Source organism: Rissa tridactyla, chromosome W (genome assembly GCF_028500815.1).
Source record: "Rissa tridactyla isolate bRisTri1 chromosome W, bRisTri1.patW.cur.20221130, whole genome shotgun sequence".
Classification (NCBI taxonomy): Eukaryota; Metazoa; Chordata; class Aves; order Charadriiformes; family Laridae; genus Rissa; species Rissa tridactyla.
The window spans coordinates 19,740,468-19,808,610 of NC_071496.1; the positions used below are offsets into that span (position 1 = coordinate 19,740,468).

A 68,143-nucleotide genomic window follows, 5' to 3' on the forward strand; every position below is an offset into this window, starting at 1 on the left:
AGGGGCAAAGCGGTTTTAGCAGAAGATAAACCCCCTTGCGTTCTAACACTCCTCACCGAGGTGGGAGGCTAGGTGCGGCTAGGTTTAAATTCTGAGTGATGCCCAATTCAGCACTATCAGTCCAATCGCGTTTAATATATATTAAACTATTACGATTTGGATACACTAATAGTGGACTGCACCTTCAGTCTAGTCGTGCTCATGAACTAGCACGGCCACTCTTGAGTTTTTGGTCGCGTTCAGTGAGAAAGCGAAACGACTAGCTACTTAAAAAAAGTGCAGTTTATTTAAACAACAGATATATAGGTTCTTAGGATTGCCGGTGATAAATACACTGTCTGCAAAGCACGTGCAAATGAAAGTATTGATACATATACAAAACGCGCGACAAAGTTATAAACGATACAGCCTGGCTTTAAATGTAGAAAAAGAGAGTCTCTAGAGAAATTTCTAAGTTTCCCGAGGAAGCACTCGGTATAATCTAAGTCTTACCCAAAGGCGTCCCTATGGGGGGGAAGAGAGGCTCAGCCCGTCGACTGATCCCAGAAGTCAGTGATGTAATTCTTTATGATGGTGTCTTCCCTGGGTATCCCCCCTCTCTTGGGCTATTTTTATACTATTTGTTATCTTCAAGGTGGAGTTTGAGTGACTTTAGTCATACATACTTTTATCATGATTGGTGTAAATTTCTCTCGCTTCACAATTAAAGGTATAGTTTACGAGAAATTCAGGGCGCAGACTCAAGAAGGAGTGGTCGCACCTTGGAGGCGGGTAGCCTTCGGGATGGAGGTGTGTTTTGGTATTATAATGACATTATAATGAGCAAAGTTCACACAAAGGACAGCATTTCATCAAAATTTGACAAAATGTTGGCTCTGAGCATCTAGCGGGCAGCTAATTGGCAGCTTATCTGTTTCATGGTATCATCCCATTCCTGTATCCGCTATACATCATAAGGTAAAGCCACGGAATAATTGCATCCCGTCCCGTACCTCATGTAGCTTATCAGGGAACCACAGATGTTGTGTCCTTCATGCCAGCTGCGGCTATTTTCTACCTCAGAAGCCTCTTGATTTTATACTTTTCCTTAATGTGTGAACAATGCTGTACTTTTGTATTTTTTAGCCAATTTAGTATTTATTCCACAGTTGGTGAATTGTGTTTTCATAGAAACATAGAATCACAGAATCATTTCGGTTGGAAAAGACCTTTCAGATCATCGAGGCCAACCATAAACATAACACTGCCAAAACCACCACTAAACCATGTCCCTCAGCACTACATCTACACATCTTTTAAATACCTCCAGGGATGGCGACTCAACCACTTCCCTGGGCAGCCTGTTCCAATGTTTGACAACCCTTTCAGTGAAGAAATTTTTCCTAATATCCAATCTAAACCCACCCGGCACAACTTGAGGCCGTTTCCTCTTGTCCTATCACTTGTTACTTGGGAAAAGAGACCAACACCCACCTTGCTATGACCTCCTTTCAGGTAGTTGTAGAAAGTGATAAGGTCTCCCCTAAGCCTCCTTTTCTCCAGACTAAACAACCCCAGTTCCCTCAGCCATTCCTCATAAGACTTGTGCTCTAGACCCCTCACCAGCTTTATTGCCCTTCTCTGGACACGCTCCAGTACCTCAATGTCTTTCTTGCAGGGGCCCAAAACTGGACACAGTACTGAACACAGTATTAGAGGTGCAGCCTCACCAGTGCCGAGTACAGGGGATGATCACTTCCCTAGTCCTGCTGGCCACACTATTTCTAATACAAGCCAGGATGCTATTGGCCTTCTTGGCCACCTGGGCACACTGCTGACTCATATTCAGCCAGCTGTCAACCAGCACTCCCAGGTCCTTTTCCACCAAGCAGCTTTCCAGCCATTCTTCCCCAAGCCTGTAGCGCTGCATGGGGTTGTTGTGACCCAAGTGCAGGACCCAGCACTTGGCCTTCTTGAATGTCATACCATTGGCCTCGGCCCATCCATCCAGCCTGTCCAGATCCCTCTAAAGAGCCTTCCTGCACTCAAGCAGATCAACACTCCCACCCAACTTGGTGTCATCTGCAAACTTACTGAGGGTGCACTCGATCCCCTTCTCCAGATCATTGATATCAATCAAGATATTAAACAGAACTGGCCCCAATACTCAGCCCTGGGGAACACCACTTGTGGCTGGCCGCCAACTGGATTTAACTCCATCCACCACTCTTTGAGCCCGGCCATCCAGACAGTTTCTGACCCAGCGAAGAGTATGCCTGTCCAAGCCATGGGCAGACAGTTTCTCTAGGAGGATGCTGTGGGAAACAGTGTCAAAGGCTTTACTAAAGTCCAGGTAAACAACATCCACAGCCTTTCCCTTGTCCACTAAGCGAGTCACCTTGCCATAGAAGGAGATCAGGTTAGTCAAGCAGGACCTGCCTTTCATAAACCCATGCTGACTAGGCCTGATTGCCTGGTTGTCCTGTACGTGCCATGTGATGGCCTTCAAGATGATCTGTTCCATAACCTTCCCTGGCACCAAGGTCAGACGGGCAGGCCTGTAGTTCCCTGGATCCTCCTTCCAGGTGTTCCTGCAGATGAGTGTCACATTTGCTAATCTCCAGTCAACTGGGACCTCCCCGGTTTAGCCAGGACTGCTGATAAATGATGGAAAGTGGCTTGGTGAGCACTTCCGCCAGCTCCCTCAGTACCCTTGGGTGGATCCCATCTGGCCCCATAGACTTGTGTGTGTCTAGGTGCTGTAGAAGGTTGCTAATCATTTCCCCTTGTATTATGAGGTCTTCATTCTGCTCCCTGTCCCTGTCTTCCAGCTCAGGGGGCTGGGTCCCTGGAGAACAATTGGTCTTACTATTAAAGACTGAGGCAAAGAAGGCATTAAGTACCTCAGCCTTTTCCTCATCACTATGTTTCCCCCCCATCCAATAAATTTGACAATTCTCCTTAGGCCTCCTTTTGTTGCTAATGTATTTCATAGAAACATTTTTTACTGTCTTTTATGGCAATAGCCAGATTAAGTTCTAGTTGGTCTTTGGCCCTTCTAATTTTCTCCCTGCATAACCTCACGACACCCTTGTAGTCTTCCTGAATGGCCTAACCCTTCTTCCAAAGGTTATAAATGCTCTTTTTTTCCTGAGTTACAGCAAAGCTCCCTGTTTATCTAGGACAGTCATCTTCCCCACCAGGTCATCTTTCAGCACATGGGGATCGCCTGCTCCCACTCCTTGAAGATTTCCTTCTTGAAGAATGTCCTGCCTTCCTGGACTCTTTTGCCCTTCAGGACTGTCTCCCAAGGGACTCTGTCAACCAGGCCCCTAAACGAGCCAAAGTCTGCCTATACAGAAGTCTAAGGTGGCAGTTCTTCTAACCCCCCTCCTTACTTCTGCAGGAATCAAAAACTCTATCATTTCATGATCGCTATGCCCAAGTCGGCCTCCAACCATCACATCACCCACATCCTTCTCTGTTCGCAAACAACAAGTCTAGGCAGGCACCCTCCCTAGTTGTCTCACTCATCAACTGTGTCAGGAAGTTGTCTTCCACACACTCCAGGAACCTCCTAGACTGATCCCTCTCCGCTGTATTGTATTTCCAGCAGATATCTGGTAAATTTAAGTCCCAACTGATATATTCCAGATTCCTGATCTGATATATTTTGCAAAATGGGGGAAAATGTCTTCGGTTTTGCAGGTGTGTGTTCTGTTTTAAATGTAGGCAGAGATGTATTTTTAAACATTTTCTTAAGCAGTACAACTGTTAACACAGGAGCTTCTTGAATTCAGGAGATATCATAAGAGTCTAATTCATTTTCAGTGCTTTACGGAGACATGAGATTTATTGAGGGAGAAAGGTGACAAATTTTATATGTAGTCTGTGGATGTGGAGAAGAGTGTCTCCTAGTGTTTCCTAGGTACACATTAGACTGCAATTATGTTCTAGAGTTGTTTTCACTGTAGCAGCTTTGCAGCTGAGTGTCCCATAAAGTTGGTTGGATGGTTGGTTGTATCATGGCTGTAGCAACTGTGAGAATGCAGATCAAGTACGAGACCATCTAAGGAACCTGAAGGTACACAAGTCCATGGGACCTGATTAAATCCATCCACGGATCCTGAGGGAACTGGCGGATGAAGTTGCTAAGCAGCTTTCCATCATATTTGAAAAGTCGTTAGCAGTCCGGTGAAGTTCCCGCTGACTGGAAGAAGGGGAAACATAACCCCCATTTTCAAAAAGGGGAAAAAAGGAAGACGCAGGGAACTACAGGCCGGTCAGTCTCACCTCTGTGCCCGGCAAGATCATGGAGCAGATCCTCCTGGAATCTCTGCTAAGGCACACAGAAAATAAGGAGGTGATTGGTGACAGCCAACATGGCTTCACCAAAGGCAAGTCGTGCCTGACAAATTTGGTGACCTTCTATGATGGGGTTACAGCATTGGTGGATAAGGGGAGAGCAACCGACGTCATCTACCTGGACTTGTGCAAAGCATTTGACACTGTCTTGCACGACATCCTGGTCTCTGAATTGGAGAGACACGAATTTGATGGATGGACCACTTGGTGGATAAGGTCGCACTCAAAGAGTTGCGGTCAACGACTTGATGTCCAAGTGGCAACCAGTGACAAGTGGCATTCCTCAGGAGTCGATACTGGGACCAGTGCTGTTTAACCAAGCTGTATGGCATGGTCGACACGCTAGAGGGAAGGGACGCCATCCAGAGGGACCTGGACAGGTTTGAGAGGTGGGCCCATGCCAAACTCATGAAGTTCAACCAGGCCAAGTGCAAGGTCCTGCACCTGGGTCACAGCAATCCCAAGCACAAATACAGGCTGGGTGGAGAATGGATTGAGAGGAGCCCTGAGGAGAAGAACTTGGGGGTGTTAGCGGGTGAGAAGCTCAACATGAGCAGGCAATGTGCGCTTGCAGCCCAGAAAGCCAACCGCATCCTGGGCTGCATCAAAAGAAGCGTGACCAGCAAGTCGAGGGAGATGATTCTGCCCCTCTACTCTGCTCTCGTGAGACCCCACCTGGGGTACTGTGTCCAGCTTTGGAGTCCTCAGCACAGGAAAGGTATGGACCTGTGTTATGGTTTGAGAAAACCCATAACAATTTATTGTCATTTAGACAATTATTCTCTCACTCGATGACCCCTCCCCACCCGGGAAGGGGAACCGGGGAAAACAAGGAAACACAAGGGCTGAAATATAAATAGATTTAATAGGATAAGACTAAATAATTAACAATAACACTAAAGGACCAGTATTAATCCTGATACTAATATAAAACATACAAGGATTATACTCAGCCAATTATATCAGTAGGAAGCTGTGCTCTCCCAGCAGTGGACAGCAAGTGTTGGACACTGCGAGTGCTACAGCTTTGAGAGGAAGGGAAGGCCTGAGGGGTCCGGCGCCGGGGCAGGAATTTCTCAGGATTGCAGACATCATAGAAGAGAAGAAACTCCTCAGCAAACTTTCTAATTTATATTGAATGTGACGTTCATGGTATGAAATAATTCTGTTGGCCAGCTTGCGTCAAGTGCCCAGGTCTCGCTCATCCTTATCCCCACACCTGGCTAGCTTGAAAACACTGAGACCTTGAAACCCGCATACCTTAGCTGGCTGTAAAGTAAATATTTTCACAAATTCAGACACTAGAGTCTTCCAAAAGTGGAGTTTTCCCCAGCATTAGAAATTAGTCCTATGTTGCTCAACCCAGGACAACCTGTTTGAGTGGGTCCAGAGGAGGGCCACGAAGATGATCAGAGGGCTGGAGCATCTCTCCTATGAAGACAGGCTGAGACGGTTGGGGTTGTTCAGCCTGGAGAAGAGAAGGCTCCGGGGAGACCTTATAGCGGCCTTCCAGTATCTGAAGGGAGCCTACAAGAAAATTGGAGGGGGACTTTTTACAAGGGCATGTGGTGATAGGATGAGGGGTAATGGTTTCAAGCAGGAAGAGGGTAGATTTAGATTAGGTATCAGGAAGAAATTTTTCACTATGAGGGTGGTGAGGCACTGGAACAGGTATGCGCTGTGGGGCCATCAGTCACTTATTTGGCAGAATTTGTTTTGATACATCTTTATGAAGAGAGCTAGGCACCACTGTCAGCAAAAACATAGACTTTTGTTCTTCCATCAGAAGCTCTGAATTTGTTGATATATCCTCACCTGGAAATGATGTGAAGTGATGGCAGAGAATGTTACCTCTGTATGGTTGGTTCCCAGACATTTGGGGGAAGTCGAAGGGTTTTGACTTTTTTTGCATGTTAGCTACTCATTCTCTATGATATATAGAAATGACAGAGATATACAGGGGTGGCTCTGTTTTAACACAAGCTATCTTTCTGGCTGCTGAGGATATTCTCCATACACCTATGGCATTTTCCAGAAGACTAGAAGAGAAAAGTACAGGGGAAAAAAAATGATGAGAGGAGGAGGAAAGAGGGAAGTGGTTAAGGAAAACATTGTCAGGCAGTAGCAGGAGTAGCTTGCTCCTCAAAGGGAGCCAAGCCAGGAGCTGAGTGGCACAGCAAAGTGGGCAGGGCACTGACCTCACTACAAGGCTGCAGTCCCATGCTATCCATGAGCGGAGCAGGTCGGGGATGGTGACCTGGTTCAGCTACAGTCCAATCATCACCAGGCAATTCCATAGTGATGAGGCAGAGCCAAGGTCAAGCCAAAAGGTCAAGGTTGGGTTCAGCAAGGTTCAAGGCCAGGCACAGAATGCCTACAGCATAGCTCAGGCAAGGGTGAGGGCCCAAGACTAAATACAGCTCCTGAAACAATGGGTGAAGGGTAAATGGGTGGAAGCTCTGTAGTGAGCTCATCCTCTGCTGTGGTTGTGATGAAATGCCTTGAAGAAAAGGGGAGCTGGGGGATACACGCAGGGTATACAACCAAATCTGACTCCTCCTTCCATGACAAGACATCTACCTAATCCTTCTGCTTCCTCATACAGTAGGTGATTCTGAAGGGGAAGAGCAAAAAGGAGGCCCAGTGAGCCAGTCAGAGAAATAGGCAGCGCATCCCTCGATAGTATTCCTGATGTGGCAGTGGATCAGCACCACTGTCAGTTCTTCCACCCTCCCCCTAGAGGAGATGCACTCCGCAAAGGCAGCCTTGACTGCCAGAACCTACTTGTCCCAGATGTCATGATTTCTCTGAGAAGGGATCTGCCAGGAAAAAAGGCAGAAGGGTGGAGCTTCAGCTTAGGGGTGACTTCTTGGAAGGGTATGGTCCACATAAAAGGTCTGATTGGGCAGGACCAGCTCGATTGATGGATCCCCTGGTGTTAACTAGCCAGGTAGCTTGTGCTAAATGCTTGTCCCAATTTTTAAAGGTTCCACCACCCATTGCTTTCAGGGTAGTTTTTAACAATCCATTGTATTGCTCAATTTTCCCAGAAGCTGGTGCATGATAGGGGACATATCCACTCAATGACATGTTCTTTTGCCCAATTACTTATAAGACTGTTTTTGAAATGAGTCCCATTGTCTGACTCAATCCTTTCTGGAGTACTATGTCGGCACAAGACTTGCCTTTCAAGTCCCAGGATGGTATTCCGGGCAGTGGCATGGGGCATGGCGTATGTTTCCAACCATCTGATGCTTGCTCCCACCATTGTAAGCACATAGTGCTTACTCTGGTGGGTTTGAGGGAGTGTGATATAGTCAATTTGCCAGGCCTCCCCATATTTATATTCCAACCATCATCCCCCATACCACAAAGATTTTAACTTTTTAGCTTGCTTGGTTTCGGCGCATGGGTACATGGGCATGTACATGGCGTACCTTCACAACTAGTTTCCCTAGCCGGTCAGCAATATCTTACCACAATTCAGCAGCCCAAATGGGTTTACCTTTGCGCTGCCAGTTGCTCTACTTCCACTGCTTTAACCACCCCCACAGTGCATTGGCCATCATCCGTGAGTCAGTACAGAGATAGAGCATTGGCCACTTTTCTTGTTCAGCAATGTCTAAGGCCAGATGGATGGCTTTTACCTATGCAAATTGGCTCGATTCACCTTCTCCTTAAGTTGTTTCTGCAACTCATCCTGTAGGACTCCACACAGCAGTTTTCCACTTTTGATGTTTTCCTACAATATGACAAGACCCATCAGTGAACAAGGCATACTAATTTCTCATTATCTGAGAGTTCATTATATGGTGGGGCTTCCTCAGCACGAGTCACCACCTCCTCAGATGGCATTCCGAAGTCTTTGCCTTTGGGCCAGTTTGTGATCACTTCTACAATTCCTGGACGATCTGGGTTTCCTATTCGAGCTTGCTGTGTGATTAAGGCAACCCACTTCCTCCAAGTAGCATCGGTGGCATGATGCCTAGAAGGAACTTCACCCTTGAACATCCAGCCCAGCACTGGTAATCAGGGCACCAGGAGGAGCTGTGCTTCAGTACCAATTACCTCTGATGCAGCTCTAACCCCTTCAAATGCTGCCAAGATTTCTTTCTCAGTCGGGGTATAGTTGGCCTCAGAGCCTTTGTATCCTTGACTCCAGAATCCTAGGGGTCGACCTCGAGTCTCCCCTGGTGCTTTCTGCCAGAGGCTCCAGGTAGGGCCATTGTCTCTGGCTGCAGTGTAGAGTGCATTTTTAATGTCCTGTCCTGTTCGGATTGGTCCGAGGGCTACTGCATGCACAATCTCTTGTTTAATTTGATCAAAGGCCTGTCGTTGCTCAGGGCCCCATGTGAAATTTTTTTTCTTTTGAGTCACTTCATAAAGAGGTTTCACAATCTGACTATAACCTGGAATATGCAGTCTCCAGAAACCTACAACGCCCAAGAAGGCTTGTGTTTCCTTTTTGTTAGTAGGTGGGGACATAGATGTTATCTTGTTAATCACATCCATTGGGATCTGTCAACGCCCACCTTGCCACTTAATTCCCAAGAACTGGATGTTTCATGCAGGTCCCTTGACCTTACCTCTTTTTACAGCAAAACCTGCTTTCAGAAGAACCTTGATTATTTTCTTACCTTTCTTGAAAACTTCTTGTGCTCTATTACCCCACACAGTCATGTCATCAATGTATTGCAGGTATTCTGGAGCTCCACCCTTCTCCAGTGCAGTCTGGATCAGTCCATGGCAAATGGTGGGGCTGTGTTTCCACCCCTGGGGCAGTCGATTCCAGGTGGACTGGATGCCTCTCCAGGTGAAAGCAAACTGTGGCCCACCCTCTGCTGCTAAAGGAATAGAGGAAAATTCACGAGCAATGTCAATTGTAGCATACCACTTGGCTGCCTTTGACTCCAGTTCATACTGCAGTTCTAGCATGTCTGGCACAGCAGCACTCGGTGGTGGTGTGACCTCATTCAGGCCACAATCATCTACTGTTAATCTCCAGTCTCCATCAGACTTTCGCACTGGCCATATAGGGCTGTTAAAGGGTGAATGAGTCTTGCTGATCACTCCTTGGGTCTCTAGCTGACGAATCAGGTTCTGGATGGGAATCAGGGAGTCTCGGTTAGCGTGATACTGTTGCCGATGCACCGTGGCAGTAGCAATTGGCACCTGCTGTTCTTTAACCCTCAGCAGTCCCACCACAGAAGGGTCATCTGCAAGACTAGGCAAGGTAGACAGCTGTGTAATATTCTCAGTCTCTACAGCTGCTATACCAAAAGCCCACTGATACCCTTTCGGGTCTTTGAAATACCCTCTCTTGAGGCAGTCTATGCCAAGGATGCACGGAGCATCTGGGACAGTCACAATGGGGTGCTTCTCCCATTTATTCCCATTCAGGCTCACTTCAGCCCCCAAAACAGTCAGTTCTTGAGACCCGCCTGTCACTCCAGAAATAGTCCCAGATTCTGTCCCTTTATGATTCGATGGCAATAGGGTGCACTGTGCACCAGTGTCCACCAGGGCTTTATACTTTTGTGGCTCTAATGTGCCAGGCCATCGAATCCACGCAGTCCAATAAACTCGGTTGCCCCTCTCCTCCTCCTGGCTGGAGGCAGGGCAACCCTAATGTTGAGGACAACATCTACAATTAGCAGATGAGTTCCTACCCGGACCGGAGAACCTCTTACCGCGGACCGGAGCAGCCACCCTCCTGCAAAAATTCTTTCTTCCATCTGCTTTACCTTGCAACTCAAGCACCCATGCCTGTAGGGCCAGGGTGGTTTTTTAATCCCACTTACTCATGTCCTCTCCATAGTCACAGAGGCAAAGCCACAGAAAATCTCAGAGCAGGTCCTGTTTCTCTTGAATTGGTCTCGTAGGAAGGCATTTTTTCTTAATGACTGAGACGTGGGTTCGTTCAGGAGAAGAGTGGGATTCTTCCTCCATCCCAGACAGTTTTTCAAACAGTTTATCAAACAGTTTATCATTTTTCTTACCCATTTCCTTGATTTGCTTGGCTATTCTCTTGGTCATTTTCTCAATCATTTCCTCATTTTTCTCAATCATTTTTTCCATGGCTGCCACAGTGAGGGGACAAGAGTGACTGTCTTCACGCTGTCGTATTCTGTTAGCCACTTCATTTACAGTTAGTGCATCATCATCAGATCCTTCCCAGATCAGTATTGACAAAGTGTGGGAATACATCGATGGTGCACTCTGCACAAACTTCCTCAGCAAAGATCATTTGCATGGCATTTCATCAGGGTCTACATTCACTCGCCAGTCACCATCAATCACCTCTATCACAGCCATTTCTCTCAGGTATTTAATACCTTTTTCCATGCTGGTCCACTTACTTGGACAGCATTCCATATCATCCTTAAAGGGATACCTGCCCTTTACAGCTGATAGCAGTCGCCTCCAGAGACTGAGAGTGTTTGTCTTTCTCCCAATCGCTTTGTCAATATCTTCATCTCTGTCCAGATTTCCCAACTGCCTGGCTTCTCTACCTTCTAAGTCTATGGAATCAGCCCCATTGTCCCAGCATTGGAGCAACCAGGAGATAAGTGTCTCCCCTTCTTGATGACTAAAGTCCTTCCTCATATTTCGCAAATCCTTATCTCTGCATGAGTCCTCCTCCTCCATTGACGCTGCCCGAGAAGGACCCTCTCCTGGATCTGCTTTAGAAGCACCCTTTCCTGCATTTTCATCAGAACTCTCTCCCATGCTACCTGGCTTGAGCTGGTCTTTGTCATAAGGGGCAGGGGAATGAGCTGGCCTCCTTTTCTGCTTCCTGGTCACCGGGGCAACTTGTACCGGTTCTGATGGAATTTGAGTAGCATCAGTACTCGTTGTCTAAGCAGCTGGAGTAGTGACAGTGCTCGTTGTAGAGGCTAGAGGGGCTTGCGACACAGGTTGGGGGGTGACTGGTGCCAGTGCAGGCAGCAGAGTAACTTTTACCGCAGGCTGCTGAGTGACGGGCAGGGGCCTGGCCTGCGCCGCTGTGGGGGTGGCCGATTCCGGTGAGGGGGTGGCCGGTGCTGATGTGGCCGATTCCGGTATGGGCGGTGGCGTGGCTTCCGCTGGTACAGGCGGGGGCGTGGCTGGTGCCGGTGAGGGGGTGGCTAGTGCCGGCAGGGGCGTGGCCGTTGCTGGTGTGGCCGGTGCTGGTATGGCGAGGGCGTGGCTTCCGCTGGTACGGGCGGGGGCGTGGCCAGTGCCGGTGGGGGCGTGGCCGGTGCCAGTGGGGGTTGGCCGATGCCGGGGAGGGGGGTAGCTTGAAGAGTGGCTTGTGCCTGTGCCGGCTGTGGATTGGCCCATGGGATTTGAGTAGCAGCAGCACATGTACAGCAGTACCCACTCCTGCACCCATGTTTAGCGAAAAAGCACCCCTGCAACACATACAGGAAAACCAGCAACAAAATCACGATTTTATAAAAGTAACATTTTCTAAACAGCCCAAAAGGTTTTCATCCCCTAACTCTGATGGTGTCACTTTGGCATAAGCATTAAAGGGCGAAGTAAACTTTCCCTAGGTAAAACCGAAAGTGTAATTAGTAAAAGAATACATCACATGATGCAGGTAAAACCGTTATCCAAGTAATCATATTATACATCTGAATGCCAATCCATACCAAAATAGCACATTTAAACCATTGCATACAAACGCAAAGAGCAAATAAACCATGCAACATATTCAGCAGGTTAAGCAGCATTGCATCAATTAACTTCAAACAAAGCTCTCTAATGGCACGTGTCCTGGTTTGAGGTAAAACAGAACCAATTTTCTGATTTGTAATTTTACTTTTTAGCTGGGCCTCTTCTAACTGACTAAACTCTGAAATTAACAGCATATTGTTCAGAAACTGTTCGTTCTCAGAGTGATAAGACGTGATTATGCCAAGGAATGGTATGCACAGAGGCTCTTGCTTAGACTTATTGCTATAACAACCAAGGTCAGCTAATTTCGTTATTTGCCCCGTTAGAGGGTCGGAAGTGGAGAAGTATAGAGGGGTCCCACCTGCAGGGAGGAGCAGATGGGACAGGTGACCTAAAACTGACCAACATGGTTTACATGTGCCTCTCAAGTGGTGGAGAACATCAAGAAGTCATCCAAATATGCCACAATGTAGTTATCAAACAAGCCCTTCAGCATAGCATTTACAAAGTGCTGAAGTATTGAAGAGACCATCTGATGCGCAAAGCAGTTTTCTGTTTGTTCTTCTGCTGGATTCAGAGCAACTGGTAGTTCCCTCACAGGTCCAGCTTTGTGTACCACTCCCACCCCACCTCCTGGAGACTTTCAGAGCTCTCTGGGATGAGAGACTTGAGTACTTGCTCTTAACTGTGATGAGTTTTGGCCCCTTGTAATTACACAGTATCAGAGACCCCCATTTCTCTCTTGGACAAAAATGTGGGTGCCCTGGCAGCGGAGATGAACCTGGCAGGGTGGATAAACCTACATGCCAGACTCTCCTTGAGACATTCCTTGAAGGTTGCAAATTCAGGGCACAGTATATATATATATATATATGTGCTTGAAGGGCACCTCCTTTCCTGGAATTGAGTCAGTTATTCAATTGTGAGAGCAATTGTGTGGCAGATTTTCCATCTCTTTCTTCTCAAATATGTTGACAAAGTCAGTGAACTCATTTGGGATGTCATATCTGTTTGGTGAAGAGGCATGGCCTGGAGCCTGGGTAAGTTAGGGCTGCAAGACTGAGCAGAGCTGTGGCAGTGCAGAGCTCTCAGGGCTAAGGTCATGGAGAAGACAGGGCTGTGATCAGAGCCATCATGCATGGCATGGCTATGGCAGGATAACTATCCTCAGCCACAGAAGGCCCTTGCAGGGCTCTTGCCAGCAAGCAAGACCATTGCAGTCATGTGCCCAGATACCTGCTCGCTTGGTGAGTGCAGAAATCAGAACAAACCCTGTGGGGTGCCTTGGTAGGGGAGGCACACTGAGAGATCCTGGAGCAGACTTTTGTCCTCAGACTCTGTCTATCTCCTTCCCAGAGAGAAACACAAGGATCCCAACTGCCAGTTAATGAGGTTGTGCTGCTGCAACTGTGCCAGCAAGGATGACAGGAAAAAAGTATGCAGGATGGGGAAGGACAGAGTGTCTAGGGGTGTCATGGGTTATGAGTCCCCTTTGGGTGATCCTCCTATCTATAGTAGATGCAGTTGTTGGTGTGGGTTGGGGCTGGGTAGGAATCAGGGCCTTCTGGGAAAATGCGAAGCCACAAAACTATTGGGAGTCAGGTCTGACAGTGGCCCTGGGACCTAGGGCAGGTTAGCCCTGGTTATCTCAACTCAGAGGACCTTAGTCAGCCCCAAGCAGTAGTGGGATTATTGCCCCTCCACTCAGTTTCCACAGACAACTTCATGATTTGGACTGTGAATCATGGCCACAGATGCAAGGCCATGGTCCCCAGAGAACCACTCCAGGATAGTGCATGAGGATTTGGAGGGCAGGAGTTGTTGTAGGGGCAGGGTGTCTTACAGAACCCCGCAGGGCTGTAATCTACCTCTATCAGGGCTGGCTTTGAGCACAGGCAGCCAAACCCCTAGGAGCTAGGGGAAAGAGGTTGCAGAGGAGGATTATAGAGAAAGACGGTTTCAGGCTGGTCAGGGCAATCAGAGCCTGTGGGTGTGCTCAGGGCCCTGGACAAGCCCATGCATTGGGATGCAATAGTGATCAGATATTTTATGTGGAGGAGGGAGGACCAGAGCACTTGAGAGGGGCTGCAGTTCACTTTCCAGTCTCATTTGAATCAGTGTTTCATTTTGAGCTTACCTAAATTCCCTTTGTAAACTTAAAAAACATAAAAAAAATTAAAAAACTTAAAGGACTTTAAAAATCTAGTAACTAAATGTTTCATTAGTACCCTGATATCTTCCCCATTTTCTTTGGATAGCCATTATAAACTTATAAACCTTTAATTATAGTTATTATAATTATATAAGTATATAATTAAATAATTATATATATTTATTATATATTATATATATTAATTATAATAATAGGGGGTTGGACTAGATTACCTTAAAGGTCCCTTCCAACCCAAACTATTCTATGATTCTATGATTCTACGATACAGATTTATTGCACATGTACACTCAATTTCTACATATTGGTATATTTGGGGCGGAGAAAAAAGCCTTTTAAATTCTGAATTATATCTTACAATTAATATTTGTCACTAAAGGTAAAATTAGTTAAAATGAGTAAAATTTGTTAAATAAATTATTTAAATTAGACTATTTGATATGGAAAAAATATTATCCCTTGCAGAATGTACTGATATGACCAGATTCTTCAGTGTAAACCACTAAATGGCCATTAGACTATGGATTTTGCTCTAGAGGCTGAGCTATATTTGAACCGGTGATCAAGATATTAATATGGAAAATACAAATAAATGCTTTCCTAATGCAGAGAAAATGCAAATTAAGTATTTTCACTGCCCTGTAAACCTCACTGTCCCCTTTTCAATGGAAAAGATGTATGATATCTTTCTGAAAACGTTAGGAATTGTTCCTAGTATTAGAGGACATACCAATCAGTTACCATTTGTTTGTAGAGTGCTTTTTTTTCCCCCAGGTTGTTAAACATTCCATCTCCTGAAGTAGTTTTCTTTACTATATATTAATAAACCAATGCTGTGGAGGAACCACTCAACTCTGGCAGCACTGAATGTATTCATATATATTCTGGAACAGCTCATTCTGGGCATCATCTCAAGGCATGTGGAGGAAAAGAAAGCTATTGGAAGTAGTCAACATGGATTCACCAAGGGGAAATCATGTCTGACTGATCTGATAGCCTTCTACGATGGCATGACTGGATGGATAGATGAGGGGAGGGCAGTGGATGTGGTCTACCTTGACTTCAGCAAGGCTTTCGACACGGTCTCCCACAGCATCCTCATAGGGAAGCTTAGGAAGAGTGGGCTAGATGAATGGACAGTGGGGTGGATAGATAACTGGTTGAAAGACAGAGCTCAGAGGGTCGTGATTAGGGGCACAGAGTCTAGTTGGAGGTCCGTGACGAGTGGTGTTCCCCAGGGGTCAGTACTGGGTCCAGTCCTCTTCAATATATTCATCAGCGACCTGGATGAGGGGATAGAGTGCACCCTCAGCAAGATTGCTGATGACACAAAACCGGGAGAAGTGGCTGACACACCAGAAGGCTGCGCCACCATACAGAGAGACCTAGACAGGCTGGAGATCTGGGCAAAGAGGAACCTCATGAAATTCAACAAGGGCAAGTGTAGGGTGCTGCACCTGGGGAGGAATAACCCCATGCACCAGTACAGGTTGGGGGCTGACCTGCTGGAGAGCAGCTCTGTGGAAAGAGACCTGGGAGTCCTGGTGGACAACAGGATGACCATGAGCCAGCAATGTGCCCTTGTGGCCAAGAAGGCCAATGGCATCCTGGGGTGCATCAAGAAGAGTGTGTCCAGCAGGTCGAGGGAGGTCATCCTCCCCCTCTACTCTGCCCTGGTGAGGCTGCATCTGGAGTACTGTGTCCAGTTCTGGGCTCCCCGGTTCAAGAAGGACAGGGAACTGCTGGAGAGGGTGCAGCAAAGGGCTACCAAGATGATCAGGGGACTGGAACACCTCTCTTCTGAAGAAAGGCTGAGGGACTTGGGTCTCTTCAGTCTGGAAAAAGATGGCTGAGGGGGGATCTTATCAATGCTTATAAATACTTAAAGGGTGGGGTGTCAGGAGGATGGGGTCAGGCTCTTTTCAGTGGTGCCCGGGGACAGGACAAGAGGTAACAGGCACAAGCTGGAACATAGGAAGTTCCATCTCAACATGAGGAGGAACTTCTTTCCTTTGAGGGTGGCAGAGCACTGGAACAGGCTGCCCAGAGAGGTGGTGGAGTCTCCGTCTCTAGAGACATTCCAAACCCGCCTGGACACGTTCCTGTGCAATCTGCTCTAAGACGACCCTGCTCTGGCAGGGGGGGTTGGACTAAATGATCTCCAGAGGTCCCTTTCAACCCTACAATTCTGTGATTCTGTGTTTCTCATACATCTCCTTTTAGTTGTAGCACTTGACATATACTTTAGAATGATTGTAGATACAATTTGAAGAAGACTTCAAAAGTATAGCTATTAGTTTTGTCTTGAAAGCATGAGGTAAATAAAATCTGTATCCAGTGAAGGAATGTTTGCACAGTAGAGGGAACAAGAAGTTTTCAGTAATCTTCACCCTGCTTGTAGCTCTATATTGAGATACTGAAACTCAAGCCTTCTATCTCAGGATGGTTTCAGATCACAGAATTATAGAATGGTTTGGGTTGGAAGGGACCTTTAAAGATCATCGAGTTCGAACCCCCTGCATCCTACCTCCACGTCCTAAGGGATTTCACAGATGTAGCTATACAGACCGAATGGAGACCTATTATGTCAGAAAACATGCATTGTTATAAGTCGCAGATTTGAACAGGTTTGGTTCAAGCAGTAGCATGTCATCTTTTTGTATTTTATGGTCCTTCTTCCTTTTCTGGATGGAACCATATAATTTCAAAATAGAAATTAGAGGCTATTAGACCCAGAGTTCCGACTTTATCCTTTTGTAGACACTGGATTACCTCTATATATGACACATATTTTACTATGATGCTGGGAGGGGAAGCTATGAAATTAATTATGTTTTAAAAAAATTAATAGTGAATTGAAAATAAAGTCCAAGTATAGTGCAAATTTCAGGGCTAACACTGCAGTAGGTAATATTTGATATTAAAATAATATGAAAATTATGTGCACAGAAAGAGACAGAGGAGTCTATGTACCACAGAAGTGAATGCAGTCTACATTATTAGGAAATAATTGTAGCATTTTGAATATCTTGTATATTATGATTTCCTGTGTAGTAAGAGACTAATTTGTGCCAGAGCTTAGTACTAGTGATTAAAGTAAATGAAGCCTTAGGCTGCAAGAATTGTACTTTAAGCTTTGCTTTTATCTACGGAAATGTAACCAGTAGATAAGGAAGTATAACTAAAACTTTAACTACAGGATATTCTGTAACAAAAGATAAGGAAATGTCTCAAGACACAGACAAAAAGGGCGCCTGGAGGCTGCGAGAGCAAATCAGAAGAAGAGAAGACCCCAGACTCCACAAACAGGATTGGATGAGCAAAAATGCCATCAAGAAACCAAGCGACCTATACAGACTATATGTGGCAGTGTGCTTCCCCTCCTCCCCCCTGCTTAAGCTGTAACCACCAGTGGGGGTTGTGATGGCTACATCCATCTTAAGCTGGACTTTGGGGGACAGATGGCAACATGGTAGCAAAGGGCTGTCTGGAACAGGGACCCAGATGTCTCACTGCAAATATGACTATAAGTCAATCATCTTACTCTATAAATATTGGACAGCCCAGGGCCCGTTGAGCTCTCCTGCACGGCAGCGGGCTACACGCCAGGATCTCCCCTTGAGTAGGGACGCCTCTCAAGGTTAATCCTTGAGGTTGAGAGATTCCTTCCCACAACAGATTCTCGGTAAGTGACTAATAGCTTGCTAAACTTTGAAGCTTCACTAAGATTATATCTTTGATTGATTGTGGACGTATAATCCTTTAGACATAAACTGTTGACCAAGTCTGGGGTTAGGATTGGATCCAGCCACACCTAGACTCCTCTCTGAGAAGGAGTTTAGAAAGCAAGGGGGTCCTTTCTGAACCTTGTGACTCAACGGGAGGGTCTCCCTGACAGTTCTGTCTGACCCTGTCCTCTGTGCAGTAAATAACCTTCCCATGAAATCTTGTTAACCACTGTCGCATTTACCACTGAACTTTGTTAACTCACTGTTTTATATCAATAAAATATATTGTTGCTTCTCTCTACAAGTGAAGTGCAACACTCCATCCGTGACACTATAAAATCTGGTAACAATTGACAGGCAGGGTCCCTCTTCAGAGGCACCCAGCTCGAGCTGTAACTACTATTGCATGTTAAACATAGTAGAAGAAGGAACTCTGTGGAGCATGGATTCATGGACTCTGACGGGGTACAGACCAAAGACCTTTATTGCAACAATCTGACAGGCTTTATAGCTATACACACTCTCCACGCGCAAGCTGTCTCCTGCTAATAGGTTGAGGGTCGACTGCCATGCGCTTCTCTACTTCTTCCGATTGGTTTCCGCTGTCTGTTCACAAGGAGCAGCAACTTCACTCTCCCACAGCAACTTCACTCTCACGTCCTGTTTCTTGCTGATACTCCCTGATACTTGTTTATCTGTTCTCTCAAATCCTCTCTCGAGGACGCAGCCTTGTCTCATCAAGGTCGAACAGACCTCCTATGCTGCTCTCTATCTCCACAGAACTCTGTTTGATTTGTTTATTAAAGTGGAACCTAGGGACAAGTCCTGTTGAGATGGTGACCGCATAATTCCTACCATGGCCTAGGTGGCGGCTGCATAATTCCTACAACACCTGCTAGTGAAGAACTCTGGTGGATTTGACCTTGGCTGGCTGCCAGAGACCCACCCAGCCACTCTCTCACTCCCCCTTCTCAACAGGACAAGGGGAGAAACTAAGATGGAAAAGCTTGCAGGTCGAGTTAAAGACAGGGAGATCACTTACCTTTTACCATCACAGGCAAAATAGACTTAACTTGGGGAAGATTATTTTAATTTATCACCAATTAAAAATAGAGTAGGATGGTGAGAAACAAAGACAAAAATAAAAGCACCTTCCCCCCATTTCTTCCCAGGCTCAACTTCACTCCTTCGTTCCTGACACTTCTACCTCCTCCCCCCACAAGTGGTGCAGGGGGAATGGGGAATGGGGGTTGTGGTCAGTTCACAGCAGTTCCTCTCTGCTGGTCCTTCCTCCTAACGCTGTTCCCCTGCTCCAACATGGGGTGCCTCCCATGGGCTACAGTCCTTCACGAACTGCTCCAATGTGGGTCCTTCTTCCATCCAGTCTCCAAGCAACTGCTACCTTGGAAAGACTACCCCCCAGTTTTTATTGCTGAGCAGGGCATTGGTACGGCCGTTATGGTGGTATGGAATATCCCTTTGGCCAATTTGGGTCAACTGTCCAGACTCTGCCCCCTCTCAAACTCTTGCCTATCCCTATTCTACATGCTGGAGGGGCAGAGTGGGAAAAAGAGAAACCTTATGTCTGAACATTAGGAAACACTCTTTGTACTGTGAGGGTGACTGGAACAGGTTGCCCAAAGAGGTTGTGGAGTCTCCCTCTTTGGAGATATTCAAAAGCCATCTGGACATGGACCTGGGCAACCGGGTCTAGGTGGCCCTGCTTGATCGGGGGGGGTTGGACCATATGACTTCCAGCAGTCCCTTCCAACCTCAACCATTCTGTGATTCTATGTTGTGCTGGGCTTTGTACAAATATATAATATATGAATCAGTCTAAAATTCTTGCAGTGAAAACATCAAGAAACAGTGAGATCAATGCAGGATTTGGGTGTTTAGGATAACCCACATTGCAAGCCATGTCATAGAGTAGCACAGATGAAACCCTGCCACTTCCCTTTCTTGTTTGAGGAGTTGGTGATTTCTGGCTCTCAGGGAAAGCCGTACTTGGTTCCTATGAAGCCTTAGCACTTGAAGACTTCTAACTGGCTGTAGAACAGGATCTGTTCACTTGAAAGTACCATAAGAAGGAATTGTCTCAAAATGAGGACAGAGCATGTTAATTTGAATATGATTGTGGTGGGTTAGCCTTGGCTAACAGCCAAACTCCCACCCAGCCACTCACTCTATACAAACACACCACCATCACCCCTAAGTAGTACAGGGGAAGAAAATAGGAATAACAGAAGTGAGAAAGCTTATGGGTCAAGAGAAAGATAGGGAGATTGCTTACCAATTACCATCGTAGGCAAAACAGATTCGACATGGGGAAAAGTAATTTATTGCCAGTTGAAATGAAAATGTAACTACTAATTTGTGTAGTGGGAAACAAAAGACAAACATTAAACCAACACCTTTCCTCTCCCCTTTCCCATGATCAGCTTTGCTCCTTCACTCCAGACTCTACCTCTTGAGTAGCACAGGGGGAATGGGAGTAGGGGGTAACAGTTAGTGCATATCAGTTTCTCTTTGCTGCTCCTTCCTTCTCACACTTTTCCTCTGCTCCAGCACAGTTTCTCCACAGGCTACAATTCCTGTCAGGAAAATCCATCTGCTTTGGCCTGGGTCCTCCATGAGCTGCAGGGAATTATCTGTTCCACCACGCAGTACCTCCTCCTTCTCTGACCTTGGTGTACCCTCTGTTGTTTCTCACTCTTTTTGTTCCCTCCTCCTCACTCTTTCTGTGGTGTTTTCTGCCCTTTATTAAATATGTTGAGCAGCCTGGTCTAGTAGGAGGTGTCCCTGCCCATGGCAGGGGGGTTGGAACTAGATGATCTTTAAGCTCCCTTCCAACCTAAACCATTCTATGATTCTATGACTCTCTGTTCTCACAGAGGCGCTACAAACTTTGTTGACTCGTTCAGCTTTGGTCTGCGGTGTATCCATTGCTGAGATGGCTGGAACTGCCAGTGTCTGGCACAGGGCAGCCCCTTACCTCTTCCCACAGAGGCCAGCCCCCAGCCCTGCTACAAAACCTTGCTATGTATACCCATACAATAATACATTGCTTAAACTATATTTTCCTCCTCCCAGTCCAGCTTTAACAGCTGTTGAAATGTTACTGTACTGTTACATGTTATTCAAATATCTGTTAAAATATTTTGTTTAGTGTCTATTGTGTCCATGTATGTTCTCTCTATATTCTAATCCTACAAGGGATAGTGCCTTCTATAAAAAATTCATAATCTTGGTGAGAGGATTCTGCTCCTCTACTCTGCTCTCATGACACCCAGGATTGGATCCAGCCGCACCTAGATTCCTCTCTGAGAAGGAGTTTAGAAAGCAAGGGGGTCCTCTCTGAACCTCGTGACTCAACAGGAGGGACTCCCTGACAGCTTGTCTGACCCTGGCCTCTATGCAGTAAATAACCAAGTGTGCCTCACCATCTCGAATCTTGTTAAAACACTGTCACATTTATCATCGAACTTTGTTAAATCCCTGTTTTATATCAATAAATGTATTGCTACTTCTCTCTATGAGGGAAGTGCATCACTTCCATCCACGACAAAGCTGAACAACCCCAACTCTCAGCCTGTCTTCATAGGAGAGGAGTTCCAGCCCTCTCATCATCTTTGTGGCCCTCCTCTGGACTCGCTCCAACAGGTCTATATCCTTCTTATGTTGGGGGCCCCAGAACTAGACGCAGTACTCCAGGTGGGGTCTCACCAGAGCAGAGCAGAGGGGCAGAATCAGCTCCCTTGACCTGCTGGCCACGCTTCTCCTGATGCAGCCCAGGATTCGGTTGGTTTTCTGGGCTGTGAGCGCACATTGCCAGCTCATGTTGAGCTTCTCATCCACCAACACCCCCAAGTCCTTTTCTTCAGGGCTGCTCTCAATCCATTCTCTGCCCAGCCTGTTGTTGTGCATGGGATTGCCCTGGCCCACGTGCAGGACCTTGCACTTGGCTTTGTTGAACTTCATGAGGTTTGCACAGGCCCACCTCTCAAGCCTGTCGAGGTCCCTCTGGATGGCATCCCTTCCCTCCAGAGTGGCAACCGTTCCACACAGCTTGGTGTTGTCAAACACCAGAGTCGAACCCTGTTATGGTGGCTGGCATATGTCATTTCCATAACAATTACCTAGAAGGAGAAAGAAAAGCAAATCTGACAATTCCTCTAAAATTATTCAGATTCTTTGTTCTTACTAACTAACCATCAGTTCATGTAGTTTATATGAAATATTTCTATACAGTTTCAGTATCTGAATTACCTGAAATGGTACTTCAGGGATTGGAAAAGATGAGAATGGCTTGATATCATTCTTTGATCCTGCCACAGAATAAGGAAAAAGAGGGGGAAAAAAATCACTCTGTCCACCTGCTCAAGTTTGGTTTCTTTAGATTTAGCTACCTAAAGCCACCTAAAATGCATTTGATTTTGTTTAAATATAAGGGAACATTGCTGTCATAGGAAATCTGGGAATTGTGTCTGACTCAGCTGGCGTTTCACTTGTGATTTCTTCAAAGCATAGTCTTCCCCATTTTAAGAGGGTACTATATACAGTGTTCTTGGCTGCCTCCTGCTTCTTTAAGAAGCCTATTGCTGGTGCTAAGAGAAGGAATATGACTGTTAGCCTTAAGAAATAATGTAAAAGAAAGTAAATAATCATATAAATAATACAATTGTTACATTTAAGAAATGCAGTTAAGTACAATTGGTAAATACAATTGACCATTGCAGTGGGTTGACCTTGGCTGGCTGACAGGTGCTCACCAAGCCATTCTATCAGCTGTTCCTCTCCTCAGCAAGACAGGGGGAGGAAATATGACAATAAGCTCATGGGTTGAGATAAGGACAGTGAGATCACTCAGCAATTACTGTCATGGGCAAAACAGACTCAACTTGGGGTAGATTAATTTAATTTATTTACAATTAATCACAGTAGGATAATGAGAAATAAGGGCAAATTTTAAAACACCTTCCCCCCACCCCTCCCTTCTTCCTAGGCTCCACTTCACGCCTTACTCTTCTAACTTCTCACAGCAGCACAGGGGGATGAGGAAGGGAGGTTGGGGTCAGTTACTAATGCTTTGTCTCTGCTACTCCTTCCTCCTCACGATCTTCCCTTGCTCCAGCATGGGGTCCCTCCCACAGGATATAGTCCTTCATGAACTTCTCCAATGGAGGTCCTTCCCATGGGCTGCAGTTCTTCATTAACTGCTCCAGCATGGGTCCTTTCCACAGGGTGCAGTCCTTCAGGAATAGACTGCTCCAGCATGGGGTCCCCCATGGGGCCACAGGTCCTGCCAGAAAACCTGCTCCTGTATGGGCTCCTCTCCAGGGGTCCACAGTTCCTGCCAGGAGCCTGCTCCAGTGCAGGCTCTCCATGGGGTCACAGCCTCCTTGGGGCACATCCATCTGCTCTGGCGTGGGGTCCTTCACAGGCTGCAGGTGGATATCTGCTCCACCGTTAACCTCCACGGGCTGCAGAAGAACAACCTGCCTCACCATGGTCTTCACCATGGGCTGCAGGAGAATCTCTGCTCCGGTGCCTGGAGTGCCTCCTCCCCCTCCTTCTTCACTGACCTTGGTGTATGCAGAGTTTTTTTCTCTCACATATTCTCACTCCTCTTTCTCAGCTGCTGCTGTACAGAATTTTTTACCCTTTCTTAAAAATGTTAATACAGAGGTGTTACCAACATAGCTGATTTGCTCAGGTTTGGCCAGCAGCGGGTCTGTCTTGAAGCCAGCTGAAACTGTCTCTGTCTGACATGGGGACAACATCTGGTGTCTTCTCACAGAAACCACCCCTTGCAGCATCTCCCACTACCAAAACCTTGCCATGTAAACCCAATAGAACTGCTGAAATCAAATTGATATTTGTAGCATTTCTTGCATCAGGAATCAAATTATTTTTGTGATTATAGGTTATTTTTATTCTAATATGTGTATCCTCTTATGTCAGGTAAGTGTCAAGGTTTTCCCCTTTTATAAAGGGGAAATTTACTGAACAGAAATAGTGTTACCACTATGATATCCAAGGTAATGCTTGATCAAAAGTCTCCACATTTTTCACTTATATATGCTGATCTAGCAAAGGTATTACCTCTCTCTACAGATTTTATCTTTCAGGTATTTCATTTTCCATGGAAGGAAAAACTTGGATTCCCAATGGTTAGTGTCATTCCAAAAGTTGCCAGATGACTGGACCAGGGTCATGCAGCACTAACCATGCCCTCCCAGCCTTATTGGTGTTGCTATAGGGATCCTGGCTCATACCAAGTCTATGGGGAGGCATGTGTTGCCCCTACCCTTGCTCTGGAAGTGCCAAAGAGAAGATTTCTACCTCCCTCAAACCATGCTGCACACACTTGGATTTCAAACTGTCTGGATTGCAGTTTAACCTGTCAAGTACACTGAATGTGCAGGTCTTTTCCCTTGATCCATTCCAGTGCTGTTCCCAGAAAGTCCACCAATAACTACCTGTGAACTACTGATAATTGCATGTCCTTCCCTTCCAAGGTCACAGACTTCTTTCTTTTCATCTCTCTGGACCCACATATGCAAGGAGGCTTTTCTCTATCTAAAGCACTGAACATAATGACAAAGAAACTCTTTGCTGTTCACCAGCATTGTAAAGAGTGAATTTCCACTGCCTTCAAGAAAATAATTTAAAAATATTTTTAAGGGACATACAGAGGTCATGTGTTCCAGCCTCATGATAAGCAGAACAAGAAAAAATTTCAAAGTTAGTTCAGATTGCTCAGCTGAGTTTTGAAAATCTTCAAAGATGAATACCACAATCTCTCCAGGCAACCTATCCCAGTGTTGATTATCCTCACAGGGAATTTTTTTATCTGTGTCTATTTGGAAATGTGCTTATTGCAACTAGCATCTGTTGCCTCTTGTCCTTTCACTGTGCCTCTGAGCAAAATCTGACTATCTTTTCTACAACTCCCTTAATGTAGTGGAATTCGGCAATTATATCCCGCTCTTAACCTTGTCTTCTGTAGGCTGCAGAAACCCAATTTTCTTATCCATTCCTCATATATCATATCCTCCAGTAATGACCTTTTTATATTCTCCCTTACACTGAAAATTCCTTTGTGGAGGAGCAGATTAATATGAATGTTGCACATCGGGATCCCTTGATGTTTCTACTGTAGCTAGCAAAAGCAAAACAGTCCTAATAAAATGTTCTTTACATGACTAGCAATAACTCAGAATCACAGAATGGTTGAAGTTGGAAGGGACCTCTGGAGGTCATCTGGTCCAAATCCCTGCTCAAGTCCCTCCCACCTAGAGCCGGTTTCCCAGGACCATGTCCAGACAGCTTTTGAATATCTCCAAGGATGGAGACTCCACAACCTCTTTGGGCAACCTGTTCCAGGGCTCAGTCACCCTCACAGGAAGAAAAAGTGTTTCCCAGGTGGATATCTGCTCCACCGTTAACCTCCACGGGCTGCAGGGGGCAGCCTGCCTCACCATGTCTTCACCATGGGCTGCAGGGGAATCTCTGCTCCGGTGCCTGGAGTGCCTCCTCCCCCTCCTTCTTCACTGACCTTGGTGTCTGCAGAGTTGCTTCTCTCACATATTCTCACTCCTCTCTCTTAGCTACTGTTTTTGCACAGCAGGTTTTTTTCCCCTTTTTAAATATGTTATCACAGGGGCGCCACCACGGTCACTGATTGGCTCAGCCTTGGCCAGTGGCGGGTCCATCTTGGAGCTGGCTGACACTGGCTCTATCCGACATAGGGGAAGCTTCTAGCAGTTTCTCACAGAAGCCACCCCTGCAGCCCCCTCGCTACTAAAACCTTGCCACGCAAACCCAATACAGTCCCACAATTTAAGAAGTATGTTAATGTCCTTGAATGCGTCCAGAGGAGGGCAACCAAGCTGGTGGAAGGGCTGGAAGGCATGTCCTATGAGGAACGGCTGAGGACTCTGAGTTTGTCTAGTCTGGAGAAAAGGAGGCTGAGGGGTGACCTCATTGCTCTCTACAGCTTCCTGAGGAGGGGAAGTGGAGAGGGAGGTGCTGAGCCCTTCTCCCTGGGATCCAGTGACAGGACACATGGGAATGGTTCAAAGCTGCATCAGAGGAGGTTTAGACTCGACATTAAGAAGCATTTCTTTACCGAGAGGGTTGTCAAACACTGGAACAGGCTTCCTAGAGAGGTGGTTGATGCCCCATGCCTGTCAGTGTTTCAGAGGCCTTTGGACAATGCCCTTAATAACATGCTTTAACTTTTGGTCATCCCTGAAGTGGTCAGGCAGTTGGACTAGATGATTGTTGTAGGTCCCTTCCAACTGAAATAGCCTAGTCTGTTCTATCTTTGAATCCCTCCCAGTGTCTGGTGTCATAGTATAGTATAGTACCTATAGCAAGACCAACTCCAGGGATGAGAAGCAGATGGATGATGACACTGCAGAAATATAGTTGCTTTGCAAAGTTTTACTATGATTAGTAATTGGTAGTGTATGTGTTAAGTAGTGATTGGTCAAATTGTGTTGTACCTGAACACTTGAAACGTATAAGAACCCTGTGTAAAACCACATTTGGTATGCCCCAGTGTCGTGGTTTAGCCTGAGCTGGCAACAAAGAATCACGCGGTTAGTCGCTCACTCCCCCCCAACAGCAGGATGGAGGGAGAATCGTAAGAAAAAGGCAAAACTCATGGGTTGAGATAAAGGCAGTTTAACAGAACAGCAAAGGAAAGAGGAAAGCAACAACAGCAATACCGATAAAGGAATATACAAAACACAATTAATGTACAACCACTCACCAACGGGAACCCGGAAAAGCCCCATCCCACTCCTGAGCAGCAATTCCTGCCCCCCCAGCCAGCTCCCCAGCTATATACTGAGCATGGGGTGACATGGTATCGAATACCCCTTTGTCTAGTTTGGATCAGCCATTCAGACTGTGTCCCGTCCCAGCTCCTTGTGAAAATTTACCCTATCCCTGCCAGAACCAGGAAATTATCCACCCCTTATTCTGTACCATCTACGTGATGCCCAGATCTTACAGTTTCCAATTAGTCACCATCACTTTTCCCTGTCTTTGATATATATACATATATACATCTATACATACAGATATCATTCCCTTAGTCTATGGGCCATCCCTCTAAAATGTCCATTGAGTTCATTTAATCTATGACTTTGGGCTCCATCTGTTAGAACAGTCTCTCAGGGCAGGTGAGATGGTGTGTGGTGCTGGACTGTTGCATGCTGTTTCCAGAGCTTGTGGATGGTGTATCTAATGCGGCCCATGCCCACAGTCTGCAGATTGAAGATGTTGATCTCGAGGAAGTTGCTGAGCGCCAGCTGCTGAGGTTGATTCTGGTCCCATCACTGCTGCATTTCACTTGGTTTCATCAAAGTCCATCTGTCATTAGTTTGGGTGATTATTACTGTAGTACCATTGATATGGCATATAGCAATTGTAGTAAAGATGACATACAGTGGCAGGGTTACTTAGCAATTCACATAATTCAGTTTGATTCATTGGCTATTCTCACCCAAAATCATCTCCCCATGAGGTACACATTGGACATCTCCATCCTTCTGCATCACCCACCAAGTGCACCCAGGTCCTTGGGCAAAAGCAATCCCACGGATGGGTTTGCCTTTGCCTGAGGCAGGACTAACCCAGACTGTCTTCCCTAACATATTCTTCATGTGCACTATGGGGACTTTATCCCCTCCTACGGTACGTGGAAGTTTTGATTGGGCAGGGCCAGCTCGATTGTTAGATCCCCTGGTGTTAACTAGCCAGGTAGCTTTTGCTAAATGCGTATCCCAGTGTTTGAAAGTCCCACCACCCATTGCTCTCAGTGTAGTTTTTAACAGTCCATTGTATCGTTCTATCTTCCCAGAGGCCGGTGCGTGACAGGGGATGTGATATACCCACTCAATGCCATGCTCTTTGGCCCAGGTGTCTATGAGGCTGTTTCAGAAATGAGTCCCGTTGTCCGACTCAGTCCTCTCTGGGGTGCCATGTCACCATAAAACTTGCTTTTCAAGGCCCAGGATAGTGTTCCAGGCAGTGGCATGGGGCATGGCATAGGTTTCCAACCATCCAGTGGTTATTTCCACCATTGTGAGCACATGGCGCTTGACTTGGAGGGTTCATGGCAGTGTGACATAATCAATCTGCCAGGCCTCCCCATATTTATATTTCAGCCATCATCCTCCATACCAAAGAGGCTTTAACTGCTTGGCTTGCTTGATTGCAGCGCATGTCTCACATTCATGGATGACCTGTGCAATAGTGTTCACGGTCAAGTCCACCCCTCGGTCACGAGCCCATCTATATGTCGCATCTCTTCCTTGATGGCCTGAGGTGTCCTGGGCCCACCGAGCTATGAAGAGTTCACCCTTATGTTGCCAGTCCAGATCCACCTGACCCACTTCAATCCTAGCAGCCCGATCCACCTGCTGGTTGTTCTGATGTTCCTCCGTGGCCCGATTCTTCGGTACATGGGCATCTACGTGACGTACTTTCACAACCAGCTTCTCTATCCGGGCAGCAATATCTTGCCACAATGGGGCAACCCAGATGGGTTTGCCTCTGTGCTGCCAGTTGCTCTTCTTCCATTCCTGTAACCACCCCCGCAGAGCATTGGCCACCATCCATGAGTCAGTATAGAGATAGAGTAGAATCATAGGGTTGGAAGGGACCTCTGGAGATCATCTAGTCCAACCCCCGAGTACTAGCCTTTTTTCTTGTTCAGCAATATCTAAAGCCAGCTGGATGGCTTTAACCTCTGCAAACTGGCTCAATTCACCTTTTCCTTCAGTGGCTTCTGCAGCTCGTTGTGTAGGCCTTCCACACAGCAGCCTTCCACCGCAGCAGCAGAAGGAGACTGCTTGGATTTGCTCCTGCGGGGCAGGGGCCAGGCCAGGGGCAGCCTGGTGGATGGTACAGGTGTGGGCAGGTAGGTGCAGGGCAGGGGCACGCCAGGCCAGTCAAGGTGGCGTCCTTGCACCACCAGAAAAAGTCTGCCTGTGCTTCCTGTTTCCTCTCTCCCCTCCTCATCAATTGTTTACTGTAGGTTGCAAAAAGATCACGCTATCATTAAAAGCACATCCCTTGCCTTTGTGTCAGTTCTGGGGAAAGGGAGCGAGATGAATGAACAAGCACACTGAGGTAGGCAGCTCGCTGCCGCTCCCGCAACGCCAACTGCTGCCTGCGCTGCTGCCGTGCCCGACCGGGGAGGCCCGCGGACCAACAGTCTGGGAGCTGCCTGCCTGCTCACTGCCCGCCGGCCTCGCTGCGCCCTGCCGCCCCCCCCCAGCGGTGATGCATCACTTGTGTTGTTTGAACTGGGATTGTGGGGGGGAGAGGGGACAATGACAGCTTGCATTTGGGGTTGTGCATTTGCTTGTTCATTAGGTTGGGTTTCTTCCACCTGTCTTTAAGCAGTCTAACCTGGTGCTCAGAGACTCCGAGATCTCGGGGGATGGAGAAGGAAGGGAAGCATTGCTGAGGTGTTCAGGCACATATCTGGATTCATTTATGAATTTGCAAACTGCAGGTTGCATCCAATAAAGCAAACAGCTCTCAATACAGAGGACTGAAAGGAGGTTGTAGAGAGGTGGGCGTCAGTCTCTTCTCCCAAGTAACAAGCAAAAGGATGAGAGGAAACGGCCTCAAGTTGCACCAGGGGAGGTTTATATTGGATATTAGGAAAAATTTCTTCACCGAAAGGGTTGTCAAACATTGGAACAGGCTGCCCAGGGAAGTGGTTGAGTCACCATCCCTGGAGGTATTTAAACGACGGGTAGATGTGGCACTTAAGGACATGGTTTAGTGGTGGACTTGTCAGTGCTAGGTTAACGGTTGGACTTGATGATCTTAAAAGTCTTTTCCAACCTAAATGATTCTATGATTCTATGACTTTCCACAGATGTCACCCTTGGGGGTACCACAGGGTATTTCCTCCTCTGTGCCTCAGTCGCATTGACTTCTTGAAGTCAAGGGCTGCGAGATGGCAGCCATCACTGGGCACTGCCAAGGAGGTGATGCAGGGGGCCGTGCTGGCAGTGTGCTTTCTCCTTGGGGAGCTCCCCAGGACAGACAGCACGATGGGACCCTCCACACCCACACAGGGCAGGACAGGCAGGCCCCTGGCCCGGCAGCTTGGCGTAAGACCAGACTGCATGGGAGTACCTGAAGTGCGACCCACAATAGTGAATTACTTTGCTTTGCCAGGTGTCATGGTTTTGGCTGGGATGGGGTTAACTTTCTTTCTAGCAGCTGTTATAGTGCTATGTTTTGGATTTGGGATGAGAATAGTGTTGGTAGTGCACTGTTTTTGGTTGTTGCTAAGCAGTCAAGGACTTTTCTGCTCCTCACACCACCCCACCAGCGAGTAGGCTGGGAGTGCACAAAAAATTGGGAGGAGACACAGCCAGGACAGCTGACCCCAGCTGACCAAGGGGATATTCCATACCATATGATGTCATGCTCGGTATATAAAGCTGGGGGAAGGAGAAAGAAGGGGGGACATTTGGAGCGATGGCATTTGTCTTCCCAAGTAACCGTTACACGTGTTGGAGCCCTGCTTTCCTGGAGATGGCTGAACACCTGCCTGCCAATGGGAAGCAGTGAATGAATTCCTTGTTTTTCTTTGCTTGCGTACATGGCTTTTGCTCTACCTATTAAACTGCCTTTATCTCAACCCATGAGTTTTTTTCACTATTACTCTTCTGATTCTCTCCCCATCCCAACTGGGGGGAATGAGTGAGCAGCTGTGTGGTCCTAGTTGCTGGCTGGGGTTAAACCACAACACCGGGAAGAAGTAAAAAAAAGATACTAATGCCAGCACAACAGTGAGATTTCATGGAGTTTACGCCTGACAAAGTTAATGTTTGGGAGGAAAGATGGTGCAAGTTTCTGCAGGGAAGTGGGCAGGAAATGTGCTAAGTCCACAGCCCTGGCAAGGGACTCCAAATGCATTTTGTGTCTGCCACCTCCTGGTTGGTGCACCCACAGCAGCGCATCCCACAACGCAGGTGCAGTCTTGCCCTTGCCGCTGTGCCAGGGCTGCTCACCATGTCAATGTTGTCACTTATCTGATATGCAGGTCCTATTTTGCAAAGTGTCCCATCCCCTAGGAGAGCATGATACAACTTTGACTCAAGTGAGCCATGTAGTGCTGTACAGTCAAATATGATGTGAGTACCTGAGTATGGTGGGGTATGAGTTACCAGGGGTGTATTGCTGGGACTTCTGCCCTCCTTACACGGATGGAGTAACATGGGGAAGGAAACGACGTGTTTTGCCAGTCACTTAAACACTTTGCATCCTGCAGTGCAAGAGGAGGCTTGTGCTGAGTTCTGGAAACAAAGATGCCCTGCACGGGGGAGGACCTCAGGCATCACACCTACCTTCTGGAAAATAAACCACAGTTTGTTTAAAATCCATTAATGTTTCCTGCATGTGTTTGACTTTTACCCACTTTCATTTGATTCTGCTTTTTCGGGGGGAGTATCCTGCTGTTGTTTTGCTTTCAGCTGTAACTGGAGACGAATAGGTGGTAAAGATGCTCCGGTTGCTATTTAAAAAACACTGTTACGAGCTTGTGTTGGAAGGGGCCCCCGCAAGACGGAGTTTCATCCCCCCCTCCTTCCCGGGGGAAGATCCTACCCCTCGGTGTGCGGTGCTGCCCACCCCCCAAAACGGCGCGCCCAGTCCGGCCCCGCGCGGACTACGAGCGCCCTCTCGCAGCGACCGGAGAGGACAACCCCCCGCCGCGTGGCTGCCAGCACAGCCAATCACCGCTGCGGGCTCCCGCGCCAACGCAGGCGCCGCTGTGATTGGCTGTGCGCGGCTGATCACGTGGGTTCAGGGGCTGACGCGCAGGGCTGTCTTGTGACCGCAGAGCTGCTGCGTGAAGAGCGGGTCGGGTCTATCTAAGCGAAGTGAGGGGCTTTTTCCGTAAGATACAAGGCAAGACACTGGGGGCGACAGGAGGAAAGGCCCCGCTCGAGCGCGGCGGGGCCTAGCCTAGCCTAGCCTAGCCTAGCCTAGCCTAGCCTAGCCTAGCCTATGGGCACGGTGCGGGGCGTGTTGGATGGGTTGGCTAGCCAATGGGAGGTGGGAGCGGAACTGCTGCCCTCTCTCATTCATTCACTGGCTCCTTCCTTTTGTGATTATCTCTCTGTGCCGCGCCGACTCGCCCCTCTGGCCCGGCAGCTTTTACCCGTCCCTGGGCCTTTAGAGGAAGAAGAGGAAGCAGCGAGGAGGAGGCGTTGGCGTTCCGCTTGCCGCTTCATGCTGCGGCCCCGTCCCGCCTCCAACCAGGGGGTCTGTATGGACGGGCATGGGGAGAGCAGCGCCTTCCTGCGCCGCCGCAGCTGAGTGGCTATGCCGGCTGTCGTCCGCCGCTCTCGGTCTCATCGCCGCCCTGGGGCTGCTGCTGGGCACAGGTATGGGGGGCGGACCGGGGAGGGAGGAGCCGATGCGTGGAGCCGGATCCCGACAAGTGCTTGCACCCGCCTGCGCAGATGCACTTTAGACTTTAATATGGCGGGACCGAGGAGGGGCTGGGTACGCGCGTTGGCGGCTCGGGCCGATACGGAGTTTGTGAGTAGTGTCTACAGCGTTTGCACTGTCTTGATGGCTCTTCAGAGGCTGCGCAAGAAGCGCGCTGTACGAGGGAATACGTGTGTGAAAACACTGATATAGGGATGGAAATAGTGATTGCGGAACAGGGCAGCATGCAGCTGTACAGCAGCAAGCCAGAGGACTTGGAGAAAACATAGGCTTTCTTTCTGGGTTTTAGGTGGTGTTTCTTTTTTTGATAGAACTATTTGCCTGACTTAATGGAAACTGGGGAGAAGGTGGAAGATACACTGATAGTGCTCGCCTAAAGTATTTTTCACTCAGAAGTGATCTGATCAGTTTTACTTCTGTGAAAGTGTTTCTCTTTAGCTTGAGTGCTTTTAAACATTTATAACTTTAGTGAAATAAATTGTATGTTTAAATGCAGGTTTAGGTCATCTGGATTTAGTCAGATTTGCTGTTTCACCTCACCCTTCCCTCTATACCAAGAGCCTACTGAAAGCAGCAGAATGAATTTTCCTAAAGTTGCAAGGGGGCTTGGATGGGTAGATTTGTTTTGCTATTTGATAACTTGCTTTGCCCACCTAGACTAAATTATATGTGACTTGTGGTATTTTAATCATAATTTTTAAAAATTGATGCTTTGAAAGTCAGGCTCTGAACTGGCATAGTCTATGTCAATTTGCTTGGCATAGGTCTCTTCACTTTGTGATCGTGTACCTTAAAACACAGAACTTAATTATTTATTTATTTTTCTTAGCAAAGCCGCATATCACTTGCACAAAGAAGTACTGAGAAACTTATTGCTTACTCATATGCTTCATGGTCATGCTTGGCTGTAGGTTAAAGGTTGCTTCTACTCTCTGTTGGGATTTTGACAGGATATCTACTTTAGCTACCTATCATAGGCAAAACACCTGTTGCCCTTCTAAATTCACAGATTGGATGTTCTGGGTATGTCATAGGAGTCCTGACTCACAGGAGGGTTGGCTAGGGGATAAGCAGAGAAATTGATAATATCCTCTCATCACTGTGAACTGCGGAAAACAACTGCATTTAAAAATTAAAGGTCCAACATTATTATTCGGTCCTCTTTCACTCCCCGCTTTTCAGAAACTTAGGAATATTTTAATTGAACTGTTAAAATCAAACTGAACTCGGCTCTATTTTACTTTGAGGATGCACCAAAAAAAAAAGGTAGGAAATGGTGTAAAGAGAAGGATTTGAGAGGAGGGAAAGGCATGGCTGTAAAATATCTCTTCTCTCTGCATGTTTTCAGTTGATAGTTTTTGGTGCTTGGACAGCTATTACATGAAGTCTTGCAAGTATTCTTTTTTAAGTTCCATTTGCTGTTATGGCTGTCTTCTGCTCTTTGGATGGGAGAGAACCTGATTTATCATTTGACTGTCGTCCTAGTTTTAATGCCTGTGGAATGTGTGCAGGCTTGTTTGTTTTGTTTCTACCCCTCATGAGTTGCTTTGTGTAAAAGTTAAACTCTGAAGACTGGTGTTAACTGCCATGAGAATCTGGAAGGATTTTAGGCTGTGACAGTGAGAGCTGCAGAAGAAAGGGCTGTAAAAATTCGTTTGCTTGCTGGGATGGTAATTATGTTTTCTTTGCAGAAATCAGGTGACCAGATAAGGTGCAACTACTTGGTATGGGTAGGGGGGTTTTTGTCTTGTGGATTTTGTGGTTTGTTTGTTTGTTTTTTTTTATGTAACCTGAATTGTGTACCTGTTTACATACATCTGATAAGTACTTCAGGTTTTGGTGGGGAGAGGTGCTTTTTTTTGCCCTTTGTCTCATTATTTTATTATACTTTAAGAGGTGCTATTGCAGTGTTTGGATTATCTAGCTGGCAGCTTGAGCTTCAAACAGCTGCTTGTTTTCTCACTGTTCAATTCCAGAAAACAAGCAGTGAAGCTTTAGCTATGTCAGCGCTGGGGAAGTAAAGCAAATAGAGTTTATGGCCTGGCCTGGCCCTGTCTGGCCTGGCCCTGTCTGTCCATCTGCCCGCCCCTCCCTCCCCCCCCCTTTTTTTTCTGCATTCTTGAAGAAGAGAAACTGATCTCTGCTTCATTCAGTTTGTTTGTGTCTAAACCTGTATCAATTAATTCCTTAACCACATCCTTCTCAAGAACAGTATTCTGTTTAAAAGTTCGGTAACTTGTCATGTAAAGTACTGAAAGACTAAATGAAGACTTGCTTATCGACAAAGTGATTTAACTTAAGACGGTGATGCAATTCTATGCTTATTATTTGCCAACTATGAGTCCAGTGTTTCTTTTCCAGGAGTTAATGCTCTTAATCTATTACTTGCTATTGTCTAGATGAAATTCACATCATGCTTGGGTTATCTCACCCTTTGAGAGAGATGGGCTATATCGCTATCTTCCACCTGGCTGCTGTTGCTCCTCCACCCCACCCCACACACACACGCTCTTTCTCAACCCCTTTTTCTCTGTTGCAGAATGTTCTCCCCAATGGGTGAGTACTGTAAGTTCTTTAAGATGGTTTTCTGTAGCACTTGTGGGTGTGGAAAGGGAATATTGCCATCAAAGAGGTTTGCTTGATTTCTCTCTACCTTCTATTTTGTGCTTAGCTGACTGCCAGCTTCAAACGCCTTGTCGAATCCAGAAGTGCACCACAGACTTCGTGTCCTTAACTTCACATCTAAACTCTGCTCTTGATGGCTTTGATTTGGAGTTTTGCAAGGCCCTGCGGGCATACGCTGCTTGTACCTATCGCAATTCCAAAGTATGCCGTGGAAATCTAGTCTACCATTCTGCAGTGCTTGGAATCAGTGACCTCATGAGCCAGAGAAACTGTTCCAAGGATGGACCCACATCCTCTACCAACCCTGAAGTGACCCATGATCCCTGCAGTTACAGTGGCCACACAGGAGCCAGAGAACATCAGGGAGAGGAACAGACTTCTCCTACTTACCTATTTTGTGGCTTGTTTGGTGATCCTCATCTGAGAACTTTTAAGGATCGCTTCCAGACATGCAAAGTGGAAGGTGCTTGGCCTCTCATAGACAATAACTACTTATCAGTGCAAGTGACGAATGTGCCTGTGGTCCCAGGATCCAGTGCTACTGCTACAAATAAGGTATGGGTTGTTCTTAAACACTGTGTATGCATACAGAAGTAGAAGGCCAAGACAGAGTAGTAAACTACTTAACCCTTAACAGTTAAGGGTTGTAGTAAGTTGAGAATCTTGCATGTGGTAGTTCAAGGAAAATAAATCTGCTGGACTCATCTCTTGGAAAATTACTTCTTTCCTTAGAAACAAACAAAACTCAAAACAGCCAACAAACCCGTCCATAAATATTACCACATAAACATTTAAGAATAACTAAATTGATGCTTTAAAACAAGCATCAAACTGCAGCATCTGTGACTGTCCCCACACTAAGTGGAAATTCTAGAGCAGAAGGATGGAAAGAGTGTGGGTCTTTGCATTAATTCTTTTAATTGTATAACAGAAAACAAAAAAAAAAATATTGACAGTGCCACAACAGATTAGTTACCCAGGATATTAAGTCTGTAATTGGAAAGATGTGTCTTGTGGGAGATATGTTCATTCACAAAATGCTCTTGGCATTTTGTAGGTATTTTGTGTAGTTGTGATGCTGATAGTAAGGACGTGTTTCTTCATTGAATAAAGCTGTTATATATTCTATGGTCTAATTAAAACTTGCAATGCTAGTTTCTTTTGAGCTTGTTTGATCTGTTTATGCCTATTGGCATTGGATCCCAGGGCCTTTCAGATGGAGAATGAAGGTCTTGTTTAACATATTTGTCAGCGACATGGACAGTGGCATAGAGTGCACCCTCAGCAAGTCTGCTGACGACACCAAGCTGTGTGGGGTGGCTGACACACTGGAGGGAAGGGATGCCATCCAGAGGGACCTTGACAAGCTGGAGAGGTGGGCCCATGCCAACCTCATGAAGTTCAACAAGACCAAGTCAGGGTCCTCCATCTGGGTCGGGGCAATCCCAAGCACTGATATAGGCTGGGCAGTGACTGGCTTGAGAGCAGCCCTGAAGAAAAGGACTTGGGGGTACTGGTGTATGAGAGGCTCAACGTGAGCCGTCAGTGTGCACTAGCAGCCCAGAAAGCCAATCGTATCCTGGGCTGCATCAGGAGAAGCGTGGCCAGCAGGTCGAGGGAGGTGATTCTCCCCCTCTACTCCACTCTCATGAGACCCCACCTGGAGCACTGCGTCCAGTTCTGGAGCCCCTAATCAAGAAAGATATGGATGTGCTGGAGTGTGTCCAGAGAAGGGCCACGAGGATGATCAGAGGGCTGGAACACCTCTCCTATGAGGACAGGCTGAGGGAGCTGGGGTTGTTCAACCTGGAGAAAAGAAGGCTCTGAGGAGACCTTATAGTGGCCTACCAGTATCTTAAGGGGGCCTACAAGAAAGCTGGTGAGGGACTTTTTAGGATGTTGGGTAATGGCAGGACTAGAGCAAATGGATTAAAACTAGAGATGGGTCGATTCAGACTGGACGTTAGGAAGAAGTTCTTCACCATGAGGGTGGTGAGACACTGGAACAGGTTGCCCAGAGAGGTGGTGGAAGCCCCATCCCTGGAAGTTTTTAAGGCCAGGCTGGATGGGGCTCTGAGCAACCTGATCTAGTGGGAGGTGTCCCTGCCCATGGCAGGGGGGTTGGAACTAGATGATCTTTAAGGTCCCTTCCAACCCTTGAAAATTCTATGATTCTATGATTACTAAGTAGCTGGGAGACTTGAATTCAATGTCTCCTTTTCTTTTCCTTTCTTACAGACTTCCAGTATGAGTTTTGAGTTGGTCTCTGGCATCTCTGTATCTGATTTCTCCAACTACAGAAGTAGAGCTCCCCAGCCTTTTGGGGATCTTCTGAGGCTTAATGGCTATTACAAGGGTCTGTAGAGGAAGCAGGTAGGAAAGGGTATTGTAGAATGCCTTAAATAGAAGGGATGGTGGTATTTGTTGTTTGTTTTCCTCTAAATAAAGCGTGCAGACAAAGTCTTTGTCTTTCATTGCTATCACAGGCGTTCTGGATATCACTAGCATAGTTGTCCCTGAATAGCAAATAAGGCAGAGGTGTTTGTACTTCCCTATGGAAAACTTCATTTCCAGTAATTAAAAACAGACAGGGAACTCATCTGGGTGTTTTGTAGTGGGTTGGTTAAGAGTGAAAGGGAGGGCAGAGAAGAGAAAAACAAACAATTGGTGGTGGAAAACCCAGAGTTTTTACTGTAGTGGGTTTACTGGTCATAAAGTTTCGAACCTGGGAATAGGTTGTATTAGCAGTGTAGTGAAACGTTGGGTAAGTGCTCTTTTTCCCCAGAGTCAAAACACTTAGATGTCTCTTTTGCAGTCTGACTTCTATTTTTTTTTTTTGTAGGAGGAGATCACTGGACTGAACAGCCTGTATTTACTCTCCTTTAAATAATATAACACTTGTTTTCCAGTTATTGTTCAGCTGCTTAAAAGCTGTAGCAGAAGATACTTTCTGCTGGAAGCTATATTTTTTCTCTTCTAATAGAATTCCTGTGTACTGGGCAGAAGATGCAAATAAGCTCTTTGGTCTTGTGTTTAGTTTTGGAGCTCAGACTTGTCTAAAATTAAGGTCTGTGTTTCTCTGATGTGATCTTAGCTCTCTGCTTGTGCCTTCATTGTTTTCACAGTTCTTTCCTCCTCCATAAAGAAAGCTCATTTAATTCTGTCATGAACACATTTAGTATGTGTGAAGCTATGCTAGATTACACTGATGTGCCATGTTGTTCCAGACAGTCTTGTAAGAAAAACAGGACACACAGCAAAACTACCAATATCTTACTGGGTGCAGGCAATGTACTGATTTTAAAGATTTGCCAACTTCATTGGTGTAAAAATAAACAATCCTGTTTCCTGGTGTTCAGGACAGCCTGACCTTACTAGAGGTTGTTTTGTAGGACAAGCTATGACAGTTTATCAGGCACTAAACAGTTTTCCTGTCTCTGGGGCTGCTGGAGAACTATTGCAGAAGCTTGTGTCTTGAATAACTTAATTTGTGGGGTGGAAAGGAGGCAAGATCATGCACGCATACTCAGCTGTATCTATCTGACTGTCTTTAAAGCCTCTGGGGGGGGTTCTTGGGGACAGAAGGAAGGAGAATAAAGTTATAAATAAAGGTGGCAGTGTTTTTTATCAGATGTGGAGATGTGAGTTTAATGTTGTGTGCTTTACCTGCCTGTTACCATATATGCTTTGCAAACTCGCTACAGGGGAGAAGAGCCCTTTTCCTTGGACTGTCCACTTAGGAACAAAAAGGAGGTAGAATATTTTAAACTACTGTTCCAATTGATTAAAGGACACAACTATTATGAAGTTCTGAGTAGTTTTGAAATTAATCAATAATAGATGCTAGCTGTTTCTAGAGTTACTTATAAACAGTGACCTTCTTGCTTAATCACATCTGAGAAGTACTTTCCTGAATGACCTTGAGTTTCTCTTTGGAAATCTAATGCTGAACTCTATCCTTCTCCCCCCCCCCCCCCTCCCGGTTTCCTCTTCATTTCTCTGTGCATGGAATTTGCGTACCTTTCCTTCACGTTTTCTTCTCTGACATGAGATGGTAACTTGTCATGATGTAGTCCAAACAGTAATGGAGCCTGACAATGCATTATAACGAACAAAAAACCCCCAACTTTGAGGCAGTAGGAAAGATGTGTAACAATGTGCCCATACAGCAACTCGCCCAATCACCAATAGCAAGCACAGGATCATAAGTGATGCCATAGCTCCAGTGGACTGCCAGGGACATTTGGTGTCCAGGTCATCTGGCCGCAACAACCAATTGTGCAAATGTCTTTTGAATGTGTGTAAGAGTCATGCTGCTCCTTGGCTCCACCCATGGCAGCGTGATTTGAGAGAATCATACCTTACATGGATAATGTGGGTGGCATCCTGCATAAGCCACTGATGTTGGTCATGGAGCAGGGTGTCACATGGTGAAATGTTGCGTGGCACTTCTGTAGGTGACCAGCAGGCTGATGAGGGATTACCGTATGTAGTTTTGTAACACCCCCAGAACTTGGCACCAGCAGCATAATTGAAGCAGTCACCTCTAAATCCATGTCCTGGTTTGGGGTGAAGCAGAGCCAACTTTCTGTTCAGTGAGAGAGGCTCTTGCTTACACTTTTTGCTGTGGCAACCAGGGTCAGCTGACTTGGTTGTTTACCTCATGGAGGGGTTGCACCTGTGGGGAGGAGTGGACAGGTCAGGTGGCCCAAACTGACCAATAAGGTATTCCATCCCATCTGCCTGCTCAGTATAAAAGCTGAGGGATCAAAGGAGTCAGGTTGGCTCTTCTTCAATGGCTTGCCTTCTTCAATGTCTCTTTTTCTTCAGTGACTGATGTCTGAGGATGACCCTGTCAGTTTGTCTGCCTTTGATCCCACTCTGTGCATTCGTGAAGCTAGATCTGGAATTCAGGCTTTTGACACTGTCTCCCATAACATCCTCATTAGGAAGCTGAGGAAGTATGGGCTAGACGAGGTGACAGTGAGGTGGATCGAGAGCTGGCTGAGTGACAGAACCCAGAGGGTTGTGATCAGTGGCACAGAGTCCAGTTGGAGGCCTGTAACCAGTGGTGTCCCTCAGGGGTCAATACTTGGTCCAATTTTGTTCAATATATTCATTAATGACCTAGATGAGGGGACAGAGTGTATCCTCAGCAAGTTTGCTGATGATACCAAGCTGGGAGGGGTGGCCGACACTCCAGAGGGCCGTGCTGCCATCCAGCGTGACCTGGACAGGCTGGAGAGCTGGGCAGAGAAGAACCTAATGAGGTTCAACAAAAGCAAGTGTAAGGTCCTGCACCTGGGAAGGAAGAATGCCAAACACCAGTATAGGTTAGGGGCGGACATGCTGGGAAGCAGCTCTGAGGAGAAGGACCTGGGGGTCCTGGTAGACAGCAAATTATCCATGAGCCAGCAGTGTGCCCTTGTCGCCAAGAAGGCCAATGGCATCCTGGGCTGCATAGGGAAGACTGTGGCCAGTAGGTCGAGGGAGGTCATTCTCCCCCTCTACTCTGCACTGGTGAGGCCACAACTGGAGTACTGTGTCCAGTTCTGGGCTCCCCAGTTCAAGAGGGACAGCGAACTACTGGAGCGAGTCCAGTGTAGGGCAACCAAGATGATTATGGGACTGGAGCACCTCCCTTATGAGGAAAGGCTGAAAGAGCTGGGACTCTTTAGCCTGGAGAAGAGAAGGTTGAGGGGGGACCTGATTAATGTTTACAAGTATCTAAAGGGTGGGTTGAAGGAGGACGGAGCCAGGCTCTTTTCAATGGTTCCCAGCGACAGGACAAGGGGCAATGGGCACAAGCTAGAACATAGGAAGTTCCGTTCAAATACATGGAAAAACTTCTTTACAGTGAGGGTGACAGAGCACTGGAACAGGCTGCCCAGGGAGGTTGTGGAGTCTCTGTCTCTGGAGATTTTCAAGACCTGCCTGGATGCAGCCCTGAGGGATGTGCTCTAGGCAATCCTGCTCTAGCAGGGGAGTTGGACTAGATGATCTCTAGAGGTCCCTTCCAACTCTGAAGATTCCGTGATTCCGTGATTCCTCATTGAGTCCAGTCTGGAACTTTCCCAGTGCCTGCCAGTGACATCTCCCTGGGAGCTCGATATGGTTTTGTGTATATTTGTATATATTGTATCTATTTTATTATTTCCTTTTTATTTTATTGTTAATATTTCACTAAAGTAGTTCAGTTTTTCTAAACTCATAAATCTCTTTATCTCTCCCTCTCCTTGGAGCGAGAGGTGGGGGAGAGCATCTGTCATCTTGTCATTGGCCAACCTGACCCAAACCACCACAATCCACTTACGTTAGACTTTGAACTTTCCTGTATTTATGAGCTCCAAAAGCTTTTGGACAGGGTTGTGAGACCCTTTTAGATATTTCATGTACGCTGATGGGGGAATTCAAATTGTAACTGCTCAGCACTGGTAATTTGTGACCAAGAAATGATCTGGAAGGCCCAACTGCAGAAGGGGTTAAATGGGTTGGAAGCAGGAGACAGAAGGACTCCCTGTAAGGGAGTGAAGTTTCCTTTGCTGATAAGATAAGAAATCCCTGCAACTTTGTCTTGTAGCAGTCCTGCAATGTGAGCTCTCTGGAGCCACCTTTAGGTAGCAGAACTGGTGCTTGGGGGGATGGGGCTGAGGTGCCCCATGCTGATGCTCACAGGATTGGTGCTGGGTGCAAGCATATATAATGAATCTGCACATCTTTGCGGACTCCTTGTACAATCACTTATGGTGGTAGGACTCTGCCCAATGCATTCTTCAGTAAGTTTTTATATTTAAGCACAAACGTGTGTTTAATTCACCCCAAGGGGTATGATAAAAATTCCCCATCAATGCTACGCAGCTGACTACCTGTGAACTGCCTCCCACAGATCATTTCAGTCATTCACAGGTCTCCCAGGGATATTTGAAGACCACTGGTCTAACATCATGAAACCTCTTGCTGAACCATCTTCCTGCCTATTCTCCAGTGTTAAATGAAATCATTAATAAGTCACTGGGGCTGTGTTTCCCCTTAAGCATAATCATTCCTTATCTTTTCCTGTAGACTGGAATAGTACATAATGAAGGCATTTGAGTGCTTTCTCTTGATGTTGGGCACTAGGAGTATGTAGTTTAAACTGCAGACCTATTCTGAAGATAAAGCGTAAGAAGCGCTACTAGCTGCTTCTGATGCATCAGATTGCCATCTCTGCAGTCTGCCTGTCCCACTGTGCCTTGCTCAGACATACAGACACGTTATTACATAGGCTCACTGTGGGATCTCATCTGCTTCTGTGCTGCTCTGTTAACAAAAGAAATGCTCAATAGCAAAATCTTATGTCATAAGAAATGTGATTGTCATGGTTTAACCCCAGCGGGCAACTAGGACCATGCAGCTGTTCACCAGTCCCCCACACACCCCAGTAGGGTAGGGAGAAAAAGGAGGGAAAAAAAACCCAACAAAACAAAACACCAAACAACTCATGGGTTGAGATAAAGACAATTTAATAGAACAGTAATGGAAGAGAAAAATAATAATAATGGTAAAAGTGATACAATACAAATTGCTCTCACCACCTGATGCATTGATTGCCCAACCCATCCCGAGCAGTGATTACGGATGCCTGCCCCCCGGCCAACTCCCATTTATATACTGAGCATGATGTCTATGGTATGGAATATTCCGTTGGCCAGCTTGTCCTGTCTATGCTCCCTCTCAGCTTCTATGGGAAGCTGAAAAAGTCCTTGACTTAATATAAGCATTACTTAGCAACAACTAAAACAATATGTGTTATCAACATTATTCCCATACTAAATCCAAAACACAGCAGCTACTAGGAAGAAAATTAACTCTATCCCAGCTGAAACCAGGCACAAATACAGGTTGGGCAGAGAATGGCTTGAGAGCAGCCCTGAGGAGAGAGAAGGACTTGGGTGTGCTGGTGGATGAGAAGCTCAACATGAGCAGGCAATGCGCACTTGCAGCCCAGAAAGCCAACTGCATCCTGGTCTGCATCAAAAGAAGTATGGCCAGCAGGTCGAGGGAGGTGATTCTGCCCCTCTACTCTGCTCTCGTGAGACCCCACCTGGAGTACTGTGTCCAGCTCTGGAGTCCTCAGCACAGGAAGAACATGGACCTGTTGGAGCGGGTCCAGCGGAGGGCCACAAAGATGACCAGAGGGCTGGAGCACCTATGCTATGAGGACAGGCTGAGAGAGTTGGGGCTGTTCAGCCTGGAGAAGAGAAGGCTCCGAGGAGACCTTATAGTGGCCTTCCAGTACCTAAAGGGGGCCTACAGGAAGGATGGGGAGGGACTCTTTATCAGGGAGTGTAATGATAGGACACGGGGTAACGGCCTCAAGTTGAGAGAGGGGAGATTTAGATTGGATATCAGGAAGAAATTCTTTACTGTGAGGGTGGTGAGGCACTGGAACAGGTTGCCCAGGGAGGTTGTGGATGCCCCATCCCTGGAAGTGTTCAAGGCCAGGCTGGATGAGGCTTTGAGCAGCCTGGTCTTTTGGGAGGTGTCCCATCCCATGGCAGGGGGGTTGGAACTAGATGATCTTTAAGGTCCCTTCCAACCCAAATCATTCTGTGATTCTGTGAATTGTAAAGACTCTGTTTCAGTGTGCATGTTCCACTGGTTGAGTGTACAGTTGTTAAATGTTTGAATAACTTCCTTGTTATAATCAATGTTCCTTGCCTCTCTAACTAGCTTTTCTTGTTACATACTTGAATGCTGACTGTAACCTTTCCAAGGTAGGTGTTGTGGCCCATATGTGCTGGGATTTGTAGTTGAGGAGGAAGGGGTGGGTCTGAATTTTAGTACCACTTTGAGTCTACAGTGGTATTGAGGTAGGTTCTGCCTGAATGCATGCCCCTTGCCTGAAAGTACAACCTAGTCAAGAGAAATGTATGGGGAGGGAGATGGACCTGGAGCTATTCCACTGAAATTGTGAGTGAAACTGTGCAAGATCAAAATCTTTCCAAAAACCTCCTTTCTTTTAACGTGTCTTTTTTCTTAAGTAAAAGGAAAACAAAGCAAAACAACACACACCCCCGCCCTCAAAAAAAACCCAACAAAACACAAAAAAACCAACCCAAAACCCCACAACAGAACTCCAATTTTTCTGCATTCACTGTCCAATAAGTAGTATCACCTTCTTGCATGTGGTACTGTCACCTTTGTGTTTTCTAACATCTGTATGAAGTCTGGCCTAATTCTAGGCAGGTTTTGCCTGAACTCTCTCCTCAGGAATTTTGCCTGCAGTAGGTCTAAAAGACAGGCATCTGAAGTTGCCTTTCTAGATATGGGAGTTGAATTTGCATCTTATTGTTATGGCTGGGCTAGACTGGGCAAGGAAAGAAATATTTAAAAATTAATAAGCAGAGCCAGAGTAGCTTGGTCAGAAGAAAAATAAATGTTTAACAAAGGCATTGATATTTTAGATAGCATCAATAATAGATGGAGTAGTACAGTACAAATGTGCCAAACTTATATTGCTTACTTGCTCAAACTAATCCATGAGGAAAGTTGCTATTTCAGATTTTCTAAGTCACCAAGGACATGCAATATATGTGTGAATTTGTGTGCTGAAAATAGGATTTGTTTCTGTAGCTCTGAACTGTTTTTTCTTTCTTCTGCCCTTTCCCCTGCTTGCTCCCTCTTTCCCTAGTGGAGTTCTATGAAGGGGGGGAAATGGAAACAGCAGTAGGGGCCAATTGAATATTGGGATGTGATCTTGATCACAAGACCCTATAAGAAAACAACTGTATGCACAACCTTGTACTAATTCAAAGCAAATGAAGACTTTAATAGTCTGCGTGCATTTTAAAGTCATGATGAGTGATATAGTAGAATGCAATCTACAAAATAATAAAATACTTGATGGCAAAATGAATGAATGCAGACTACAGAAACAACTGCTACAGTGAAGTGCTTTTTTTCAAAACTAGTAACTGAAGGAATATTAACTTGTTAGAGTTGCAGGTGCTTTCTTTTACAGTAGCTATTCACCAAGGTTTTTCAAAAAATAAGATGATGAAATGTTTGTCTCTTTTCTTGCTTTTAGAACTAATCCAGTTTACTAACTCCTGTTCTTGGAGTCATTTACCTAAGCAAGTCTGGGTTCCTACAGGAATGAGAATTCATTTGTTTGTGGTGATGCTCTGGTTGGTGTTACAGCTGCAAAATAGAAAATGTTTAATTTCTTTCATTGAAAAATGCACTCTTCTCATGCTTAAGAACAGCACATTAAGTCTGTTGATTCTTGTGTCATTTTTTTTCAGCTATTAATACTTTATAGCAGTAAAGCTAACAAAACCTAATAAACAATATAATTATGAATAAACTGATGAAAATGTCTGTCTTAAAGAACACTGTCACTTCACTGCAAGCATGTGAAATTCAAGGATGTGAAGTGTACTGGGTTTTGTTGGGATGGAGTTAACTTTCTTCATAGCAGCCATGCTGTTTCAATTTGTGACCAAGACTGTTGATAACACACCAGTGTTTTGATTATTGCTGAACAACACAACAGTACTTAGCTCAAAGCTTTCTCTGTTTCTTGCTCTGTGTGCGCCTGCCTCACCCCACCCCCCGCAAGCAAGCAGACTGGAGGTAGGCAAGAACTTGGGAGGGGACACAACCTGGATGGCTGACCCAAACTGACCAAAGGGATGTTCCATGTTATATGACATAATACTCAGAAAAAAAAAAAAAAAAGGAGGTAGTTTTTCCAAAGTAGCTGTTGCTCAGAGATGGGCTGAGCATCAGTCTGCTTGTGGGAGGTGATGAGTGATTGCCTTTGCATCACTTGGTTTTGTTGTGGTGTGTTTTGTTGTTTGGTTTTTTTTTCTGTGGGTGTGTTTTTCCCTTATTAAATTGTCTTTATCTCAACTCGTGCATTTTTCTTGCTTTTGCTCTTCCCATTCTCTTCCCCCATCCTCCTGGGGTGGAGGGAAAGTGAATGAGCAACGGGTGGGTGCTTAGTTGCTGGCCAGGGTCAATCTAACACACGAAGCTGTGGAACCTATGGTAAAATAGCAACATAGTTGCACCTACTAACTGCAGACCTACAGCACTGTAATTCCATTATGGTGCTCACAGAATAGTGTGATAATGCAGTGTTACAAGTGTTGTGTTTAAGACACACCAGCCACGGACCTTCTAGAGATGTATTATCACAGAATGGTTGAGGTTTTGAGGTTGGACGGGACCTCTGGAGGTCATCTGCTTCACCCCCCCATGCTCAAGCAAGGTCACCTAGAGACAGTTGCCCGAGACCATGTCCGGATGGCTTTTGGATACCTCCAAGGAGGGAAACTCCACCACCTTTCTAAACAACCTGTTCCAGTGCTCGGTCACCCTCATGGTCCAAAAAAAAAAAAAACAAACAACAATGTTTCCTGATATTCAGATGGAACCTCCCATGCTTCAGTTTGTGCCCATTGCCTCTTGTCCTGTCACTTCTGCCAAGCTGCTTTCCACCTGGGCAGCCCCCCAGCATATATTGGTACCTGGGGTTATTCTTCCCCAGGTACAGGACTTTGTATTTCCCCTTGTTGAACTTCATGAGGTTCCTGTCAGCCCATTTCTCCAGCCTGTTGAGGTCCCTCTGGATGGCGGCAGCACCACCCTCTGGTGTATCAGCCACTCCTCCCAATTTGGTGTCATCAGCAAACTCGCTGAGGGTATACTCTGCCCTATCATCTAGATCATTAATGAAGATGTTGAACAGAATTGGACCCATTATCAACCCGTGGGATACACTGCTAGTTACTGGCCTCCAACTAGGCTTTACATTGCTGATTACTACCCTCTGGGCCCAGCTATTCAGCCGGTTTTCAACCCACCTCACTGTCTGCTTGTCTAGCCCATACATCAACAACTTGTCCGTGAGGATCTTATGGGAGAATGTCAAAGGCCTTTCTGAAGTCCGGGTAGACTATATCCACTGCTCTCCCCTCATCTACCAGGCCAGTCATTTCATTGTAGAAGTTTATCAAGTTGGTCAAGCATGACTGATTATTTCCCATCCTTTATGTGCCTGGAAATGGTTCCCAGGATTAGCTGCTCCGTCACCTTCTCAGGGATCAAGTTGAGGCTGACTGGCCTGTAGTTCCCTGGGTCCTCCTCCTTGCCCTTTTTGAAGATAGGAGTGACATTTGCTTCCATACAGTCCTTGGGCACTTCTCCCAGTTGCCATGATCTTTCAAAGGTTATTGAGAATGGCCTTGCACTGACATCTGCCAGTCCCCTCAGCACTTGTGGGTGCATCCTGTCTGGGCCCATGGACTTGTGTATGTCCAGTTTGCTTACGTGTTCCCTGACCTGAACCTCTTCCACCAAGGGTATGTCTTCCTTGCTCCAGACTTTCCTCCTGGGACCTGGGATTCCTGAAGGCTGGTCTTGCTAGTAAAAACTGAGGCTAAGAAGGCATTCAGTTCCTCAGCCTTTTTTGTGTCCTGTGTCACCAGGTCCCCCATCTTATTGAGCAATGGGCCCACATTTTCCCTAGTCTTCCTTTTGTATCCTATGTACCTGTAGAAACCCTTCTTTTTGTCTTTGACAACCCTGCACAGATTTAATTCCATGTGGGCTTTAGCTTTCCTAACCTCATCCCTGCATGCTTAGACAGTGTCTCTGTATTCTTCCCAGGTTACCCCTCCTTGCTTCCTCCCTCTTGTATGCTTCCTTTTTGTGTTTGAGTTTTGCCAGGCTCTCCTTGTTCATCCATGCAGACCTCCTGGCATTTTTGCCTGACATCCTGCTTGTTGGGATGGAACTCTTGAGCTTGGAGGAAGTGATCCTCGAATATTAAACAGTTTTCTCAGACCCTCCTTCCCTCCAGAGCCCTGTCCCAAGGGACTCTTCCAAGCAGATCCCTGAAGAGGCCAGAGTTGGCTCTCCTCAAGTCCAGGGTTGTGAGCTTGCTGTTTACTCTCTTCCCTCCTTCCCCTCAGGATCCTGAACTCCACCGTCTCATGGTCACTGCAGCCAAGGCTGCCTTTGACCTTCACATCCCCAACAAGCCCCTCCTTGTTGGTCAGTAGGAGGTCCAGCAGAGCACCTCTCCTCATTGGCTCCTCTATCACTTGGGTGAGGAAGTTGTCATTGATGCTTTCCAGAACCTCCTAGATTGCTTATGCCCTGCTGTGTTGTCCCTCCTACAGATATCGGGGTGGTTGAATTCCCCCATGAGGACCAGGGACTGTGAACATGAGGCTGTTCTTACCTGTCTGTAGAGGGGCTCATCCACTTGTTCTTCCTGGTTGGGTGGCCTATAGCAGACACACCCTAGAATGTCACCTTTGTCTGTCCTCTCTTTTATCCTAACCCATAAGCTCTCAGTTGGCTCCTCATCCATTCCCAGGCAGGGCTCCATGCATTCCAGCTGCTCTCTCAGATGAAGGGCAACTCCCTCTTTTCGTCTTCCCTTCCTGTCCTTCCTAAAGAGCCCATATCCCCGCATTGCAACATTCCAGTTACGGGAGCCATCACACCACGTCTCTATGATCCCAACAAGATCATAGCCCTGCAACTGCACATGGATTTCTTAACTCATCATGTTTATTCCCTGTGCTACAGGCACTTCAGAGAGGTATCTCAGCATGTTGAGTTCCTGGAGAGGGTTTGGGGATTTCTTCATAAGGGTGCCTTGTAGGCACTTCCTTTCTTACATGCAGGTGCTGGAGGTAACACTTTTTTGTTGAGTTTGTGATCCCTTCCCGTTACACCACCCCATGCCCTTTGCTCAGTGATCCTGTTCATCGCTCCCGCACAGGACTGATGATTACTCTCTCCCTCCCCAGTCTTCTAGAAACTTCACTTGGGCAGCTTCAGAAAGTTACATGTTCAGTAACACCATCTTTGAAAGGAGGTAAGATGGGTTTAAGTAATCTTTATGCTTGGCAGACTCAGTGAGGATGATGTTATTGGCATCTGTAGGAATGGAAAGATTTGGTCCAAAATTAAATTTTTAAGCACATCTTGTCGTGGTTTGGGCTGGGCTGGCCACTAAAATGAACAACAGATGCTCTCTAACTTCTCTCCCAAGTGAGAGAAGAATGAGAGAAAGAGAGACTTATAAATTTAAAAGAAACTAAACTACTTTAATGAAATATTATTAATAAAATAATAAAAAGAAAATATAATAATATTAATAAGAAAATAATTAAATATATACAATATATACGAAACTGTATCGAGCTCCCAGGATGATGATCACGGCACCGGCAGGCACTGGGGAATTCCCAGACTGGACTCAGTGATGGACGGGAGCTGAACTCAGGATCTGGATTCCACAGCACCAGTGGGAACACGTGGAATTAAAATAGCAAGTGCTTTCTGTATGTGTATGTGTCGTGGTTTGGGCTGGGCTGGCCGCTAAAATGAACAGATGCTCTCTTTTACTTCTCTCCCCTTCAGAGAAGGTAGAGCATCTCCCTTCAGGGAGAGAAGGATGAGAGAGAAAGAAACTTATGAGTTTAAAAGAAACTAAACGAATGAAATATTAATAATAAAATAAAAAGAAAATAATGAAAATATACAATATATACAAAACCATATTGAGGTCCCAGGATGATGATCTGGCAGGCACTGGGGAAGTCCCAGACTGGACACAGCAACGGATGGAAACTGGATTCCGGATCTGGATTCAGGAATGCACAGATTGGGATCAAAGGCAGATGAACAGACAGAGTCCTCCTTGGACGCCGGCCATTGAAGAAAGAGTGCTGACCCTTTGATCCCTCAGCTTTTATACTGAGCATGGGGCAGATGGGATGGAATACCCCTGTTTGTCAGTTTTGGGTCACCTGTCCTGTCCCCTCCTCCCCGCAGGTGCAACCCCTCTACACTCTTCCGTTTCCAACCCTCCAATGGGGCAAATAACAAAGTCAGCTGACCTTGGTTGTTACAGCATCTCTGCATACCATTCCTTGGCATAAATTATAAACTATCAGGTCTTATCACTCTGGAAGCGGATACTGTCGGAAAAATATGCTGTTAATTTCAGAGAGTTCAGTTAGTTAGAAGAGGCTTAGCTGCAAAGTAAAATTTGGTCTGTTTTACCTCAAACCAGGATGTTATGTCAGAGAGAGACAGAAAGACTAACAGAATGAACTAACTGGGACAAACCAAACATTAAAAAATAACGTAGTGTTTAGCATATGCCTGCATATTTGGAGGAGTTGTTGGGATGGGAGAAGGAAGAGGTGCTAGAAGGAAAGACTTGTCTTTTACAACTGGTATGAAGAGGTGGGGCTGATAAGGTCAAGGTTTTACTCAGATTATTTGCAATCCAGCTGTTAAAGCTCTAGCTCTTATTTCAAAGCAGAGGAGCAGGAAACAAAAGCTGTTATGCAGAAGTGTGCTAGTTAATTGAAATTAAAACAAGTGGAGTTGCTAGTAAGTAGATTTTAAGGAAAATTGTCATGTTAGTTTGAAAATATCTTCTAATGTGCTTTGGAGTACCCTGACTCTTATATCAGAGTGCTTAAATAATAGACTAAGTAGTCTTGATTTAGTCAGTCAAGGATGAAAGGGATGATTAGAAGCCCTATTTCCAGTGCAAAATATCCTTTGACCTTTTCCCTTTTCAGAAGGGTTTCCTCCCTTCTGAAACTGGAAAGGAAGAAGCATCTCTCTTTCTAATGTTTATATGCAACTCTTCATTATATTTTTTATTTTGGAAAAAGTCACTGGACACCTCAAACTCAGTCTGCCAAATAGCCTAACTATTTCCAGAGTATCAGAGGACCTACTGTTTCTGTCATGGCTTATTCAATAATTATAAAGATTTAAAAGGCCAGTTGTAATCTTAAAAGAACAAGTAATTGGTTTATGCTTCTGGTTTCTATGCTGGAAGTCACCCTTCAAAGGACATGTTTTGGGTTATTTTTCAGTCTAGTTTTGTTTCTCCATGGGCACATTCTCTAGTAGCGGTGGATTGGAAGTGTCAAATCTCCCAATTCCTAGGACAAATGGATTAGGAGCTGTAACCAGTAATTTGACTAGTTGTTCTGGTAATGCATCTCTCATGTCTCTGGTTGTCGTACTGATGGTTGTGACTAAACATATCAGTGCTTTTACAGTACTCTAACACAGCTAATCCTGGTAACTCTTCCAGTAAGAGATTTTTTTTTTTCCATGATCACTAACTTCTTTTTTTCTCTTCCCCACCCCCAGATAACTATTATCTTTAAATCATACCAAGACTGTACAGATCAGAAAGTATATCAAGCAGTGACTGATGACTTACCTGCAGCTTTTGTGGATGGCACAACAAGTGGCACTGGTGGGAGCATCAAGAGCTTGCAAATTGTAGAAAAAGTTGGTGGCAAATATGTTGAAATGCATGCCAGGTACATCGGAACCACAGTGTTTATACGCCAACTTGGACACTACTTAATGCTGGCCATTCGCATGCCTCAGGAGTTTGCTATGGCCTACGAGGAGAGTCAGGATCTGCAGCTCTGTGTGAATGGTTGCCCTTCAAGTGAACGTATTTATGATAACGGCCACTTGCCATTGTCTGTGATGGGGCAGTTACTCCCCCAGGCAAGCGCTACTCATCCCTGGTCAGTGTACACACTGGAAACTGCCACCACCAAATGCCATGAGAAGATACTGGTGAAGGACATCTATTTTTACTCATGTGTGTTTGACCTACTCACAACTGGTGATGTTAACTTCACAGCTGCTGCTCACAGTGCCTTGAAGGATGTGGAGGCATTGCACCCCAGAAAAGAGCACTGGCATATCTTTCCCAGCAATGAAAGTGGTGGTGATGGTGTGAGCATGGGTAGCAAATTCTTTGTCAGTCCTGGACTTGTGTGCTTGATCCTTGCTGTGTTTTTGTAGGGGGGGGTTGTCTATAACAAAGTTTTAAAATATATATTGTCATAATATATTGAATATATGTGTATACCATGTATATGAAGGGATGCTTTGTCTTGGGATACCCACCATATTGTATATATTGTGTTACTGTTTTCATGTATGTTGAATGTAGTATTCTTTGTATCTATTTGTTTTGCAGTTGGTGAAATGATTTTCAATGTCCCTGAATAGAAAGAACTTTATTCTTATATATTTCAATATTTATGCATTTATCTGAGTAATTATGCATTATACACATGTACATATACCCAGTGCTCCTACTTGACTTAACAAAATTTTATTACTATATTAACTTGTATATTTTTCTGTACTTCCTATTACTGTAGAGGTCAGCACCTCTCTTCTGTAATGACATTGGTAATTTGTTGGGTTCTCTAGTTAAAACCATTAAGAATGGGATCTTGTTCTATCCCTTAAACAAATGGTCCTCCTTCTTTGGAGGGAGAGTATGAAGTGCTTCCTGTTAGCACAGAAAACCATCACTGATAATTCTGCATCTCCTAAACATAGCATTTATGCTGCAGAGACATGAATCAGAGAACTTTCTTTATAATTCTGATATTCTAATTCCATAGCATGAGCTTCAGAAGAAAAGAACTTGCACCATCTCTCGCAATGCATTGGAGTTTCTCCCTATTTTGTGTGTGGCTGTACTTCCTTGTTGGTGCATGGAATTTAAAGATCTCATGGCTGAAAGCTAGTGGATAAAGCCTAGCATTGCTACACTGATGCTCATACTTAGTAGACAGGTACCATTTATTAGTTAACTTTCTCTGTCTGTGGATCTCACGAGTGTGTCTGTATATGTATACTGGTGTTGAACTGCAAGCCCTTCAAATAAGTAATATTTCAGAAATGTAGTACTTCCACTAAAAAGTTTTCATTTTCTTGTTTATGCTGTGGAATTGCTGAAGAAAATGTTATTTGCACATGTTTGTTCTTGAAGTACAGCATAGCTAAGAGAGCTTGGTTAATTCATAGAATCACAGAGTTGGAAGAGACCTTAAAGATCATCTTGTTCCAACCCCCCTGCCATGGGCAGGGACACCTCCCACTAGACTAGGTCGCTCAAAGCCCCATCCAGCCTGGCCTTGAACACTTCCAGGGATGGGGCATCCACAACTTCCCTGGGCAACCGGTTCCAGTGTCTCACCACCCTCACAGTAAAGAATTTCTTCCTGATATCCAGTCTAAATCTCCCCTCTTTCAGTTTAAAACCATTACCCCTTGTCCTATCACTTACACTCCCTGATAAAGAGTCCCTCCCCATCCCTCCTGTAGGCTCCCTTTAGGTACTGGAAGGCTGCTACAAGGTCTCCTCAGAGCCTTCTCTTCTCCAGGCCGAACAGCCTGTCTTCATAGGAGAGGTGCTCCAGCCCTCTGATCATCTTTGTGGCCCTCCGCTGGACCCGCTCCAACAGGTCCATGTCCTTCTTGTGCTGAGGACTCCAGAGCTGGACACAGTTCCCCAGGTAGAGTCTCATGAGAGCAGAGTAGAGGGGGAGAATCACCTCCCTCGACCTGCTGGCCACGCTTCTTTTGGTGCGGCCCAGGATGCAGTTGGCTTTCTGGGCTACAAGCACACATTGCTGGGTCATATTGAGCTTCTCATCCACCAGTACCCCCAAGTCCTTCTCCTCAGGGCTGCTCTCAATCCATTCTGTGCCCAGCCTGTATTTGTGCTTGGGATTGCCCTGACCCAGGTGCAGGACCTTGCACTTGGCTTTGTTGAACTTCATGAGTTTGGCACGGGCCCACCTCTCAAGCCTGTCCAGTTCCCTCTGGATGGCATCCCTTCCCTCCAGTGTGTCAGCTGCACCACACAGCTTGGTGTCATTGGCAAACTTGCTGAGGGTGCACTCAGTCCCAACATCCACGTTACCAATAAAAATAGTACTGGTCCCAGTACCAACCCCCGAGGAATGCCACTCGTCACTGCTCACCACTTGAACACTGAGCTGTTGGCTGCAACTCTTTGAGTACAACCATTCGGACAGTTCCTTATCCACTGAGTGGTCCATCTGTCAAATCCATGTCTCTCCAATTTAGAGACAAGGATGTTATGTGGGACAGTGTCAAATGCTTTTCAGAAGTCCAGGTAGATGACATCAGTTGTTCTTCCCTTGTCCACCAATGCTGTAACCCTGTTGTAGAAGGCCACCAAATTTGTCAGGCACGATTTGCCCTTACTGAAGCTGTGTTGGCTCTCACTGATCACCTTATTTTCCATGTGCCTTAGCAGAGTTTCCAGGAGGATCTGCTCCATGACTTTGCAGGGCACAGAGGTGAGATTGACGGGTCTGTAATTCCCCAGGTCTTCCTTTTTCCCTTTTTAAAAATGGGGGTTATGTTTCCCCTTTTCCAGTCAGTGGGAACTTCACTGGACTGCCATGACTTCTCAAATATGATGGATAGTGGCTTGGCAACTTCATCTGCTAGTTCCCGAAGGACCTGTGGATGAATCCCATCAGGTCCCATGGACTTGTGCACCTTCAGGTTCCTCAGATGGTCTCGAACCTGATCTTCTCCTACAGTGGGCTACTACCTCATTCTCCCAGTCCCTGCCTTTGCCTTCTGCGACTTGGGTGGTGTGGTTAGATCCCTTGCTGGTGAAGACTGAGTAAAAAAAGTCATTGAGTCGCTCAGCCTTCTCCATGTCCCAGGTGACCAGGTCTCCTGTTTCCTTCCTGAGTGGGCCCACATTTTCCCTAGTCTTTCTTTTATCACTGGCATACCTATAGAAGCTGTTCTTGTTGCCCTTGACATCCCTGGCCAAATTTAATTCTGTCAGGGCTTTAGCTTTCCTAACCCGATCCCTGGCTGCTCAGACAATTTCTCTGTATTCCTACCAGGCTACCTGTCCTTGCTTCCACCCACTGTAGGCTTCCTTTTTCTGTTTGAGATTGTCCAGGAGCTCCTTGTTCATCCATGCCGGCCTCCTGGTATTTTTTGCCTGACTTCCTCTTTGTTGGGATGCATCGCTCCTGATCTTGGAGGAGGTGATCCTTGAATATTAACCAGCTTTCTTGGGCCCCTCTTCCCTCCAGGGCTTTATCCCATGGTACTCTGCCTAGCAGATTCCTGAATAGACCAAAGTCTGCTCTCCTGAAGTCCATGGTAGTGAGCTTACTGTGTGCCCTCCTCGCTTCCCTAAGGATCTTGAACTCCACCACCTCATGGTCACTGCAGCGAAGGCTACCCTTGAGCTTGACATTCCCCACCAGCTCCTCCTTGTTGGTGAGAACAAGGGCCAGCATGGCACCTCTCCTCGTTGGCTCCTCTATCACTTGGAGAAGGAAGTTATCATTGATGCATTCCAGGAACCTCCTGGATTGCTTATGCCCTGCTGTGTTGTCCCTCCAAGAGACATGGGGGTGTTTGAAGTCCCCCATGAGGGCCAGGGCTTGTGAACGTGAGGCTGTTCCTATCTGTCTGTGGAGGGCCTCATCTGCTCCATCTTCCTGGTCAGGTGGCCTTTAGCAGACCCCCACTGTAAGATCACCCGTCCCTGCCCTCCCTTTAATCCTGACCCATAAGCTCTCAGTTGGCTCCTCACCTGTCCCCAGATGGAGCTCCATGCACTCCAGCTGGTCCTTGTCATAGAGGGCAACACCCCCTCCTTGTCTCCCCTGCCTGTCCTTCCTGAAGAGCCTGTATTCTTATATTCCAACTCTCCAGTCATAGGAGCCATCCCACCACGTTTCCCTGATGCCAGTAAGATCATAGCTCTGGAGGCTTGTGCATGTCTCTAACTTCTCTTGTTTGTTCCCCAAATTAATTACTTAATTGAAGTTAATGCCAAACGTGGATATTTTGAAGCTTGTGAATAGTCCCTCCGGAGAACTTGAGCTTTCACAGACTCTAGGAATGGCTTGTCTTTTAGAAAGCTGCAGATTTTATTTTCATGCATAGAAACCTCACAATGTGTCAGTCCTTGCTGAACCTCTTAGATGTGGTTCATGAATATGCTAGTAAGTATATGTTTGTATAAAAGAGTGACTGTGCAATATGTAAATACTTTTAAATTATTCTGATAGAAGAATAAAGTTGCCTACCTACTGAGGAACGCCTGTAATGTGGTATTAGTGACCCCTGGTGGGATGCAGAGAAATTGGGGATGTGGGTCGTGCACTGGGCAGGCACTCTGTAACCCAAAGCCTCATATTTGTTTTTTAGCCTTCACTTGCTGTGTAGGAATGTGCTGAATACAATCATTCTACTTCCTTGCAGATGTTTATTTTCCTCTTCTAAATTAGCTCTGCAGTGAAATCTATGATCAGCAGTTGCAAACCAGGCCAGTTTATTGAAACCAACGGCAGGACACATCCCCTCAGAATCCTGCTTGTACACTCTTCCTTTGCAATATTTACAGAGATATTTAGAAGAGCTTAGACACAGTGGTCTGATGTTGCCGTGTCTGTCTCGAGAGATGCTATGAAAAATCCTCTTTTAAATTTACTGGATAACTCTCAAACCAGAAGAAACTTGGGAGAGAAAATAATTGCTGTAAAATTGAAGAGGAAACCGAGTGACTGAAGGAATTAATGGTACAGAAGAGTCCATAAGATTACAGAGCTTTGTATAACAAGATGATCTGCTCAGCATGCATGGAAATTTTAATATTTCAGCTGCAAGGCTCTAATCACTTAACATGAAGGTAAATTGAAAGTGCCAAAGCTTAAAACAAGTTTTATCAGATGCATATCTAGAAAGATAGACCTAATAAACACAACTTAGAATGTTGTTTTGCCTAGGCTTTTGTTACAGTTAGAATTTGGGATGGGGGAACAATCTTAAGTGGTAGATATGTCATTGAAATGCTCTATGGAAACATCTGTCTGTAGAAATCAAAGGGAGCTTTAAATATGTGTTTAATGTGTGTAAAAGAAGACATTTATTTCTGTAAGAGCTTACTTTCAAATGTGCTTACTACTACAAGCTCTGTAGAAGGCAATATAGCATGGTCATTGGCATTTTAATGCAACAACTAGTAAGTTATTGAAGCTATCTGTTGTGGGTCTTTGTCTTAAAAATAGTTAGCCAATGCCTTCTATCTTAATGGCTTATTCAAAAGATTATTTTAAATCTCTTCTGCAAGATTTCTAACCATTTCTCCTAACCTTGTGCTAATAGAACCTCTTTAACAGCAGATGAGGATGGTTCTCTGTTTCTGTAGCTGTGGAAACTGACGACTTCCCCAGGACACATAGGAAGCATGTTACAGAACCGAGCAGACAACACGGTGCTTAATCATTCATCTTTCTTGTATGTACATATGGCTCCTAAACAAGGGTATTGTAAAAGGAAATGGTACGCTCAACTGACTGAAACCAAAAATTCTTTTTTCTCTCTATCACACTTCACTTCCTGAAAAACGTGGCTGGAAGAATAATCTGCATAGAGCACCTATGAAGTGAGGCAAAACTTGAAAGCAGGGTTTGAGAACCTACCATTCCTTCTTGTGATTAAGTTAGGGCCCTTCCATATGTAAGCACATCAGTGCATTTCATTTCAAGCAGCTGCTGTCTTGCCAGCAAATAATTCCCCAACTATTTACATTCTCTTACATTAACATTATGGATAACTGTATTGGGTTTATGTAGCAAGGTTTTGGTAGCAGGGGCACTGCAGGGGTGGTTTCTGTGAGAAGACACCAGATGTTGCCCCCATGTCAGACAGAGACAGTTGCAGACAGCTTCAAGACAGAGCCACTGCTGGCCAAAGCTGAGCCAGTCAGTGATGGTGGTAGCGCCTCTGTGATAACACATTTAAGAAAGGGTAAAAAAAACACTGCACAGCAGCAGCAGAAAGAGAAGTGAGAATATGTGAGAGAAACAACTCTGCAGACGCCAAGGTCAGTGAAGAAGGAGGGGGAGGAGGTGCTCCAGGCACCAGAGCAGAGATTCCCCTGCAGCCCATGGTGAAGACCATGGTAAGGCAGGCTGTACCCCTGCAGCCCATGGAGGAACATGGTAGAGCAGATATCCACCTGCAGCCCATGGAGGACCCCATGCTGGAGCAGGTGGATGTGCCCGAAGGAGGCTGTGACCCCATGGAGAGCCTGCGCTGGAGCAGGTTTTCTGGCAGGACCTGTGGCCCCTGGGGGACCCATGCTGGAGCAGTCTGTTCCTGATGGCCTGTGCCCCATGGAAAGGACCCATGCTGGAGCAGTTCATGAAGGACTGCAGCCCATGGGAGAGACCCCGCACTGGATGGGGTCTTATGGGTCCCTTCCAACTCAAGATATTCTGTGGAGCAGGGGAACAGTGTTAGGAGGAAGCAGCGGCAGAGAAGACCTGTTATGAACTAACTGCAACCCCCATTCCCCATCCCCCCTGCACTACTCATGAGGGGAAAAGGTAGAAGAATTGTGAATGAAGTTGAGCCTGGGAAGAAGGGAGGGTGGGGGGCAAGGTATTTCCAGTTTTGTTTTTATTTCTTGACATCCTATTCTATTATTAATTAGCATTAAAATTAATTTCCCCAAGTCGAGCCTGTTTTGCCTGTGATGGTAATTGGTGAGTGATCTCCCTGTCTTTATCTTGACCCATGAGCTTCTCCATCTTATTTTCTCCCCATCTTGCTGAGAATGGGGGATGAGAGAGCAGCTTAGTGGGCATCTGGCAGACAGCCAAAGTTAACCCACCACAATATCGGACATTTGTTTTATGTTCTTTTGAGGATGGAGAGTGGCTATTTATTTATTTTACCCCTAAATTAAACAAGCAGTGTTGCAAGATTTGCACCACCTAATGAGTGTTTCATTAGGGGACATATTTAGGAAAAAAACAAATGGCTTGTTTGTTTTCTCTTTTGTCAGATAGTGCAATTTTATATCATGTTCTCATTTTCTTCATATAAGTACAGCTGGGGTGTTTTACACTGAAGTTTTCATGATTTGGGTTATTTTAATTCTCATCTGTGTCTTGAGTGATAAACAGCATTCCTTTCTGTCTTTCTCTATTCTAGGTATTAAAAAAATGCTGTCTGTATAATGCCCAGAAATGACTAATAATGACTCAATTTGTTTTAAAAGCTATTCAGTGCTGTTTACAAGATAAAATTTCTCTGTATGGTGCCTCTAGTTCTCTCCATTTATATTCAAAACGAACGAGGACTGTGTATATCAATGTTGTTCATTAGATTTTATTATTCTTATTAATTAGCTTGTTTTGAAGAGCAACATGGCCACAGATCAAATACATGTATGTAGGTAAATTTGTGATGTTGGTGATCTGATTCAGAGTTCTTTTAATCTATGTTTATGAATTACACTTTGTTGAAATTAAAAGCTGCTGATTAGTAAATCAACTGAACGTTAAGATTGATTACAGAGTTTGGATACATGCAGGGGTAATCCTCAGAGCCAATAACTATGTATAAAAGGAACTTAATGTGTAGTTGTCCTGGTTTGAGGACAACATTTGGAGTTTCAGTAATTTTTATTTATAGGAAATATTTTCATAAGTATTGCTGTTTTAAAGCTTAATTTCCACTTGTTTGTACACCATAACAGTAGGAAAATGATCCATTAAAAATACAAAGTGCATACTTTCAGTTGATTTTAGTATATGCTGAAGGCTGCATCTACAAAAGATTTTAAATGCCTAGTTGGTGTGTGAAGTGCTTAAATCCAGAATTGAGATTCACAGTATAGGCTTATCAGCTTAAACCCAGAGGTTCCTCTCGGATCTCTACCTCTCTCACTATTAATCTAGTAAAATCCCCCAAGGAGGGATGCTGCTGTGGAGAGAAAAAAACTTCTAAGTCATGAGGGTGGTGCCTGCAGAGTCACAAATCAATCCTTCATCTACTCAGTTTACCTGCAGGACACTTTTGGCAGGTATTCTAGCAGATTAGTCCTCAAATTTGCCACAGATGATGGTAAGAATTATTTATAGTAGAACAGACTAGACTATTTCAGTTGGAAGAGACGTACAACAATCATCTAGTCCAACTGCCTGACCACTTCAGGGATGACCAAAAAGTAAAGCTTATTATTAAGGGCATTGTCCAAAGGCCTCTGAAACACTGACAGGCATGGGGCATCAACCACCTCTCTAGGAAGCCTGTTCCAGTGTTTGACCACCCTCTCGGTAAAGAAATGCTTCCTAATGTCGAGTCTAAACCTCCTCTGATGCAGCTTTGAACCATTCCCATGTGTCCTGTCACTGGATCCCAGGGAGAAGAGATCAGCACCTCCCTCTCCACTTCCCCTCCTCAGGAAGCTGTAGAGAGCAATGAGGTCGCCCCTCAGCCTCCTTTTCCCCAAACTAGACAAACCCAGAGTCCTCAGCTGCTCCTCATAGGACATGCCTTCCAGCCCTTCCACCAGCTTGGTTGCCCTCCTCTGGAGTGCAGTAGTTTAAGTATTCTGCTGTGGCTTGTGAGAGGCAAGTCAAAATGCTCTTTCACATCTTGAGAGTGCCAGTGCCCTAACAACTGGGAGGTATTCTCACATAAATGCCATTCTGCTTTGTTAGAAAGTGATAGCTCTATCCAAATAAGGTCTTAGGTGCCTTGAAAGAGGTTGGACTTTTCCCTGTAGAGTTATTTCATCTAAATTCAGTAAACTAAACATGTATGCCTTTTCTGTAGTTAGTGGAGTCAGAGGCACTATTTTAGGCTGGGATTAATTGTCTTCTGGAGGTGCCTATTGATGTCCTTCACTAGAGAGGGAACCCAGACATCTTTTACATTACTAAAGTCAGATGAAGTAAATCCAGGCCTGATAGCTAATTTAAAATTCCAACCTAGGTTCTTACTCAGGGACTACCCACATTTACTAGAGACAAGCCAGCTGACCCAGGTGTTTCCTGCACAGCACCATGCCTGTTTCCTACCCAGGCCTGACTGATGGAAATCTCTTGGCCTCTGAAAGCCTCACCACACCTGACCTACTTGGCCTAGTCTGAACACTGAAACTTTTAACACCTGATTTCTCTTTAAAATATACTTGGAGAAGGCAGCAAGGCTACCACAGCCTGAGCCCTTTTCCCCTCCCAGAGCAGCTCTATGCAAAAAAAAAAACCCAACAAAAAACCAAAAGCAGAAGTCAGGGAACAAAGAGGATTGTGAGTGGGATTATAGTGGGTGAGGCATATAACCTTAATTGTGGCCTTTAATTCCCAGAGTGTTTGCATTTTCTAATGAATGACACCTTATATAATATATGCCTTTGCATAGGAACCAGGGCTGTGTTTTCTAATAAGTGTGTTTTGTATTGGGTCTAGCTGGGATATGTTAAGGGATGTTAAGAGGAGCAGCGGCCGCAGCCTCCAGAAGCTCTAGCCTGGGACTCTCTCCTGCTTGGCCACTGGAGCCCAGTTTGCTGTGCCTGGGGATGCAGGACCTCTGCCCAGGCTGAGGGATGTGGCTGTCACTTTCCCATTTGCAAATTCAACCAGTAGTAAAGCTGAGCAGAGATATGCACGCAGGATGCTGATGTGGCTGGCTATGCAGACTGCTGCTGGCAAGGTGCTGCCTTCAACAGCACCTGTATATAGGACTGACATAAAACATAAACGTAGACAAGTCCTCTTTCCCTTCTTTGGCTGGTAGAGATAGGAGGTCACTAGTGAATGCCCACATGCATCACTCTCTAGAGTCACAAGCATGGCTCCCTTTGTCTGCCTGGTACCCCTGCCCAGATCCCAAGTCCTCTTACCTGCTTAATGGGTCCCCTACTCACCAGCTAGTCCAGCTTTATGCTCACTAGCAAACACAAACACATGCACTCACACACTCATCCCACAGGCACTCCATGCTCACAAATTCCCCCTCCTACTCATCAGCTAGTCCAGATGGAAGTTTGATAGTGACTGACATGCACACACCCCCACACACTAGGTTTGAGGAAGACACTCCCCCCCACCAGCTGGCACCAGGCACACAGGTTATGATCTGTGGCCCTGCTCCAGCCTGTTGCAGATGAAAATATTTGAAACAGTTATGATTTAGCAGCTATTCAAAATTTATTAATGATGTAAGGCAGATTGAGAGGTTGAATTTTAGCAGCACGTAATCATTAACCGGTTTAGGGGTTTACAAAGTGAGTAAACAAAATAACTGAACAGCGACTTTTAGTTACAGATTCAAAGATGGCAAGATTCACACTAACTTACGAGAAGGTATCCCGAATCAATACATATATGCATGAGTAGAGGCACAAATCACAGATTAATACATATATACGTATATATCTAAGCAAAGCATATAAGCACATGCGTGCACACATCCACACATGCAGGTCTCCAATCGGGAATTTCTTAATAGCAGGCAATGCTAGCAAGCCTACACGTGCATGGATGGACAGAAGAGCATCCACATCCATAAAACTAATGGGTATCTCACAACATATAGATGGAGAGGTGGATGAGAGGGAGAGAGACTAGCCTGTAGTTAAAAATTCCCTTTCTCAGATTTAGAATAAATACTATGCATCGGCATTCCTCAATGGGCGATAGTTGAGGCTTGAGAAGGGTCTTCTCCTGCCCTGGCCTCGAGGTGTCAGCCTGAGAGGTATCTCAACTCAGGGGAGTTACTGGCCACAGCCTGCTGGGATCCAGAAGAGCTCAAAGGGTCTTAGCTAGAATTGCTACTTATAGGATCCGAGACAATTGACTTTCAGCAGGTACTTTTCCACTCCAGCCCAACTTGGATGATAGTTATGCAACCCCAGAGCTTGCTAGATCTTGGGGTCCTGGTATCCCCCCCTCTGTGGCCACGATCCATATGGTGTCAGGAGTGATCAATTACAGTTATTATCTTCAAGCGGTAGGAGCCATGGGGACTAGGCACACTATTGTGTTCTTGGTCTGTTGCTCTCTACCTTTTCTTTCTTGAAAGACCATTATGTTACCTTCTGGTCCATTGTGTTGTTCTGTGGCCCAGGTTGGGAGGGAGATCACGCCAAGTACCAAGTGGCCTGAAGTGTGTGTGTGTGGGGGGCTGCACCACCACACAGCCACTGGCATTGAGCCCTTCAGTTGCCTCGCTCATGCTGGTCCCTCCACCCAGTAGCTGTTTTTTAGGACACACTGGTTTAGGCTGGGCTGGCCACTAAACAAATGACGCCACCCCAGTGGCTGGTGACCAAGGGTCCCACCCACTCCAGTGACTGAGACCTCCCCACTTGTTCCACTAGCTGACACAACAGGCTGGGGGTACCTATACCCCTAATCTGACTCCAGCAGTTGGTACTCTGGGCTCAAAGTCTGTAGGACCCTCCCAAGATCCAAAGAGTTATGGCCCCTCCAGCCACTGATGCTAGGACCTTTACTTGCTCCCAGTAACCGACAGCACAGGCTGAGGACACTTACACCCCCAATCTGACTGCAGTAGCTTGCACCATATATACTCATACCAGTCCCCCAGTAGCTGGCACTTTGTTCATGCAGCACACATACACACGGGATAGAGTGTGAGATTACGCATAAAGATAGTTAAGAAAAGATTTAAGATGACAATAGGACAAACAAGCATACTGAACAGCCTCTTTTACACCCCTTTCTGTCTAACCCCCTCTTTGTTGTTCCCTGCTCCCCCTTCACCTGCACATTCCCTCATCATTTTGCATAGTTCCACTGATCCCCCTCCAACATCCTACAACCTGATAAGGGTTACATCCTTATCAGTTGTAAAGTTCAATTAGCCTGCAGTTTCTTGATAGCCCATCAATTAGTGTGACTGATGGGGTTTGTTTCTGGCTATTGTTTTGTTAATGCTAATTGGTCAGGTTTTATGTCTCTGTGTGTTTGTCTCCCTTCCTTTCTTTTTCCCAACTGAAAAATTAAAAATTCTCACAGTCCACATATCCTTACCAATTAGCACGACCGACCAGGTTTGTTCTTACTCCCTGTGGTCTGTACCGTGGGTGTGGGGGAGAGAGAAATAGAGAGGGAGGGGATCTCAATAAGAAAGGCCTGACAACAAATGGCTTAATAAGATAACTGATTTAATGACACAGAAAAAGAGGAGGAACACAGATAGCAAGTAAATCTTACATCCCTTCAAATCCTGGGCACCCCACATTCGTGCAGCATCGGATTTAGCCCAGATGGCGTGCTTAATGAACAGATCCTGTCCATAGAGAGCTCTCCCTTTTTTTGTCCTTTGAGCTAATTTCCTTACAAAAAAAACCCAACTCTGTTCCCAAAGGAAGTTCTCATAAGAGCTTCTTGCTGCGCTGTTAGATAAAGGCAAGGCCACGCAGGTGGCATAATCTCCAGTACCAAGTGGAGCTGCCTGCGGGCTCCTCTGTTACAACGAGCTTCTGAGTTTATCCTGCGGCCAAGGGATTTGTGCAACCCAACGCAGACCGTAACGCCAACCTGTACATGCGTATAGTGCAGCACAGCACAGGCCTGGGCCTACCCAGGGTAACTGCATTGTGGATCACTAACTCCTAGGTGTGCAACGCTATCCCAGTCAGGATCGCTAAAACCTCCCTTATCATGTGTTGGTCATGTTTGTGTCTGTATTTTCTTGTTTATGGCTCCTTTGACCAAATACCCTTAAAAGAGCAGTCACTCTCCTTCCACATACCTTTACAGGATGGAGTCAACTTTCTTCATAGCAGCCCATATGGTGCTGTGCTTTGTATTTGTGGCTAAAAACAGTGCTGATGATAACACACCAATGTTTTGGCTATTGCTAAACAGTGTTTGCACATCAGTAAGGCTTTCTTTCCCACTCTGCCCTGCCCACCCCCTACACAGCAAGTAGGCTGGGGGTGGGCAAGAGGTTAGGAAGGGACAGAACCAGGCAGATGACCCAAACTGACCAAAAGGATATTCCACTCTGTATGATGTTGAGCTCAGCAATAAAAGCTCAGTGAATTAATTCCTCTTTTTGTTTTGCTTGCATGCACACCTTTTGCTTTCCCTATTAAACTGCAATTATCTCTGTCCTTGAGTCATTTCACCTACTTTCTATTTTCTCCCTGTCTCGTGGGAGAGAGGAGCGAGCAGGTGGCTGGGTGGGTGTTTGGCTGTTGGCTGGAGTCAACCCACCACAGTCCTTTTTTGGCACTCAATGTGGGCTTGAGATAACGACAGTTTTGATCTGGATGTGCTATAGCTGTTGTAGTTGTTAATTGGCAGGCTTCTGTGCTGATCATGGAGTATGCTTTCTTTACTGTTGTGGCTGCTTTTGGCTCTTGCTGTTTGCTGTGCTACTTATCACTTTATTTCACTGTATCTGGGAACATTTTAATAAAAGCAATGGCCATGCATTTGGCCCTGGGATGGCATATGGCCCGGCATTGATGCTGTTCCTGTGCTGGGTAGGCTATCTTGCAAGGAGAATGAGGGATTACACCTCCCTCTTCTTCAGGATGCATGTGTACAACTTCATTGCACATTCTTATGTAAGAAAAAGGTTCTTGCACATACTTATGTAAGCTGATCCTATTATTGGATCGAACATTGGATTGGTTGGTAAGGGAATCTGGAGCACAGGTTACTTTTTCCCTCTGTCCTTCCAGTTGCAGGAAGTGACATTGGAAGAAACAGATGGGCCCAGTCTATCAATACATGGCTCTGTGGCTGGTGTCACCGCCACAATTTCAGGTTTTTCAATAATGGGATGCCTGCTGGCATCAGATGGGATTCACCTTTCTGAAAGGGGGAAGAGGGTCTTTGCTCATGAGCATTGCAGGGCTCATTGACAGAGCTTAAAACTACACTTGAGGGGGAAGGGGACAATATCAGGCTTGTCCATGACAAGCTGTGGGATGACACGCCAAGGTTAGAGGGACAGAGTGCTAGCGAGGGTCCGCAGTCTGTTGCTCTGACACATGCTGGCTACACTGCAGCACACTTGAAGTCTTACTGAGATGAGACAGGAGCTCCTGAGGTAACAGGAGCCAAGAGGGAAACACCAGTGAAATACCCCAAAGGAATTAGGGGGTGCTCCTCTAAGAAGGTGACACGGCTGACAGCCCAGCTGAAGTGCCTTTACACCAATGCACGCAGCATGGGCAACAAACAGGAGGAGTTGGAAGCCACTGTGCTGCTAGAAAGCTATGACCTAGTTGCCATTACTGAAACTTGGTTGGACAAATCCCATGACTGGAATGTGGCTATCGATGGCTACAGGCTGTTCAGAAGGGACAGGCGAGGAAGGAAGGGTGGAGATGTCCTGACCAGGTTGAGATCATTAGTGTAAAATTGGAATTAAGGCACAAACAAGTCCAGATGTTAAAAACTCACCAAAATGATTTATTTAACAACAATTTCAGTGCTCGAAATAGAAAGAGAGAGAGAGAGAGTGAAAAAAAGGGAAAGAAAAAGTGTAAGCAGATAGTCACCACCCGTAGATCCAGCGACGTCTCACTGGTCCTCTTTACTCACGGTATTGTAGGTGGCAAGAAGCTCCCCCTTTAGGTCTGTTTGGCTATCTTTTATGCTTTCGGTTTTCCATCATTTGCATGTGAAGCATAGTTGGGAAGTTCTAGAGGGTGGTTATTTGCATACGAAGCGTAGTGGGGCGCTTCTAGGGTGTGATTAAGTTGGCAAGTGCGCGGTAAAGGCTAGAGGTCACAGGAATCTTTAGACCGCTATCTTGCAGTGTCTGCTATTTAAACTTTCAGTTTGTGCAGGCGCACTCTAGTAAAATCCCCAGCAACATCGACAAGGAAATCAGCACAGTCCCGTCTGCAAGGCACTGAAAACTGACCTTCTATTCTGCACACCTTTGGTAGACAGCCTCCCGTGGTCAGGCCCCGCGGTCATGACAGTTCCCCCTGGGAAACTGCCCTCAGGGACAAGGGGGCAGAACAGAGCTGGCAGATCTTTAAGGACGCTTTCCATAGAGTACAAGAGCTCTCGATCCCCAGGTGTAAGAAATCAGGAAAGGAGGGCAAGAGATCAGCATGGATGAGTTGAGACCTGCTGGTCAACCTAAAGGGCAAGAAGGAAATGCACAGGCAGTGGAAACAGGGACAGGTATCCTGGGAAGAGTATAGGGATGCTGCCCAGTTGTGTAGGGATGAGGTCAGGAAGGCCAAGGCGCAGCTGGAGCTGAACTTGGCAAGGGATGCTAAGAATAACAAGAAGGGTTTCTACAGGTATGTCAGACAGAAAAGGAAGGTCAAAGAAAGCATACTCCCACTGATGAACACAACTGGCAAACTGGTAACAACAGACAAGGAGAAGGCTGAGGTACTCAAGAGCTTTTTTGCCTCCATCTTCACTGGCAACCTCTCTCTTCCCACACCTCTCGAGTGGATGGACTGCAAGACAGGGACTGGGGGAGCAAAGTCCCTCCCACTGTAAGAGAAAATCAAGTTCGAGACCACCTGAGGAAGCTGAACGTACAGACGTCTATGGGACCTGAGGAGATGCACCCCAGAGTCCTGAGGGAACTGGCTGATGTAGTTGCCAAGCCACTCTCCATGATATTTGAAAAGTCATGGCAGTCAGGTGAAGTCCCCGGTGACTGGAAAAAGGGAAACATCGCACCCATTTTTAAAAAGGGTAGAAAGGAGGCCCCTGGGAACTACTGCCCTGTCAGCCTCACCTCTGTGCCTGGGAAGATCATGGAACAGATCCTCCTGGAAGCTATGCTAAGGCACATGGAGGACAGGGAGGTGATTCGAGACAGCCAGCATGGCTTCACCAGGGTCCTGCCTGACCAACCTAGTGGCCTTCTATGATGGAGTGACTACATTAAGTGGTCAAGGGAAGAGCTACGGATGTCATCTATCTGGACTTCTGTAAGGCCTTTGGCATGGTCCCCCACAACATCCTTCTCTCTAAGTTGGAGAGATACGGATTTGATGGATGGACTATTTGGTGGATAAGGAATTGGTTGGATGGTCGCATCCAGAGGGTAGTGGTCAACAGCTCAATGTCCAGATGGAGATCAGTGACAAGTGGTGTCCCTCAGGGGTCCATATTGGGACCAGTACTGTTTAATATCTTCATCAATGACACTGACAGTGGGATCGAGTGCACCCTCAGCAAGTTTGCAGATGACACCAAACCGAGTGGTGCAGTTGATATGCCTGAGGGATGGGATGCCATCCAGAGGGACCTGGACAAGCTCAAGAAGTGGGCCCGTGTGAACTTCATGAGGTTCAACAAGGCCAAGCGCAGGGTCCTGCACCTGGGTCAGGGCAACCCCCAGTATCAATACAGGCTGGGGGATGAAGGGATTGAGAGCAGACCTGCAGAGAAGGACTTGGTGGATGAAAAATTGGACGTGA

The 68,143-nt window shown here is 46.0% G+C and overlaps 1 protein-coding gene across 1 annotated transcript; it reads left to right on the top strand.

The window, feature by feature from the left end:
* The first annotated feature begins 32,233 nt into the window (after positions 1–32,233).
* On the top strand, positions 32,234–51,894 carry LOC128902014 (repulsive guidance molecule B-like). The gene is made up of 3 exons (XM_054184273.1): positions 32,234–32,339; positions 35,078–35,586; positions 51,220–51,894. The coding sequence occupies exons 1-3, from the start codon at positions 32,234–32,236 to the stop codon at positions 51,892–51,894; spliced, it is 1,290 nt and encodes a 429-aa protein (XP_054040248.1).
* The last annotated feature ends 16,249 nt before the right edge of the window (positions 51,895–68,143 follow it).

Coding starts and splice junctions, on each gene's coding strand:
- LOC128902014 (XM_054184273.1), top strand. CDS start 32,234: ATGGGGAGAGCAGCGCCTTCCTGCGCCGCCGCAGCTGAGTGGCTATGC. Junction 32,340..35,077: donor GGGGCTGCTGCTGGGCACAG/GTATGGGGGGCG, acceptor TTTTGTGCTTAG/CTGACTGCCAGCTTCAAACG. Junction 35,587..51,219: donor GTGCTACTGCTACAAATAAG/GTATGGGTTGTT, acceptor CCCCACCCCCAG/ATAACTATTATCTTTAAATC.